Source organism: Barbus barbus (genome assembly GCF_936440315.1).
Source record: "Barbus barbus genome assembly, chromosome: 4".
Taxonomy (NCBI): domain Eukaryota; kingdom Metazoa; phylum Chordata; class Actinopteri; order Cypriniformes; family Cyprinidae; genus Barbus; species Barbus barbus.
The window spans coordinates 20,297,634-20,369,722 of record NC_136732.1 but is presented as its reverse complement, the minus strand read 5'-3'; the positions used below and the strand labels follow the sequence as shown (position 1 = coordinate 20,369,722).

Sequence of the window (72,089 nt, the reverse complement as noted above, 5' to 3'; positions counted from 1 at the left end):
AGTTACCCTATTCAAAATGTAATAAGTAGTGTAACTATTTCAATTTATTTTTTAAAAGTAATGTAATTGATTACATTTCATTACTTTTTGATTAACTTTCTAAATTTCTAACAAATGTTTTCAACTGTTAACCATTTAAAAAAAAAAAATTAAACCAGACTACAGTAGTATAGCTAGGTTACTCGACACAAATTACTGTCAGCCTTTCAAAATCCTTCATCACTTCAATAAAGACTAGGCTATAATAATTTAATTTTAAAGCACAGCCACCACAAAATCAGACTTTAGCACCTCTTTTCACTTTTTCAGATTTTTGATTTTTAAATATAGAACAATGGAATGCATTTTTATCACTTGCCATGGTGGCAACTCTCAGACAGGTTGTAGCCTAAAGCTTTCTGCGTCAGTGTGGGTTGATGTAATTTGCAGATGTGGTGCACTGTAAATTGAAACGAGAACCAATCAAAAGCATCAGAATAGCATGGCTTTACTAAATGGACTTTAAATGACAAGAGGCACCGTGCACATCAAAAACAGGCAAAGCAACAAATATTATTCAACTTACTCTAGCTTTTTGCAGAAAATATTCAGATGTAACCCCCTTATAATTGTTAACTTTTTTTTTATAACTGTAATTAAATTACACTCTGTAGCTGTAATGGATTGCAATTACATTTATTTTGTAATAAATAAAATACATAATGCAGTTTGGCTGCACATTACTTTTATTCATATTTTCATAAGAAATAATGGCAAACTATTTAAGAAGGATCTCAGCAGACCACCCGTATTTCATTCTTTGACAGTAACAGGACAGATACTTAGGATTAATTCAGAAATTGAATACATGTTCATCATATAAGCACTTTAAAAAGTGATAAGTTGACTTAACTTAAAAAAATTGAGGAAACCCTTTGCCTTAAAATGATCAAGTAAATAATAATTTTAAAAAAAATAAGTTAAGTGAATTGTCAGGTTCACTTAACTTATTTTTTTTAAATTATTATTTACTTGATAATTTTAAGGAAAAGGGTTTCCTCAATTTTTTTAAGTGAAGTCAACTTATCACTTTTTACAGTGAGAGAGCCCATGCAGACAGGTCGGCCTAAAAACACTAATGCTGCCATTGTGCTTTATTACGACTGCCTCACTTACAGTGCTTTCTGTTGTTGTTCCAAGAGATGTGCACCATCTCAGAAAGCCGTACTTGTGGATATTGGTACACAAGCCATGAAAAACACACAAACCCTTTGTGTGCAATGTGACAACTGCTGTCACTCCACCTGTCAACCTGTCTATCAAATACAGCCAACTATGGACTAGACCTCCTCGAAACAGAAAGCTCTACTGCAATGCTCTGTGTGTGTGTGTGTGTTTTTTTTTTCCCTCTGATCTCATTTTCCCCACAGTAAATGACCAGAAATATTCAGGTACCCAGTTTCAGATGCACGTTTTCTGCTATTAAGGTAACATCTTAGATTAAGAAGTTGATAACGTTGGTTCTTTGAATCAGTCGAGTTCAAGGAGACACTTCTTTTTATTACCTCCAGAATGATGGAGGAGTGAAGTGATAGAATCCACTCAGACTGCTTATAAACAGCTGCTATTGAAGGTCAGCTCTAGAAGTAATTTGTCATTGATTTCTGGCTTTCCATAAGGTGAAATTGCAGAATTCTTGTGCAAACGCTCCCCGAATATAAAGCTAAATAGGCCTACCAATATTCACATTTCAGTCTTAAAAGTATTTCTCTTTATAAAACAAGAAAGAAATTATGGAGATTGTTGATGGATTCTATGAAAATAGATCTAGTCTTTCATTTGCACACCGTAAATGTCCCATAGCTTATAAAAGAAGACATTTATTCCACAAAAGATTGTAGCTTTAAGACAAACAATGTAAAAGTTAAAGTGAGAAGACCTTGAATACAGAATACCAAATGCAAAGCTGGAAATTACATTTAAGTTGGCTTTGAAACCTTAACCCTTCTGTGCACCAGACATTCATTTTACATGACAAACTTCCATCTTCTCTCTGATCATATAAAATAAAAATCTAATGTTTGTTTGCTGCACATCACTGTAAACTCTGTTATGATGTCATATATGGCTGCTGTCTTCACAAGTGAATAACAGTATACTTATTGCAAGTTCACTGTCAGGTCCAATAGTTCATAGAACAATCATTTTGAATATATGCCACATAAACGTCAGCATTGGGACATTGAGATCTTTCAGAAGGACTGCAAGTATTTTCTGAGCCATTTGTGAAGCTTAGTGAACAGAACGTCTTTTAGGAAGGGGAGGCTTTGATCACTTTATTTTCAAACTATCACTTGATTCTCTGTATATACAGACATAATGTCGGGAGCAGCTTAGGACACTATAGTTTGAAGGCACTTAATAGTTATGGAGGTGTTAACTATTTATTTTAAAAAGAAGATTGTAGGGTATATCGTTATGGTCCTGGCTTTTAGTTGAAAATGAAAGGAGAGTGAGATGAATGGCTTTCAATTAAGGGTTGAATTAAAAGAACATGTTGCACATATCTTTAGCTGCAACAGCTGGCTAGTAGCCTTCAGAATTACTTCTAAACAGCGTCTTGTGGGAGGTAAATGGAAAACCAAATGATTGAATAAGAAGTTGAAGATGTAAGAACAACAAATAACAAATAACAAGCACAGTTTTGATGGGTTTTCAAGGTGTTATAAAAAAAACTGGATTGGTAAAAGTTAAATTTAAAAAAAAGGTTTTGTTGAAAAAAAAAAAAACAGACATTTATTTATAGATTTTTCCAAACATTTTTTTTCTTTTAACCACTTACCACCACCTCCTGCTTTAACTTTTATAAAGGTGCAAGTTTTGAGCGGAGTGATGTGAATACAACAGTTCCACAAAATAACATTTGGGTGACTGATATTTTAAAAAGGCACTTTATGAAGTGTTTTAATCTGTGATATAGTTCTGTTATGATATGTTGAAGAGCTGATGCATTTAAGATGGCAGCTAGAGCACAAATTACATTCCAGTCCTCGAGAATGCAGTAAGAGCTCTCATGAATGGCTCAAGCCTACTCAAATCAAACTCTCACGTCAATGGGCAAAACTGAGTGGAAACCCATGTAATGTGAAGAAACTTTTGCAAGCCTTTAGTGGCGTATTTAATTAAATACTCTAGGTGTTAATCTGTGACACTTTTATTTTTACAGCTAAATCTGCTTTAGCTTCAGCTGTGTGTGAACTAGTGCTTAAAAGAACGATGCGTCACAAAGTGTTCTTTTTTTATTTTTTTTTATTAATATAGCCTAAATATATTCTGGCCTATACACTTGGTCTCATATATTCTGGCCTATACACTTGGTGCCTCATGGTCCAAAATCCACAAAATAATCAGTTTAATTGAAATGCTGCCTCAATCTGACTAAAAAGCCTCCAGGTAAACACCTCATCAATCTGATTGAGCTTGATCCGAATTCATTTTGATTCGATTGATTGAAAGGGGTGGTGTAGATCTTAATCCATTCAACAGGAACAATGTAACCAACTACTCTCTCAGTCGAATTCAAACGGACGCTCTGCACATGCGCAGTGCAGTGGTCAGCATGTGTATGTTGGTTTAGGTATAACAAAATAGTCTGGAGACTGAATTAGCCTATACTGCATATTTGCTAACAATACAGATTTAAAGCTTAATACAGATTTTGTTTTAGACATGTCTTTTCTCTGGTTCTGAACATGGCGACTAGTCTGTGCATGCGCACTTAAATCAAATTCTGATTCAGATTTACATAATTACACACTGGTGACATGAGCAACAGTGACGACTGGCTACAGGATAAGACCTATCCAGTAACTACCTTATAGTAACAAATCTTTTTGCAAACTTTAAGCAAATAAGCGACCTAATGCTGAGGAATGAGGAAGACAGTGCAGCACACGTGGCCCATCTCGCCAAACTAATGGAGTGACAAATTAAATTGATAAGGACTTGCCCAGCAGCTGACAACCTTTAAAGCCAACTGTACATGTTTTTCACTGGTACCTGCCTGAACAACCATTATTCCCATGAACCCCATTCCCTTTGGATCCCCTTTACTTGCAGACTGCAGACTTTCTCTGGTGAGTTCCAGTACTTGTCACTTTGTCAATGTTGATCATCAATTGTTTAAAACAGTCTCTGGTGGGCAATATAGGATGGAAACTGAACACTGTTTATCTGACCCAAGTTTTGTGTAGAGGCTATGTTTACTGCCAATCACATGGAATGTGCGAGAAAATTGGACTTTATGTTATATGTTCAGATATGGCTGGCACTGCAGTTATTAATGATATTTAATACCACCTCTGGCTGTCATCCAGAATTTAGAGAAACATAATTTGCATACTGTGGTAACAATTTAAAAATGTTTTTATTATAGCTATATGGGAATTCATTGCTGCTTTTGTTTTTGGAGGGTTTTGGGGGTGTAAAAAATTGTTGCATAGCTGTTTTACTGGTTGGTTTACAACAATAGGTTTGAAAACTTTGCTTTCTATGGGTTATTATGGACACAGGACAACTGTTTGTAGTTCATTGTGGTTGAGCCTTTTTTTATAGACTAGCATTAATATTGCATATAGTCATTATACACAAAATTATTTTATTAAAGTTTATGGAATTTACAAATACATAACATGCATAATAACATCTTTACAGTGAGAGATTCCACACCCTTATAGTAGCCCCAGATATAGCAATATTTTCATATATTCCCTGTTAATTACAACATCACACCTCTGTACAAAGTGAAGAATTTAGTCTGGAGTTAATAGATTAAATAAAATATTACATTAAAAAGCATGGACACATTCGATTTTTCGACAAATGAGACTGCAAGTGTTTTAACCTAAGTTTCATTACCGGGAAGGGGGAAGAATGTTATATCAGTGGTGCTGCATTATTGGTGTGGGTTATTTATTTAGCAGGTCTCCAATATTCCTAGCAGCTCAGTGTTGTGAGATAATCAATCTTGAGCCCTCAGCATTGAACTGCTCTTTCTGCTTCTGTGTCAGCCTGCATGTGTGTCCCCTTAATTAAACCATCCAAGCTAAAGTACACCATTTATTTTGACTTGCTGTTCCTAAGGTGTTCCTGGAACAAACTGAGTGTGAGAAGTGTGGTCAATTGGCCTTAAATTCAAGAACTACTTTACTTGCAAAGTTGCAATAATTATTATTAGTGTTCTTATTGCAAATTCAAGAAACATGTAAATGTAGAGAAAAACAAGTGTGAGGTAGAAACATACCGCAATGTCTTCATACCTGCGTCTGAATCTGCACAAGTTTATTTTTAAATGGCATTTGCATATAGTCAGATTTATTTAAAATATATCTACAATTTTTAATTGAGGCACAGCACAAACCAATTTGCTTCCATTCAATTGGAGTGTTGTCCATTATTTAAAATGCACAGATATGTCAAGTGGCAGGTTACCAAAGCATGAGCAAAATACAACCTCTATTATTTCCACAGATAATTAGGGATATATATTTCCCACGAGAATCTTCTCTACAATCTTACTGCTTGTCATCTAATCTGTTCAAAGAGAAGCATCTCTGGGAAATAGGCTTTCCTTCACACCTACACAGAAAGGCTGCAAAGATTTCATTGCTTTTCGTAATGAGTATGCAATGCACCTTAGACGTGCTTTTCTCTTTGCATACAGAGCCAACAGTAAATTCTTGATGTCCTTGGAAATTAATCATACAGAGCCTTTTGCTTTGGTGGGGATGGAATGATTCACAACAAACTCTTCATCTAATGTTGCAGGCAGACCTTATGTTAAAATGAGTTGACGTAAACACTGTCTTCTAGGTGTAGCATTAAGGCTTATTTCTTCAAAACAAAGATTTTTTTAATTAATTAATTTTTTAAGTTTTTTAATTTATTTCTGCTGTCTAAAGCATCCTATTTAGGTTGTACTATTTTTCTACATGGATAAATGAATGGTTATACATTACAAACATTATTAATTTTGGTGGAGTTTGCATAGTGTGAAATATTTATGGATAGTCATGCTTTTTCACATACTGTGAAAGTTACAGAGTTTAACAAGTTGATCTGGCAATGACGTGAGTTTGGTTATAGATTTTTACAGACAAGGTTGTCAGATGATTTCACAGCCTCATACTATGGGCACTTGCACACCAGAGAAAGTTCAGATGAAGAGTTTTACAGAAATGGCATATGGTCCATTTTGAAGGTGTTGAAAGAGCAAGGTCAGTTTTAAATCAAGGGGGAATACAGTGAATTGGATTTCTGAGAGCACAGCTGAACCCTCTTATCTGACATTCATAAAGGTAAATGGATACCTACGTCAGAATGTTCTCAGCTTTGACGGACCCATGCTACATTATACAATGCACCATATCTCTTGAAATCATATAATACGCGCGCACGCGCACACACATACACATACACATACATATATATAATACATATACATATATATATATATATATATATACACACATACATTATATACACACACACACACACACACATACATATATATATATATATATATATATATATATATATATATATGTGTGTGTGTGTGTGTGTATATAATGTATGTGTGTGTATATATATATATATATATATATATATACATATACATATACATATACATATACATATACATATATACATATATATATGATTTCCATATATAATATTCATTTTTTATTTTGATTCCAGTGCAGTACTATCTGCCACAGGCGTTGTTGCTAGAGCTTGTGTTGCATAACCTTGAATTAATTTAAATGGTGCTTGGTAATAACTTGCATTCAATATGAAATGATTGCGTAAGTTGAAATAAAAGGAGAAATACTGGGAAAACCCCCCCCCCCCCATGCAAACGAAAAAAACAACAACAACCTTGTTTTGTGCTTTTGCAATTGCTTGCTGTAAGAATATTTGTGGAAGAAAAAAATATTTGTGAAAAAGAAAAAAAAAATGTTACTGAAAGAAATTTTTCAGCTCCTTGTATACCTTTCTGCAGCCTTGATGCAGAGAAAAAAGCACAAGAAATATATAAAAAATATGAAAAAATATAAGTAAATATAAATATTATATTATATAATATATATATTATATAATATTTTATAATATATATTATAAAAAAAATTATAAAAAAATCTGAATCAGAAAGAACAAAAAAGTACTGTTGAATCTGAATCTGTTCTTGAAGTCATGATTACACTTGTTCCCTTTCAGTCTGTCACTCCGAGTCACATCGGGTGACCAACGAATTGGGATCTCGCTTAGAGAGACCAATCCACTTCGAATGTAACTAAACGAGCCAATGCACATTGGCATGCGATTATTGCATCCAGCTGCCGCTGATCACAGGCCTGAGTATAAGTACGCAGCAGGTGCAGTGCATATTCAGCTTTTCGCGTCGGAGCCGAGCGGTCTTATCGTTCTGTTCCTGACCTCTGCTACGAGTGCCTGCGAGTCAACGCTCTCAAGGAAGCTCTTGTGCTGGTGGCTCTCGTGCCCCACCTTTTCTTCCTCGAGGTGCATGATGAGCTCACTGGGTCGTGGACGGCACCTTTCACTGCCCGAAACCATCCCGGTGTCTCCTCCTCCCTCACCACCCTCGACGGTGGGGCAGCGCAGGGGTATACGGAGATCCCGCCAGTGGAGCGGTCAGTTGCGATGCAATTGTGTCCAAATACCGCTGCCACCTGGCGTGGGAATTTGTTGCTCCCCTCCAGGGCCTGTGGGTACTCGTCGGCCCTGACTGGCAGTGCTTATGCGACCTGTGGGGAAGCTGCTTCCACCCTACACGCTATGGCGTTGTTGCAGGTTCATCAGGCCAAGGCACCGAAGGACCTGCACGAGGGTGGGCACAACCCAGAAGTTCTCAAAGAGCTTCGTACCGCTACTGACCTAACGCTACAAGCGACGAAGGTCACTGTGCAGTCTTTGGGCCATGTGATGTCCACTATGGTGGTCCAGGAATACCATCTCTGGCTGTGTCTGGCGGACATGAGGGAGTCTGACAAGATGCGGTTCTTGAATGCCCCTGTGTCCCAGACCGGCCTTTTCGGAGATGCAGTGGAGAACTTCGCCAAGCAGTTCTCCGCTGCACAGAAGCAGACTGAGGCCATCAGGTACATCCTGCCCCGGTCGCCCCCGCTGCCGCGCAGCAAACGCAGCAGCCTCCAGTAAAGCAGCGCCATGGAGCTGGTCGCAGGGAAGCCGCCCCGCCCGTCCAGGCCCCCGCCAAACCTGGTGGCAAGCGGAAGAGCAAGAGGCCCTGAGACGGGCCACCCGGAGATGGAAGAGGATGCTCTTAGGGAGATGGTGAACGCACCACTCCCTCCCACGGGGGAGGGCCTGACAAATAATCTTTTGATTATTTTTTCCCCGCCAAAACCTCGTACCCAAAACCTCGACAAAAGAGCAATTTCCTCTATCTCTGGGTCCCCAGAGGGGACGGGGAGTTGTGGACGAGACAGTCTTGATTCACACTCACCCTCCTCTCTCGCCAGTGAGCAGCTGTGGGAGGTCCGAGAGTGCGATCAATCGTACTACTCACGCACCCTCTGCCAGAACGCAGGTTGGTGTTGCACACATGTTGACCCCGCTTTGGACCAGTGCGGTTTCTGGGAGCCTGGCTAGCGCTTCCCAGTCCGTCTCGTTGGCTCCGTCAGACCATCAGACTCGGCTATGCGATTCAGTTCACCCAGCGTCCTCCCAAGTTCAGGGGCGTCCACTTCATTTCAGTGAAGGCGGCAGATGCTCCTGTCTTGCGTGCAGAGATCACAGTCCTCCTGGCAAAGGATGTGATAGAGCCGGTCCCTCCAGCCGATATGAGGACGGGGTTTTACAGCCCTTACTTCATTGTACCCAAGAAAGGCGGTGGGTTGAGACCAATCCTGAATCTGTGCGTCTTGAACCGGGCCCTTCACAAGCTTCCGTTCAAGATGCTCACGCAGAAACGCATCTTCAGGTGCATCTGTCCCCGAAATTGGTTTGCAGCGATCAACCTGAAGGACACGTACTTCCAAGTGTCGATCCTTCCGTGCCACAGGCCATTCCTGTGGTTGGGCATATCAGTACACGGTCCTGCCCTTCGGGCTGTCCCTGTCGCCCCGTGTGTTCACGAAAGTTGCAGAAGCAGCCCTTGTTCCCCTGAGAGAACAGGGTGTTTGCATTCTCAACTACCTCGACGACTGGCTCATACTGGCTCAGTCTCAGGACCAGATGTGCGAACACAGGGACTTGGTGCTCTCGCTCAGCCAGTTGGGCCTTCGGGTCAACTGGGAAAAGAGCAAACTCTCCCCGATGCAGAGGATGGAGTTGGATTTGGTCGATCAGACAGCACACCTCACACAGGAACGTGCTCAGTCGGTGTTGAACTGCTTGAATACATTCAAGAGTAGGACAGTAGGCTCCGGTTTTGAGTCGGCTTGCTAAAACTGCTCCAGAGAGTCCGTACTGTAGACCCTGTCGAGCTCCTCCATCCTCTCAGCAGCCAGACGTGGCGGAGCATCCGGCGCCAGGCCCTCACTCGATGAATCTGTGAGAACCAGTAGAGACCTAATTGGATTACATATGTGTAAGTCCACGGTATAGCCTCCGAGTCCGTGTTTCCATGGCAGACGTTCTGCCATTATCCAAGCGGCTACAATCACCTCTAATCTTCCATATTCACCTAAGTGGTTGTTCATATGCGTAAGTGCTTCTGAACCTCCATCGGGAAGGTTGGGCTTCCGCCGCCTTCCTGTTCCAAGTGGAACGGGTACGTTTTCCCAGTGCTATCCAATCTTACTGAGTGGGTAGTGCCATAGCACAGTAGCTGGTCTTCTTGTGGTAAGCCCTGACCTGCGCCAAAAAGTAGGGGCACAGGAGGCTTCCACGGGACACTTGAAGGGGCAGTATCCGTGGCCCTTTGGTAGGGATCCCAATTCGTTGGTCACCCGACGTGACCCGGAGTGACCGACTGAAAGGGAATGTCTCGGTTATGTATGTAACCCTCGTTCCCAGAAGGAGGGAACAGAGACGTCACGTCCCGTCGCCACGGTTGCTGTACCACCGCTGAGTGGCTGGGTCACCGGATCGGCTCCGAAGCGAAAACCTGAATATGCGCTGCACCTGCTGCCTACTTGTACTCACGCTGTGATCAGCGGCAGCTGGATGCAATAATTGCATGCCAATGTGCATTGGCTCTTTTAGTTACACTCGAAGTGGATTGGTCTCTCTAAGCGACATCCCAATTCGTCAGCCACCCGACGTTTTTTTATTCCATTTGGTGGTGCAAGTGCTTTAGAAAGTTCACGTTTCACTTTTTGTTCTTGAATACTCACTCTCCCATAAGTGATTGCTCATTAGCAATGCAAAAAGAAGTGGATTTGGATTACATCACAGAACATGTTATTATGGGAATAGCATTGGATAAATGAGTGTACAAGCAACTGAAGAGAGTTAAACCATCTGCTTTCCTCTCTCCTAAGACAAGCACAATTTTGTTCAGGAGGTGGAGAATTATGAAAATTGTTTATTCCATACAAACTATCTTCAGTAAATGTGGTAGATCAGTATGCAGACAAGAAATGGTGGACTGAACTGACTTTTGCTCTCAAAGGGCTTAGGAAAGTGGTACAGAGCAAGATCGCAGCCCTTTGAGAATATTAGGTTCTCAGCTCCATTTGGCTAATTGCTTTTATGCAAGGATGTGGCTTTGATCATGTTGAGCCTGTCTCAAAAGTGGGAACATTACCATGAAAGACATTAAAGACTTGTGTTTGAGGCTTGATGAGAAAAGGCAGTTCTACAGCTTTTTATGACAAAGTCTGTGTTGTAAATTAGATGTGAAAGCCTTAGATGATGCATCTGAATTTTGTCATATTTTGTAAAATGTGTTTTCAGATTGATTAAATTCAGGTATAAACCTGAGGGAGTGAAATCATTATGACGTCTATTTAGTTTCTCGTAGAAGGTTGTTAGACTGCCACTGCTTAGATACAAGATTCTTTTACTTTTACTGCACAGTGTGCTTTTGAAAATGTCTCAGTTTTATTCTCTGTATCATATTAGTAGTCTAATTCATAATGAATGAATCATCTCTTTTTATGATTATTTAATCTGACAAAGTGCTGTGAAAAAGTTGCCCGTCTAAATTTTTTAGCTTGTGCACATTGTTAACTTTGTGATCTAATTTTACTGGGGTTTCAAGGTTTCAGTTATGCAGAATTTATGCAGGTATGAAAAAGCGCCTGTGCCAAAGCCTAGGAATGGTGTTAATGAATTATAGTTAATAGATGATATGTGTTCTGTGTGTGTGTGTTTTTTTTTTAAGCAGCTCTTATTTGGGCTGGTCAGTATAAATCAATCACGCTAATTTCGTTCCGTATTGCAATTACTGTAATTACTAGATGACAACCTGGGATGTTCTGGAGCTGTGCACTTCCTCAAACTCAGAATTATGCATTTCTATGGCAACACTATTAACCAAAATGAATCTTCGTAATTTGAGTAATCAGTAGAAAACGACAATATAACAATCATTGCAGAAATGCCTTATTATAAATTATGGTTTATTTAGTGGGATATTAAAGAGATAGTTCACCTAAAAATGAAAATTCTGTCATCGTCTACTCAGTTTGCTCACCCTCATGCTTTTCCAAACCTGTTTGACATCTACTTCTGTGGAACATAATAGAAGATATTTTGAAGAATGCTGGTAACCAAACAGTTTTGCTTCCTGTTGACTTCCATTGTGTGCTAAAAATATATAATGAAAGTCAATGGGAACCGAAACTATTTGCTTACCAACATTCTTCCAATATTACGCCACAGAAAAAAAGTAATAAATTATAAGGACGAGTAAATGACAGAATTTTCATTTTTGGGTGAACTCGGTGATGTAGCAACAATGAACTGTAGTGTATGCCTTTTCATTGTCTTCAGATTATTCTTGGATTATTAAAATATAAACAGTAGTCAATTATAGTAATTAGTAAATGTAAATATTACAAGATAATGGCTTGACTTCATTTAGAGCTGCTGATATTTTGAGTGATTCCACTTCATGGTGGTACAAGTCTCATCTCTGAGAAAATTCAGAATTTACAAATTGTAATATTGAGTTCTATAAGGGTGTTTTATGATTTTTTTAATATATAACCCAAGTCGTAATCTTGCAATCTCATGCCAATTCTGCATGAATGCACCTTCAGAGTGAACTTAATAGCACTCTGATTGTGCACCATTCCATAAAGAAAGGAAAGTTCTGAAGACCTTCACAAAGTTGATTATGGAAAAGGTTACAAAGCAGTCCAACAAACCACAGAGCCAGATTAGTTTCAATTAATGACCATCCCTACAGTATAAATTCCGGGTATCTCTTGTTCTTTGAAACCACAATAATGGGGAAGACTGCTGACTTGGCAGTGATCCAGAAGACGAACATTGACGCCCTCCACAAAGAGGGTAAGTCACAGAGGGTCATTACTGAAAGGTGTGGCTGTTTACAGAGTGCTGTATCAAAGCATATTAAATGCAAAGTTGACTGGAAGGAAGAATTTGGGTAGGAAAAGGTCAAGCTTGAGAATACTGTCAAGCAAAGCTGATTCAAACACTTGGGAGAGCTTCACAAGGAGTGGATTGAAGCTGGAGTCAGTGCATCAAGAGTCACCACGCTCAGACGTCTTCAGGAAAAGGGCTACTAAGCCACTTCTGAACCAGAGACAACATCAGAAGCGTCTTACCTGGGCTGTGGAGAAAAATAACTGGACTGTTGCTCAGTGGTCCAAAGTCCTCTTTTCAGATGAAAGTAAATTTTACATTTCATTTGGAAATCAAGGTCCCAGAGTCTGGAGGAAGAGTGGAGAGGCACATAATCCATGTTGATTGAAGTCCAGTGTGAAGTTTCCACAGTCAGTGATGATTTGGGCTGCCATGTTATCTGCTGGTGTTGGTCCACTGTGTTTTCTGAAGTCTACAGTCAACGCAGCCATCTACCTGGAAATTCCTTCTGCTGACAAGCTTTATGGAGATGCTGATTTAATTTTCCAGCAGGACTTGGCACCTGCCCACACTGCCAAAGGTACCAAAAGCTGCTTCAATAACCATGGTGTTACTGTGCTTGATTGGCCAGCAAACTCGCCTGACCTGAACCCCATAGAGAATCTATGGCGTATTGTCAAGAGGAAGATGAGAGACACCAGACCCAACAATGCAGATGACCTGAAGGCCGCTATCAAAGCAACCTGGGCTTCCATTACACCTGAGCAGTGCCACAGGCTGATTGCCTCCATGCCACGCCGCACTGATGCAGTAATCCATGCAAAAGAAAACCCAAACAAGTATTGAGTGCATAGAAATAAACATACTTTTCAGAAGCCTGACATTTCTGTTTAAAATATCCTTTTTTTATTGATCTTATGTAATATTCAAATTTTCTGAGACACTGAATTTTGGGTTTTCATTATCTGTAAGCTATAATCATCAAAATTTCAAGAAATAAAGGCTTGAAATATTTCACTCTATGTAATGAATCTATATAATATGTGGGAGGCCAACCAGTTGGAGTGGTAAAAGAAATGACGTCCTGTACAAAACGTTGGTGCAATCATCAAATATTGGTGATTTATTGGAGGTGGAGAGCAAACAAAAATATTTACAGTGCATAAGAAACAAAAAAAAAAAAAAAAACTTTACAAAAAAGAAACAAAACAGCAACAATGTGCTTAATTTGGCTACACCAAAATGGCCCAAGTATGTAACCTTGCTCAGTCCGCAGTCAGAACCTAAGACAAAACGCGAAACAAAAACTCCCTTCCTCTCAGCTAGCAAGCCTATTTATCGGCTAAGGCCCCTCCTACAGGGCATACCAAGTGGGAAGACAACAAACAAAATTGTTTGAAACAAACAAATTAACCAATGTAAACCTCCAGCACAACCAGACTTAACCTTCCAACAAGTAAAACAACAACCATTAACAGAAGAGAGTTTAACAACAAATTAAATGGAAAACTAACTGTTCCTAACTTCTCTCCCCCCCCCCCAGACATCACAACAAAATGGCAGCTTCCACAGGAAGCGATGTGGCGGTTGTTTTAAAAACCTGCTTGACCTAGATAAGGGTTTGATTGTACTGAGTGTGAACCTGGAAATTTAACTGCAACAAGGTTTGTGGAAAATTTATGGAAAAATAAATATAATTATCACATGTATTGTATGTCCTGACCTTTTGTTTTGTTTTTTTAGAAAAATTATGTTCTAGGGAAAACTATAAAAAGTCAAAAGTAGAAAAGAACACAGCAGTAATTTAGACTAAAACAAAAACTCCATAACTCTTTCCTGGTGTGTATACAGATGTTAATTTGCCGGCAATACGCAGTACACGTGAAATGGGTGTGTTTGTAGGTCCAAGTTTATAGAATCAACAGGTTAACCTGTGACATTTCTCCCCCCTTCCATAGACTCCTGGGGTGCCCTAGAGAGGTAATCTGTTGTACAATTTTGTGACCCAGTTTTGTACAGAATTTCAAAGTCAAATGGTTGGATCGCTAAAAACCATCTAGTGATACGGGCATTTGTGTCCCTCATGCGGCCCAACCAGGCCAATGCCACGTTTGACTGTAAATGACGATATCATCCAAGTATGCTGCCGCAAACTCCTCAGTCCCCCGGAGGATTTTGTCCATCATCCTTTGGAATGTAGCTAGAGCTCCATGAAGCCCAAAGGGAAGGACCCGGAACTGAAAATGCCCAAAGGGTGTCTTAAATGCAGTCAGCTCCTTACTCTCTGGAGTTAAAGGGACCTGCCAATATCCTTTGCAGAGGTCAAGTGTGGTGAGATACTTTGCTCTTCCAAGTCTTTCCACTAACTCATCCACCCTTGGCATTGGATATGGGTCAAATTTGCTCACACTATTGAGCTTGCGGAAATCCAAACAGAAGTGAAGACTGCCGTCCTTCTTAGGCACTAGCACAATGGGATTGCTCCATTCACTGGTTGAAGGTTCAATCACCCCATGCACACAACAAACTGCTACTGTATCTTCTTCACTCAATAAGTCCCTAGGTATATATTGGGCCTGTACCAACGTATGGGAACAACCTGTGTCCACCAAAGCTGGAAGGGGTTTGCCATTTAACAGTACAGTGACGACTGGCTCCCGATTGGTCTGTGTTTTTAACTGTTCATGACGGGGTACATAACAAAGACCAGCTGTCTTGGGCTTTTTGAGAGGGCAATTAGGCCTAGTATGACCGGGCTCCCCACAGTTAAAACATAACACTCTCTCCCTTACCTGCTGTCTCGGGCATGGTGTTAAATGTTGGGGGTTTAAGATAACTGGGCATTAGGTTCTTTGCACAACTTTGAGAGTTTGAACTCACCCCCAACCCCTCAGACTTACCCTTCGAAGAGTGCAGGATACCAGCATATCGAGTAGCTCCCGGTCCCTTCCGTGCAGTGATGTAAGCCTCAACCAATGTCGCAGCCTCCGCAGCAGTGGTGGGATCTCTTTCTTTGACCCAAGTCCTCACCTCAGGGTACAACACTCGCAGGTACTGCTCCAGCACAAGTATTTCCATAATGTCCTTTTTGCTTCTTTGTTCATAGTGTACCCATTTGCCAAATAAGTCCTTTAATCGGTTGTACAGTTCTGTAGGGGTCTCCTCTGCAGACGTACTACGGGACCGGAATCTCAGCCGGTATGTCTCTGCACTGATTTCATATTTTTTTTAAATTACGGCTTTTACTTGGTCATAGTCTCTGGTTTGTGAAGGATTCATAGCCACAAAAGCACTTCGAGCCTTGCCAGTTAACAAGGGAATAAGATGAATGGCCCAGTCTTCCCTTGGCCATTGATAAACCTCTGCAAGTCTTTCAAAAGTGGTAAGATAGTGTTCAACATCATCACTGTCTTCCAGCCTTGCTATCCGAGGTTTATGGTCTATCACCTGCAATGCAGTTCTTTCTGAAGCTCCATGTCTTGTCCGCTCCATATCAAACTGCATTTGGGTGACCTGATGGCTGAGAACCTTGTAACCTTGCTCACGTCGTGCAACTTCTTTCTCCTGTCTTTCATCCCGCTCCCTTTGATACTGCAGGAATGACTGGAACATCTGTGCCAGTGCTGTGATGGCAGCATCACCTCCAGCAGCAGGGACCTCTGTAGGCCGCACTTGCTCTTCTGCAGCACCTCCAGCAGCACCTTGGTCCCCATCTGCACCCGTGCCCTCCCCAGGCTGACTCCTTGTTTTGGGTGGCATGTCAGCAGGGCAGTAATTTATACAGGCAAGTCATTCACTGGTGAGAAGATCCCACTTCTGACACCATATGTGGGAGGCCAACCAGTTGGAGTGGTAAAAGAAATGACGTCCTGTACAAAACGTTGGTGCAATCATCAAATATTGGTGATTTATTGGAGGTGGAGAGCAAACAAAAATATTTACAGTGCATAAGAAACAAAAAAAATAAATAAAACTTTACAAAAAAGAAACAAAACAGCAACAATGTGCTTAATTTGGCTACACCAAAATGGCCCAAGTATGTAACCTTGCTCAGTCCGCAGTCAGAACCTAAGACAAAACGCGAAACAAAAACTCCCTTCCTCTCAGCTAGCAAGCCTATTTATAGGTTAAGGCCCCTCCTACAGGGCATACCAAGTGGGAAGACAACAAACAAAATTGTTTGAAACAAACAAATTAACCAATGTAAACCTCCAGCACAACTAGACTTAACCTTCCAACAAGTAAAACAACAACCATTAACAGAAGAGAGTTTAACAACAAATTAAATGGAAAACTAACTGTTCCTAACGCCCCCCCCCAGACATCACAACAAAATGGCAGCTTCCACAGGAAGTGATGTGGCGGTTGTTTTAAAAACCTGCTTGACCTAGATAAGGGTTTGATTGTACTGAGTGTGAACCTGGAAATTTAACTGCAACAAGGTTTGTGGAAAATTTATGGAAAAATAAATATAATTATCACATGTATTGTATGTCCTGACCTTTTGTTTTGTTTTTTTAGAAAAATTATGTTCTAGGGAAAACTATAAAAAGTCAAAAGTAGAAAAGAACACAGCAGTAATTTAGACTAAACAAACAAAAACTCCATAACTCTTTCCTGGTGTGTATACAGATGTTAATTTGCCGGCAATACTCAGTACACGTGAAATGGGTGTGTTTGTAGGTCCAAGTTTATAGAGTCAACAGGTTAACCTGTGACATAATATATGGGTTTCACTTTCTGAAATGAGTGACAAATAATATTGACCTTTTTCATGATATTCAAATTTTTTGAGATGTACCTATATATGATAGGTAAATGACGAGAGGTAAACGCTGGTCTACTCAGAAATGAAACGATAACGATTGCTCCGAAGACAAGACGCTGTGCAGTGCCAAATTGTGGAAAAATTGTCTTTGCATTACTTTTTTTCTGATTAGGATTAACTTTATTTTTAATAAAGTTCCATACCGCATCAGTAAGAACTTGGTCCTTTGTTCACTTCATTTTATCATGGATTCATTTACAAATAAGACACAATTCTACACAGGATTTTCAGAAAGATTGAAATGGAAAGACAATGATGTGTCGACTATATTTTAAAGACAGTAACGCCGCAACACACAGTGTGAGTAACTGTTTTCATTATGTGGTCACTATTGCTTTGTCTGTTATTACAGATCGTTTGATATGTACTGATTGTGTTTTTATCTAAATCACTGCAGAGTCCATGTAGGTTGTCAAACATACGCATGTTAGCCAATCATAGCAGTGGGCATTTACTTCTGATAAGGGGGGTTAAAAACGGGACAGACAATAGCCTAATACTTCTAAATGATAATGTTTTTTGATGTAGAAATCTTGATAACATTATAAGTGGACCTCAGAGAACAGTCCAAAATAATAAAAAGGCAGTTCATAATCATAACCCCTTTAATATATAGTTGCAAATAGTAACAAATACTGACTTCAGTTAAATGTATATAATTGTATTGCCAGCCCTATTAATATTCAGTATACTCCATCAGCAAAATCACATCTTCTGTACAGCTGAACTCAGACAAGACATTACTTAATGTGGGTTGTATTTCAATAGACTCTTTATCACTTATGCACACCCACAGTTCTGAATTGATTGCCTGATTGTTTAGGCACATTCTGGTGCCTTGAAACTGTGACAAAATTATCCCACGGGCTGTGCTTCATTAGAGAGTAGGAATGAGTAGTATAGGCATGCCTGACAACCACTGATAGAGCAACAGATGATGCTGGAAGCTGCGCTATTCTGTCATGGCACACTTTAGCAGACTCTAGTCTGGATCGGGATCAGAAGAACGCGTTCTGGCATTTTGGGGTGCTTTTGATAAGACTTCGACATTTCGCACTGGCATACGATTGATGACATGCGGAGGCTATGAATGGCTCGTGGGACTTTGATTGAAGTTTATTAACAACAAACCATTCATAAACTGTAGATTCACAGGAATCTTCCTCCTTTCTCCAAAAATAAAAACTGATGTATCTATAGCAGAGAACGGATATGGCATACAGCTATGACCTGGTTTCAATAAGAGAAATGCATAAATTGACCCACCAGCATTGAAGCACATGTGATACCATTAGTGCTAGTCAGTTAAATAGTCCGCCATGTTAAATGACCAAACAATAGGGAGAAATGTTGAAACACTTGAATAAAAGCACTGTAGACAAAACCTGTGACCTGTTGTGAACTCACACCATCCTCCAGCTCTCCTTTCAGCTACATTATAATGAACAGAATGAAAGAAAAGAGATGATTTCAGATGCAGTATAGAGCGGGTTTTATTTAATCATGTATCAAGAGATGCAAATTAGAGGAACAATATTAAAATGATTAAATATTGAAAGTGGTATCATTATGGTTGGATTTGTATGATGGAGGATGAAAAATCTGTTCATTTCTGAAGTTTTCTAAATGAGATCCTAGCTCTGTCACTCTGTCCCTACACTCTAAAAAATGCTGGGTTATTTTATCTACCCAACCGCTGGGTTATGAAATGTTTTACCCATTATGGGTTATTTATATGGAAGTTGGGTTATTTTGTGCAACTCATGTGTTGAGTCAAAATCCATCAACCCAACATTATATCGTTTGACCCAGCAAGTGGGTTGTTTGTGCTTCGAACATCATCAGCAGAGTCCACACACCGAGCGCTCGTCACATCAGAGAACCTGACTGGTCATCCAGCGAGGCAAATAAATAAGGTATGTACACTACATTTCTTATTCACATTGTCTGTGTTGCGTTACAGTCAGTTAGTTGCTTAGCTATATTATTTTTAACTGGCTATAAACGAATGTGCTTGTTTTTGCTGAAGCTTTTAGGTGTTTGACTGATTAAAATATGTAAAAACAGTGAGATAATCTGATATGTCTGACTAAATGCATTTATTTTATGTGGTGACCCACAATAGATAAGAACAAATTCTTATTTAAAATGGCAGTCTGGCAAACGACAAGGGCCACTTGAGTGAAGTGACAGGCCAGAGTATATGCACATTTTGTGTAAAGGTGTTAACAGTTATACTTTAAGGGAATATATATATATATATATATATATATATATATATATATATATATATATATATATATATATATATATATATAGGCTATATTCATGTGATTGAGATGTGGGACTTGAAAGTAGACCAGATTAAGAATAGTATGTTGTGGTGAGAAACCGCTTTTATTTTGAAACCTGAAAGAGGACTCTCAATTCACCGGCAGTTGTGAATACTGTACTGTACTGTACTGTACTAAGAGACAATAAAACACGTCATGATGCACTGTAAAAAATATGAGGGAAAAAGGAGGGAAATTATCCAAAATTTGAAAAAGGAAAGAGTACGGGTGGATTTAGTATAAATTCTTAGGAAAAATTCTAAAGATAAATGTTATGTAATTGTTTTTCATTATTTTAGAATAATTAATATGATTGAGAGGATTTAAGATTTTTTTTTTTCGTTTGTAATAAAGAAATAGTCATTCAGTTCCACACTTCATACCAGTTGGTGGCAATGCACCATATCATTGTGTGCCAAGTTACCGCCAAAAAACTCTAAAAGAAGAAGACTCTCAAATTAGGAACGTATATGCACTTGCGCGCCATTACATCTGCTGAGCGTTTGGTGCGACGTGACACGGATATTTCCGCATCAATTTTTCCTGTTATTTTGCAGGTATTATTGTTACAACTTGATAATATGCACACGAGATCTGTAATGCAAATGTATATGTTCATACCGCAGATAATTCGGGTAATGACGTTTGTGAATATGTTGATATGCACATAATGCAGACTGTCCTCCATTTTGTGAACGCTGTAACACGAGGTAATTGTGAAATGCGTTTACGGTAATTCGATTCAAATTGATTCCAGTTAAGGTTATAGTGTTCATTATGAGTTTACTTCAAATTTGTGTTTGGTTTATTAAGTGATCTATTACATATAAATATCGGATGCACTTATTTTGCAGAACTGTCAGTCTTGTCTATTTTGCCTTCTGCGCGGGGCCTGTGACATTAAGAAATATATAATATATTTATGTGCTCTGAAAGCTATGCTGTGAGCAGCCACACATATTATTGTGCAGTAAGAACATAGACAATTTAGAATTTACATGTATACAATTTGTCATATGAATTGTAAAAAGAGAAGGATTTTGTGATGCTAAATAAAATAGGCCTAAATTAGCTGGTAACGTTATTCAAATTGGATTATATTCTGCTGTTATAGTCTGCATTGCTTTTGCATGGTGACATATGAATAGGTAATGCAATAGAAATTGTATTTTTGCTTAATTAAGCTCTTTTTTTGTTTGTTTCAGATCAATGGACACCTTTGTCATAACTGTTCATTATTTGAAATCAAGGCAAAGGTTTGAAATAATGGTGATATCGATTTGAATTCGCATCATCCTTCACTTCATAAAGTAAGAGATCTGCAATGTTGTCTCTTGTGTAAATTTTCTCAGGATGTCCCGCAGATTCTTACAGGCTTACATGATGGCAAGGAAATTGTTGAGAGCCTTGATGAAGATAATGTCATCACAACTAGTCAGAGACGTCTCCTCGTCCGTATCTTGGTGTCGTACCTCATTGAGAAGTTTGGAGAGAAGTAATTTATTTATTTTTTTATATATAGAATAGGGTTCCTGTTAAATACGCCAACATTCCTATTTTGAAATTGAATTAACATGTTTCAACATAAATAACAAGTACAAAGTGTACTTTCATTTTACTTAAATTAAAAAAGCTTTTTCTGTTTTACAGTCCTACATCAGAAACCAAAAAGGCACTGGCATTGGGTTTGGTTCAGTCATTTGCCTGTTTGAAAGACTCATCAAGCAGTGGTAGCGTGAGTGTTTTTTAAAAAATGTCATTGAGATATTTATTTGGGTTGTCATGATCCTCAAACTGATTCAGTTTGATTTTTTTTTTTTTTTTTTAAGTAAGTTTCAATCCATTTAAATTGAACTTAACTTAGTTAAGAGTCAGCCGAGGGCTCTACAACATTCCCCCTTCTGTTTTTGCTAGATCTCCAATTTAGATCTCCTGTTTCTGGCGAATCATCACCAAAGAATAGACACTAGGGTTCGTACATGTGAAAATTATTGTCCCGCAGGTCCTTTGAAAAGTTGTAAATAAATAATTTGGAATTTGAGGCTTTAATTTTGGCTAAATTTGGCTGGAAGTTACAACCTCGACGCACTGTTGTTTTTGGCAACGGAGCGTGGAGAAGCATACATTCAACGTAAAAGCTAAAACAGTCAGTTAACAGACAAAATACAGCTCACTCCTCCTTGAAACATTTCTGTGCTGTTTGATGCCCGCTGTTATGCACTAAGCAGCAGGAACAATAATTGATCTACTTCTCTGGGGACAGACAGACGTACAGACAAACCCTGTTCTAACCGTAGCACATGCTGTCAGTAAAACGTGCCTCTTCTCTATTCATTAAAGATTTCGATTTCTTGGCAGGAAATATGGTACACCCCAGGACGGAGCCACCGGCCAGCCACTGGATTCCTAGAGGAAAGGCTGCGGAACATCAGGAAGCGGCTGAGATCAACCAGCAGGTCGCGGAGCATGGCACAGATGACATCACCACAAACGCCAGATGATGCTGCTCTTGCAAGGCCTCTCATACCAGGTAATTATTAAATAAAAAAAATGATTTGATGAAGCAAAACATCCATATTTCCATATATCCATAGTGACTGACAACTTTGTTGTTCTTTACAGAATGTACTATATCAGACGAACGTGCGTCACAGTTAAAAGAATGGTTGAGAGACAATTCTCAGCCCCTCAGCCAGATAGAGACCTATATGGAAAACACGGCAGTCTACAGGGCAAAGTGGATCAGAGACAACAGTTGGACTATTGATCAAATCTTTGGACAAATTGATCATTGTTTATATCATTTTATTAGTGTGTCACATTGAATTGGAATTTAAAAATGTGTTTTTCATTTTATAGATTGCACAGGACTTTCTTGTCCTACATGGGGATGCTGCATCCAAGCTTTTTGAAACTTGGCTACCCATTTATGCAGAGAAGGTCCTGTACCTGGCAAAACAGGAGGGAAGCTAACATTGCCCCTGCATGGTTTAACACCAGGTAATATATTGTCAGCAGATCTTGTAAATGCAGGGAATGCTATGGAATATGTGGGATATTTATGCGATGAAATTGCGGGTATTGTGAAATCAAAGGTATGCTATTTCACATCGTATTGACACCTATGTCTTCCTACAGATGGCGTTGGGGAACTCGCCCTGAGGCAGCTGCCAGGATTACTCCCCCCTACAACATACAAAGTTGGCCGTGGCCGCGGTGTGAAAGTGGTCACTATACATGGTCGAGTGTTTTGCTCTGGATGTATTCCAACTTGAGTGAACTGCACCAGTTCAAGTATATTGTTAGGAACTGCACTAGTTCCAGTATATTGTCGATTTAGTAATAATAATAATAATAATAAAATGTAATAAAATAATAATAATAATGTAATAAAAAATTTCAAAGATTCCATTGTTTTGTTTTTGTATTGTTTAAGTGTTTATTGCATAATATATGCCTAAATCTCGCATGTATTCTGTTCTAGGTTTGTAGTTTAACAGTTTTAAATGGGTAGTCAATTGCTATTTATTTTCTAAATTGTACTGTAATGTGTTAGACTTAATCTAGCATATGGGTTCATTTTACCCAGCATAATATGTAGTTAAATCAACCCATAATTGTAATTAATTTGACCCAGCATTTGGGTACACTATATAACTAATATGTAGTTAAATCAACCCATAATTGTAATTAGTTTTACCCAGCATTTGGTTAGAATATTTAACTCATCTGTTGGGTTAAATATGACCAACCCATCTTGCTGGGTCAAAATAACTACTGTTGGTCTGGTGCAATATTGATCCAGCGGTTGGGTTATAATTGGGTTATTTCTAACCCAACATTTTTAAGAGTGTAGATACAAATAGTAATCTTCCACAGTAGTTATTATCCATCCATTTCAGGAAATGTTATCAAGCACCTGAAGATGGGCAAAAGAGCCAGATATTCAACTCTTTTCCATGGTAATCTGATCCACAGAAGTGGCCCTAATAGAAACAGTCCCCTAAATCACATCTTTTACTGGGTGTGCCTGGCAACATGTTTATTGCATATGCTATGGTGTGATCAGTGCTTAATTTGTAAATTGCGAGCTGCCGGAACAAAGCTGGGTGACGGATCCGGCATGTGATCAGAGGAGGGTGAGGTAACGGAGCATTCGCGCAATCACATTGGTGGGCCAATGTGAATAACAGCTTGCATCAGTAGCTTTTATGGTGTGCATGCACTCAAAAAAAATAAAAAAATCATGAGTTAACTTATTTCAAACAAGTCTTTTTTTTATCATTATTTTTTTTTTTGTAATGAGCACGGATATTTTGTACCCTCTTCAGGTAAAGAGTAGTTCTCTGTGCCACTGACTTGCATTTCTTTGGTCAAATATTTTATTTAATATATAAAACCGTTTCTTCGCTGTAAATTATTTTATTTTAAGCAAACTACAGGGACGTCTGCAGTGCGATGTCTGTCACCTAAACAAGTTGCATCGGTCTTTTCAAAAAGATTTTAAATTTTAAACTTTTAAATGTTTTTTGTTTGTTTGTTTTTTTGCTTCTAAAATGCTTGTTAAACGAGTTTAAATGTAAGAACTATTGCATACATGTGTAAACGGTCAAATATTTTAAGTACTGCATTTAACAAAAATAAAGGCAATTTGCTGGGTAAGATTAGCCCAGCGCGTGTTCCGTCCAATATATTTGTTTGTTTTTTTGTATTTTTATTTATTTTTTAACCCAGTGGAACAAACGAAAAACACAATAAACCGTGTATTCAACACTGCAATGCCACAGAAATATAACATAATGCCATTCTTACCTTTCGTTTTAGTTGTTTAAAATGGACCATAACACAGGCATCAATTTTCCCTCGGTCGCTCTAGATCGTGCTTTGCTTCTGGGGTCTTTTGCAGTCCTGTGTCCCTTTGAAATCCATGACCTCACGTATGGAATGGGGTTAAACTGAGATAGTGGTGGTCCAACAAGGCAGAGAAATAAAAGCGATGAAATTGTGGAGGTGTGGAGAGATGCTCGGTTTGCACTGCAAATTAAGATCATTTGAGAAAAAACCCTCTCACACTCTGCACTTGAAATTGGGACCGTGGTAACAGCAGTCAAAATGTCTTTTAATCCTGCTGGTCTCGATATTCCCTCAAAGCCCGGACGACAGTTCGAGGGCTGTCAATGCCAAACTGTTGACAAAGAGACTTTATCACCATAAATATCACCAAAGAGACTTTATTTCTTTATCACCATACGTTGCTCCGGCATCCTGACGCCAGTACTCAGGAAAAAGCACTTTTAACTCTTCAATGAATTTGTACCCTGTCCGGTCTCCTTCAGCCCTTCTGTACGATAGCATGCGGTTTTCTAGGCTTCTCGCCAGACTACTAAAAACCCCTTGTGATCCATTTCTTTTTCTTCTCTTTGTCCTGAATGCAGAGGAATGCCTTGGAAGATGCTGTCATTTACAGCATTTTTGACTGATTTGGCTGTGACGTCCAGGTCTCTCAGACATTGCCTCAAACACCCTTGCCTCATGACAAATAGCTCTATGCGCTGCTATAATTGTACAGTCTCACTTTTGGAGTTCCAACAACAGCTCAGACAATTCTTGAAGTGTATCGTACATGAGGCCAAGATTTTGGACGAAACTGTAGGAGGACAAACGCTTAGCTAGGCCACTGTAGCTCGCGCGGGTAACACTGTCATGGGAGGAATCTACTGCTGCCTGACTGAAATGATTGTAGAGGGCAGGATAATTTTTCCATACAGCTTCAACAGATTTAAAACTCGACGCAAACCATCTGTTGTCCAAGACCCGGCCAATTCTGTTCAACTGAATGTTTAATTCGTCAGCACATTTTTTGAGCTCAGTTCTGTTTTTGTTTGATGTGCTGTACAATGTGTAGAGTTTATCCATGAAAATCCTAAAGTGATTTATTTCTTTGGTCTTCAAGTTCAACAAGTTCAACAAAAATATTCTCAGGTGACTCATGTCGGGCAGCTGAAATCTGACGTAAATGATTAAAGCACTCTTTCTGCTTAAACTAGTTGCTTCATCAAGCATCATCAGACCAATTTTAGGAGCGCAAGCAACAATCTTTTCGAATAATTTCTTTTTAATTTCAAGCGAAATATGGCTCTGTATGTTTGCACATGCCACATTAGAGTGCAGAATTCTTCCCATGTCCAGACCCTGACAATCAATTTCACTCTCAAAGCCGTACGCCGGTCTGTGGTGCTTCGCTTCTTTGTACGCTGTACGAAAAATTATTGTAGTAGTTTTCACTTCATCGGACAGGTTATTTATTATTGTCTTTTGTAATGAGTCTTCCTTTGCCTTTTCCAGAATGCTAAGTGCTGCAATGTGCACCTTCGTCTGAGAGTGTTCAAAAACCTTTTTCCTAAATGCCCTCTGTTGTTTTTTAGATCTGTGGCTGACGACGTTACAGTGCATGTCACCCACTCTTTGGCCAGTTTCATCCCCGCCGATTTTTCGGGACCCAGACTTCCAACCTTTTTGCAAACAGTGCAGCCCAGATGCGACCCCTCCATAACAAGCCAAGGATATAATGTATTTTTTTGTTTTAAACTCTGCTTCGGTCCATATTGCCCCCGTTTTTTGGCTTTCTCCATCTTCGGTGCTTGTTTGCTCACCTCCACATGCTGCTTCTTCCCCCGGCCCGCCAGACCTCTCCGCAGTTGTCAACTTTCTCTGTTCATCCCAGATTGTTTCGTCTTCCTCTGTGTTAACATCCATCAGCCGGTGAACTTGAACCCTTGCTATCGGTATCTTTTCGCCATTGTTCCACATTTCCAATTAAGCACTGAAGCCTCCCCTCCCCCTCACACACAGACACACACAAATCAGCATTAACCAATTACAGAAGTAGTTTATTGCCATGGAAATAAAAACCTCCAAAACCTGGCATGGATAACATATCATTTTTTTTTTTAATGTTTATTATCATTTTATATTTTAAAGGGATACCGTTATTGACATTATCGTTATTATATGTGTTTTTTAATTAAATATATACACTCTACACGTCAGCACAAACGTTTTTCGTTGGCTTGTGAGGAGGGGGATCCCCCAAAATGAGGTGCCGGATTGGATTTCAGAGGTGCCGGATCCGGCTTTTTCTGGCACAAATTAAGCCCTGGGTGTGATGGATTATATGGTCTCCAGAAAGACTCAGCTGAGCTGTTGTTATTGATTTCAGAGTGGCAGGAACAGCACAAGATAATTTACTCTCTTGACTTAACACCCACAAGTCCACATCTGCCCACAACCTTGCTATTTATTTTTTGTGTGTGTTGTTTTCTATAAGTAAAAATTTGTGCTACTTCAGCTGCTGTTTATGTCCCTTGTTTATGTCCCCAAATAATTACACTTGAATGAAGAAGCTATCGGCTTGGCTGTCTAATTAAGAATCTCGTCTAAGTGCCCCTTGAGTCAAATATGTAAATGACTTCAGTAGTTTCTTGATCAGGGGATGGTGGAGTTTGACGTCATGTTTAATTTGATTTGAGTGAAAAGGAGGCTGTGAGGGACAGACAGAGCTGCACGATTTAGATTTTTGCTGTACACAACAGTTCAATAAACAAGAATTTGATAGAGGAATTTACACTATAGATGCAATATTGCCAGTTAATTTGTCTGTTTTTTCTGTGGTAATTTAAAGAATTTCAAACAATGTCAAAGTGGAATAAAACCTAAACATCAAACAGTAGCGGTGTTTTGGTCTTAAATGAATCATGAATCTGTGTTTTTAAATGAATTGGTTGAGTGTATGATTCCATGATTGACTGATTTTAGTTCCTAAAAGAATCTTACAAATCATTCAAATGAATGATTCCTTTACTGACTCATAGTTATTTTGTTTCTAAATGAACCTGTTTTTTAAACAAATCTGTTGAGTGAGGGGTTCCATGGCTGATTCATAGTTAATTTGTTTCTGAACGAATCTGTGTTTTTAAATGAATCAGTTGAGTGAATAATTCAATGACGGACTCATAGTTCATTTGTTTCTAAATGAATCTGTGTTTTAAATGAATTGGTTGAGTGAATGATTCCATGACTCCATAGACTTTTTTCCATCTACTGGAATAGCCATGTGTAGAAAGATTCACTGAAAAATCTGATAGTGAAAATTACAAGTATTATATGACTGTATATCAGCACTCTTGACTCTATTCAGCCAATCAATTTCAGGGATCAGAACTAATTGTTTACAAGATATTAACACTGTACAATCAATTGAACAGACCGTCCCTCAGAGCCTTGTTTTCATTCACATCACATTTCATTAAATCTGGCATCTACTCAATCTAAAGTTCATGAGACATCTCAGCTATCCAAGTCCACATCATAATTCCATAATTCACTGATGTACAATACACAAACAAATGTATGAGCTTTTCTTTTTGTAATATAAATTTCCTGCAGTATCTCCTATTCATCTCCTCTTAATAAAGGCCGAAATAAGTGTTATTATGTAGTTTGTGTGTTTATATGCACCCTTGTTTTTTGTGATGTCACTGTTTTGCAAGCCACAGTCAATGTAACTGAAATCTACAGCAGATGTAATTACGAGGAACACTGAAGTGTATTGCTATTTTTTAGACTATTCAGTATCTAGGGAGAAATATTTAAATGGTTACTCAAGGGTAAGTGTTCCTTTCGATACATATTTCAGAAAAATGTCTATTTTTGATATAGACCCAGCACAAATCATGTCACGACATGAAGTTGATATGCTAATATAGTAGAGAGTGTATAATAATTGGTGTTATCTCAGGCAACAGTAGAGTGCTAAGAGGAATTGCTGTAGGTTGCTGTATTGAGCTCCTTGTGAACTCGTAACTGGCAAAAATCAATTTCTGTGTGAAGATGTTAACATATTTTATTTTCTGTGAGATCAAAGACATATGTTTGACATTGACGTTCATATGGTCAGATTATGTCAAGCATTAGGAAACGTTTTCTTAATTCTACAGCTTGACTGAAATGCTAAGTGATCTGTAATGAAACTGAGAGCTCCACAATAAATATCCTGGATGAACTAACAGCTGTAAATATGCAGAAATGGCAGCGGATACTATATTGTGCATGCAAGCTTTTGAATTCACCATCGATGTCTAATATGCAGAACAAGCCAACTGAGGCTTCATTTTCTTAATGCTACATTACCGGTGAGTGCTGCTTGTAATATTGAAGCTTTTAAAATTTTCATGACTGGTTTGTTTCATATTTATGTGCAGTGTTTTGCTGTTATATTTTCGAAAAGCAAAGAGTGTAATACAAATAAATAGCCCATGTCCATGATTAATAAACATAAACAGTGCATCAAGTAGGAATTAGTGGCTGATTTGTAATGTTTACCAAAGTACTTAGCTTCTCCAAGTGATGAAACATTATAATTTATGAAGTTTTGAAAGTCTGCCTTGAATAAAATTGAGGATTATTTTAAAGAAGCCTCTAGAAAACAAAGAAAAAATAAAAATAAACGATTTGTTTTCACCTTGTTGTTGCAATAACTTCAGAAGTGCATCTCGACTTATTATCTTTTATGGTGCATGCGTCAGTGCTTCCCTCACTCCTTCGGCTTCAAGTTTTTTTTTTTTCAAAGGAAGACATTAAACTTTAATTTTCACTTAATGCTGCAGCTCTCTTATTGAGCCTCCAGGGGAAAACACACTTTTGATCTCGTATGAAACATCCCCCAAAGGGGTGGTTCGAGGCTCAGGCTACTGCTAAATGCACTGGGGTCATTTATTGGCATATATTAAAACATTATGTTCGTCCTAGAGGAATATCAATGCACTTTTTATTGAAATTCACTGTCAACATCAAATTCAAAACTTCCAACATAGCACTTGCTGTATAGCTAAAGTACATTATACATAATGAATGAACTGAAGACAGATAAAGAAATATTCAAGCTAAGCTCAATCTGCAGCATTTGTTTTGATTATCAAAAAACAATTTTGTCATATATCTTTCTCTTCTCTGTCTCTCTCTTTAAGAAAAATCAAAAACAAGATTATGACGAGACATTTCCAAACGTCCAAATTGAATGGGGCCAGTTTTTGAGGCTTTAACAGCTAAATTGTTACATTTATAACTTCATGTAAGTGTTACAATTACACATACAATTTTGTTAAAACATCTGTGTTATTTGAACTGTGAAGTTTTTCTCATGAGTTTAACGTTCATTTTTGCTTTCATTTTATGGATGTTTTAGGGTTTTAGATATTGTCATGTTCTGTATAACCCGGTTTTTAGGGCTCTTGCAATATAGTAATTGATATAAAACTCACCAATTAAATAAATTCAAGACTTTCTAAAACAGCAGAGAATATCAGAGCTTAGAAACAGAGGTAAAAGCAAGAACATACAGTACTTAACATAAGCATATTTTTTTAAAGAGCTTGTTAAGCAAAGCTGAGGAGCATAATCAAAGAGTCCCCTTTAAAGCTTCAAGCACAGTAGGAAATCACAGCTTTGCTCACATAAAGACACAGGCTCTGCAGATATTAAAGTGTGTTACGCACAATAATTGGTAACAAATTTTCATAGGCGAATAGTCATCACAGCATTAAATTTAAACATGCTCAGAGGGTAACACATCAACAGAAAACAAACAGACAGTGCTGCTGAGAACAGAAAGAGGAGTTCGTAAATAAGACATAATCTAGCACTGGAACCAAAATAGCTAAGCAGAACACAAAGATGCATTTGTACGAGAACCAAATTGAATGTACGTTTTCAAATTTGCTCAGCGATTTGAATCTTAAATAACTACGGATTCCGCTGTGCTCATTCAGTCAATGCAAAACCATGGTGATGTCGATCAAAGCTACTGAAATCCTCCGGCTTGGTTTGAGTTTTTTAATAAGGCTTCTGTAAGGCATCATTAGCCGTGCACTTTATTTTCATGGCTGATTCTGGAAGGGTAACGTTATTGTCATAGTGGCATCCTGCGGCTCTGCGAGTGGGCGGTTGACCATTTCGTTCTCGTTCTGTCTGGCGTTCTCTTCGTTCATTTGAGACACTTCAGTGGATCCCGCTTCGAAGCCGGGGGCGGTGTTGGCCACATGGACCACGTGCACCTTATTACGTCCCTTTTTGCTGAGGATGCAGCTGAACACCTTCTTGAAGCCCTTGCGAAAGTGTTTGGACACCAGAGCGTAAACGATAGGGTTGAGGCAAGAGTTGGCGTAGGCCATGCAGTGGGACAGCAGCCTGAAGGCATAAGTGGTCTGATTGAAGGGAAAGTCTCCGTAGAGGTAGCACAAAATGACCACATGGTACGGTAGCCAGCAGATGCAAAAGAGCACCGTGACTATGATGATCATCTTGGTGACCTTGCGCTTGGCTCGTTTCGACTCTGACATCCCATCGAGAGGATCCACCGCGGTCCAGAGGTACTTGATGGTGCGTGTGTAGGACAGACTCACGATGAGCACAGGAATAACATAGCCAAAAACAAAGGTGCAGGTGTCCAGAACCTTACGCTTATGCTCCTCCCATCCAGGCACGCACACATTGCTGTTTTCGAAATCAATCAGGTCGTAGTAACTCAAATAAGGCCCGGCGAAAACAAGCGACAGGCCCCAGATGACCACCATCGCGACTATGGCGTTACACGGCGTTCTCAATTCTCTGGAGCGCAGGGGGTAACGGATGGCTAGATACCTGCAAAAGAAGAAACCCACCGTTCAAATGGAGCTGTGAAAAATTGGCTCTGTAGTCATGTATAAAAGAAACACGGGAAATGTTCATTCTGAAATTGAGTTTGCCATGAGACGCCATATGATCAATATAGCCAGAGGTTTCAGTGCACAAGATGAATGCGTCTTGTTGTTTCCTACCTAACGGTGAGGTAATTGCCAATGGGGATTCTCAGCTTCCACTGAGCCCTGGACCATTTTTCACAGAGCAGGAAACCGTCAAATTAACATGCTTTTTTCAAAGGTAAACACTTTGAGGGTGGATGGAGGGCAGTGGGTCTGTTGCTCAGGCTGAGAGTAACATATTACACTGGGGCATATAGGTGGCCTTGTTACATTTATGCCATTATTTCAGCAAAAAGCCTGGCTGGCTCTCCCATTCGGCTGTCTCCGGATCAGCTCACAAGTCCCACTCGTCACTGGTGCTTTACTTTGACCTTAATGTTACATAATTTTAGCTAATATACCTGTAAGTGGATATGGGTGGGTGCTACCGTGCTACTAATGCTTCTTTTTTCACTGTTTCGTTGTGAAGACAGGAATAATGGGCTGCAGGTTTTTGGAGGTGTTTTATTAATGAAGTGGGTCGTTGGCGATAACTCCACTGACATTTATGCAGTTAAACTCCAACCTTTGCTGATGCAATTTGCAAGACTTTCTTGTGTTCAGCCGATCCATTTAATTAAATAGCAAATCTGGCTCTAACCAATTATAATGCTGTTGAGTTCTCCTTTAGGATGTTGTTTTAGACCCCATGGAGCTACAGTGAAAATGCTATGTGAAGGTAAGCCATGATGCTATTAAGCCACTTGACATGATTAATATTATGTATAATCAGTATTCCTTGGTTGTCTTTAAAGGTCAATAACTTTTATGGCCCATGGGTTGACAACTTTTTATTAAAACTAATAGATTTTAATTTACTTCTGATATATGAATTTCATATTGATGCTTTTTTACCATGTCGTCTTCACTTACTTGTGCTACTTTTCATGCCTTTTATATACACATATTAGTGTTTTGCCCTTGTCTGAGATCATGACTTGCAATTTTATACTGTGAAATATCAAAATCACGATATTCTAAACAAATGATAAAGATAAACTTTTTCTATATCTATTGTTTGAAAAAAATTGATTTGCATTTTCATTATTCTTTCCTAGTTGTCGCATCATCTCCACTACACTAAGAACTTTTGCACCTAATAAAGTCCCCCCGCCCAGAAGTTATTGTACTTGTTTAACAAGTCTGAAGACAGTGAAGATGATATATGAGATATGACAAAAAAAAAAACAAAGAAAAATAAATAAAGGGAAATATCACCTGAGAACAATTAGCTTGTAGCTTTTGTAGCTTTGTTAGCTACAAAATTAGCTTTTACAAGACAAAGGAGTTGGCAGTTTTATGTCCAAAAATATTTATAAAAAAGTCATTTCCACCACCATCATTGAAATTAAAAAAATAATGTATTAAAACAATGACTGTTTTTCTGTGACATGCATATATACACTGTGCACTGTACACATGGACATAATATTAGCTAAATGAAATAAACCAATGAGACTGTGAAAAGTGTTTTAAGAGAGTTTATTTTCTAAAAAATAAAAATGATAAAAAATTTAAAAATAAAAAATTATTTATATATAATATAATTTAATTATAACTAAAGAAACCCACCTGTCCACAGACACTGCGGCCAGAGTGAAACTGCTAGCGTACATGGTGAGGTTGATGAAGAAGTGAACCACCTTGCACATGAAGGATCCGAAAACCCAACCCTCCAGAGAGTAGATGGTTGCTTGGAAAGGCACACAGAAGATGATGAAGAAGAAATCGGCTACGCTGAGGTTGAGGATGAACAGATTGGTGGTGTTGTACCCAACCTGCCCACTTCTGAGGAGCACAGCCAGTACCAGACTATTCCCAATGGTCCCCAGGAGAAATATGAGCGAGAAGACCACAGACACGATGACACTGGCTGTGTTGAGCTGGTAGCTCTCAGAGGCATTCCAGTGTCCCATGGCTTTATTCAGGTCCTCGTGATCTGACATTTTAAGATGTGAAGAGCCCTGCAAAAGTCCATAAATTATTAGACACTGGTGCATCACTAGGGACTTTCCTCTCACGAAGAATGTGAGGATTTGACATAAAGTGCATGGTTGCAAATCTCACATATCTTTCCAGAATCTGAATCACAGCATGATGAGATATTAAAGCTCTTCTGAAAAGCCATATAGCTAGACTCGCACTGAGAGCAAATATAAGGAGGATCAGACCTCAAGATGAACATGAAAAAAGTACATTGTGATTACAAAAGATCCTGAAAGCTGGTGCAAGTACAAAGAGGACTGAAGAATGAAATGGAGTCAAGACTAAAATCAATTTCAGAAAGCTATCATAACCTCTCTAAGGGCAATGAACCAGCCTCATCAAGATATGAAGAGCATGCCTCCATCTGGTTGAGAACTAATCAAAATGAAAATGGACAAATTAATTTTGTATTCATTCGAGATCTTAGTGGAGAGTTGTTTGGGGATAAAAATATAGATGAGTCAATATGGCATGATATCATCGAGTTAATAGAATGCAATATATTGGGTTGTGGCAGGATTATTTTAGGCATTTTGTTGTTGGTTTAACCTGGCAAATGAGAAGGAATGCAATTGCTTACCAGTGGTTAATCTCACAGTATGTCCCAATAGGTGTTGCTCAGAAACGGTCAACATCGATTTCTCCTCTTCAATTATTGATCAGGCTGTGGGAAGAAGAAAAAAACACACACACTTTTTATCTTTTACATTAACAAGCACACAGATTTAATGATATAGTTGTCTGGGGAATAGAAACATCTTCCCAGTAAATAATAATTTATAGCACAGTAAATATGTTTTTTTGATTGATTTGATCGATTTAATATTAATGTAGATTATTTATATAGTTCGTTTCTGGTTACATGGATCTACTTGCTGACTCAGATTATACTGCAAAAACAGGATACATTTATTTGAGAAGCAAAGTTATGAGAGATAAGACTTGTTTTCAGAGAATATATGTTGAATTAATTTTATTTACAACATTTTGGTAGATTTAAAACTAGAAACAAATGCCATGTGTTTTGAATAAATTTGGGTGAGGAAAAAACTAATTCAAGATATATTGTCTGAAAAGTCAATTGAATATTCAGTTTTGCTTCATGAGTATGGTTGTTTTTGTTTCAAGGATGTTTAGTTATTCTAGAGAGCACCACTAATATTACAAACCAATAATAGTGATGAAGAAAGATTTATAAATAATGGAAATAAATTATTTATACATGATATTTATTAATAACATATAAAAATGCAATAGGTGTCTTCTAGAAGAACAATACAAACCTGAAATCACAAAAGCTTTTCAAAGAGCATTTGTTAAGTAAGGAAAACCAAAAGCTTTCTGGGAATTGGGCTAGCAAATGTAATGCTGTGCTCCCTAATAGGCTGACAAACCGCATGCTAAAATTATGACACAACCAGCTGACAATAAAAAAAAGAAGCATGCAGAATATAGATGACGAATCCTCTTCATGCAGAAATGTAGACATGTCCTATTAGGCTATAATTGGCTGTCAGAATTCATCATGATATAAACAAAATGCTGATCTTCGGTCCCTCTTCTAAAACGATTACATTTACTGTTTGTTTTGTTTGATGAAACGACATAAACTGGATGATCGGATGATATTGCTGAGATTTTTTTGTTTTTTGTCTAGCAGGAACAGAGAGTGACTCATTATTTAGTAAGACCTTTATAGTGGTAAATGAACAGGAATCAGTTTACTCTGAGAGGTACAGCTCTCCGGGACACTTTCATCACAGTTATTTTCTCGTTTCTGCAACGACTAGATAATTGAGAGTAAAGAGGAAGTCAGAAAGTGATGGAAAGAGAGGAGAGAAAGAGAAAAGTGAAAGAAAATAAGAAAGAAAGGTGAAAAAAGAAAAGAAATAAACATTAAATAAACAGTTTATTCTTTTTTTTTTTTAAATATGTTTTGTTGATGTCTATTAACTAAAGGTGAAGTGTTTCTCAAACAGTAGCTTTAAGAGCCTCTCTTTTTACTCTCTTAACAGAAATGACGCTCTAAAGCAGATCAGCACTGTAGGAATCCCCCATTAGTGAATTATGCTTCAGCCTTAAGAGTACAGACTCTTTTGTAGAAATAATTTCAGAAATTAGGTTATTTATAGATTCATACCACACAAGTAGCCTATGTGTGTTCCAGGTTTAAGAGACAGAGACACCACCTAAGTCGGTACTGGCAGGACAAATGTTTAATATTTTTTTATTTTCTAGCTTTTGGCATTTCTTCTTTGTTTTGCCGTCTTTGTTAGGGAACAATTCCCTTTGTAAACACACCTGACTGTCTTTCATGTGAAGCCAGCTGACTAGCTGTCAGTGAATATAACATGAAGTGTCCTTCAAGAAGCAGGGTTGTTAAACTGATCCCTTTGGTTACAGTCACAGAGTGCATCCGTTTTGTCACTTGACAAATGGCGCTCTGAACCTCCTCACACCGTCTCTCTCTAACCCCCTTTCAAACTCATTTACCATTTAAAATTAATTAAGTCAAACTTTCATGAACTCAAAGCCAAATAAAAGCATCTCACTACATGAACTGCATCCCTCTAGGCTAAGATTTCGAAAGAGACTCATTATAACAAAGACATAAAAATATATTGAAAAATGTTGTAATGAAGCATGCAAAATGCAGCATGTGTAAATATACTAAATTAAACATATTAAATAGAGCACACAGAGACATTAAAGAAAGAAACAACATAAGAGACACATTGCATGGAATAAAATATAAATGCATCTTGCAGTCAAAGGATATATTCAGATAAATAAAGAAAAATCATCAAAGTCATCATAGAATTATGCATACATTAATGATCATTCCTGAGATGTTCTGGAAAATATGTACTAACTGTGAATGCCAGAGAGCCAACATAACATCCTAGAATCTGATGCCGGTGTGAGAATTTCAATCAGTTGTTTTTACTTACCAGCTTATGGGATGAACAATGACTGTATAGCCGCAGTTTAGGTTCATTGTAATACTGAGAAGCTTCTGGTGTCCAGGCAAGCTAGGGGTGCTTGCAGAATGTAACAGTACTTGAACAGCCTTCATCTCATCTCATTCCGCTTCTCTGTTTCTCTATGCGTTCCCTCTCTCACTCCCCCTCACATATGAAGGCTCCTCCTCCACATCGTGGTAAAGGCTCACACTGCAAGAGAGAGAGAAAGTGCAGTGATTCTTTCTCCACGCTCATTCCTACAAAGATCTTTTCATCTGCGTTACCTGAGCGGTTGCATTAATGCGGCTCAGATACACACTTGCGCAAATCTAGAATATAAACCTGGTAAATTATTGGTGCCTTGGTGGTCCGATGGTATTTACTTTTTGCACCATGCTTTGCACATGGGCAGTTTTCCTTTTAGTAGCATAATTTAGAAATGTATCAGAATATATTTCCCAAGGGATGAGAAGTCAACTGCAATCCATTTAAATTGGATACACACTATGACCAAATCAATACACCTTCGAGGCATCATTGCTCATGCTAATATGACAGAAGAATGAAAAATGTCTATGAAACTGTTTCTGTTACTTCCACACAAATTTCACAGTTATTGTTTTTGGAAAGTGTGCTATAGAAGTCTAAAGTACAGACAAACAAACTTCTTGAACAGGACGATCATGGAATATTGTACATATTTTATATCTTCCACAGTTTCTGAAAGGCAAACAAAATAAGAAAAAAATACATGATCATTCTGTTAAAAAGTTTACACCCCCAGGCAATGCATTGCGGTTCATTATTGAGCGTGAATGTATTCACCCTTTGTAATAGTTATGTATGAATCCATCAGTTGTGCTCACAGGAAGGTGAAGACAAAGAAGAATTATATCTGCTGTGGGCTTGCTCTTGGTTTGCAAAGGGGTCTTTCGGGTCATTCAGGTCTTCAGGTCACAAGTGCATTATACAACACAGCACTGCCTTTGAAGTTAATCTATGAATAATCTACAGCTCAGACTACACAACCTGTGCTGCAGCATATATGAGACCATTTACAATATAGTGCACATTGAATGGCTTCTGTTCTCTTGCATGGTATTGCTTCCACCACATTCCCCATTTCTATACCCAAATGAGGATTTTTTTTCCCCACTTGGCGATGAAACCCATTTCAGCAATACTGTAACTGAATCCACACAAACTATAATGACATGCTCTCAGAGCCTGTCACTCTAGGGTTTCCCTGCTCATGTTCAAGCATCTCAAATCAGAAGAAAACATTTAGCCACATCCAAATGTGATGACTCTAGTTCTTCTGTCGTGCACAATCTTTGACCAGATCAGGCCACAGTACAGTGCTTGACAGTGACACAATTCATACATTTTTGTCTAGGTTATGCAGACATATTCACTTAGGGGTATTATAACCATTTTATTCAAAATTGTTGAGCAGCAAATCAGCACATTAGAATCATTTCTGAAGGATGTGACACGTGACACTGATGACTGAAGTATTGAGGCTAAAAAAGAGCTTTGTCATCTTTTTAAAAAAATATATATTCAAATAGAGTTGGCACCGATAGCCGACATTGTGGGCATGCGCCGTTGTAATACGGGCATCCCGAGTTCGAATCCTAACTTGAGGACCTTCGAGGCCATTTCGCTTCCTGTCAGTTCTGGTCTGTCCTATCATAAAGGCAAAATGCCAAAAAAGAAATACTGTATAAACGCCTCAGTTGGCAGCTTGGAGCGCGATCATCCCTTCCTCTTTACTACTAGTTTTATTGCGAAATAAACATGAATGAACATCTCATGCCTCCTGTAATTGCTCAACCAGTGTTTCAACCGTGGAAAGATGTCAATAAAACAGCTTGTAAACAAAGTCACCAAGCATTTCAGTTACATCAGGCAAGTCAGTGTCCGCTGCTCGTTCGTTTGCTAGAGAAATTAAGTCTAGAGAATAACATTTCATGAAATATTAGACTATATACTCATATTTTACTTTACCTGTTAGTGATGTCTTTATTTAATGTACGTTTAAAAATCTGTTATGAAACAAGTTATGACAACAACTGTGTAAATGAATATATTTCAACAACAAATAGAAATTTTAACATTTAGAAGTTAATTTAAAACATTGTGTGCAATTTACATGTTTGCATAATTTTTTTTTTTATAAATAGAAATTAAGTAATTCATAAATTAGTATTAATTAGTATTAGTATATAAAGTATTTAAGTTTGGGCTTGTTAATTGTTACCTTATAGTAGGCTAATGTAAAAGGGCTTCGTATAGTTTTTAGAGCATATAAGCAAAGATTAATATCGGTTTAATAAAAAAGCAATTTTATGTTTCGCTTTTTCCCTCCTGTCACGGGACGCTGCGAGGGTGCCGTGGAAAAGACGAGGTCAGGGTCCAACTGCAGGTAAGGCGCTCTTTAATTCAAAAAAAGCAAAAGCCAACACGGCAAAAAACAAAGCAGAAAAGGACTGGGATACGAGACGGCAACACAGTGCATGTATCCCAGACCAGAGCAAAACACTAGAAACACAACAGCTACAACACATTCCCAAGTGTGTTGGGAGAGGTGGGAGAGTGGAGACTATATAGTCTGTGGCAATGGGGAACAGCTGCGGGTGTAATGCTGAGTGTCAGGTGAATGATGCGGCAGGTGTGTGTGGTTTGTGACAGCTGTGTGTAATGTGACAGGTGTGTGTAGTTTAGAGGAGTGGAGTCCGGGAGGAAGAGAGATGGTGACCTCTGGTGGAGAAGGGAAGAACTGCCGGGCACGGACTCATGACATGACCCCTCCTTTAAGGAACGGCTTCCAGATGTTCCACCAAAAACCCCAAAAGTCCGGAGGGAGGTGGAACGGGGGAGGGATGGCAGGCCAGGCCTGTGTAGCGGAAGAGGGCCTGGAGACAGAGCTAGACACGGGTGCCAGGATGGTGCCGGCAGAGCAGGAGGCCAGGACGGATAAGGTGGATTCATCCAGGGAGGCTCGTGAGCGAACACCGCTGCCTCGGGAGGATCGTGAGCGGGCACCGCTGTCTTGGGAGGATTGTGAGTGGGCATCCCCGTCTCGGGAGCTTTGTGAGCGGATACCGCTGCCTCAGGGGAACTGTGAGCGGACACTGCCGCTTCGGGAGATCTGTGAGCGGGATCCACCGCCTCGGGAGGCTCGTGAGCGGACAGCCCCGTCTCGGGAGCTTTGTGAACGGACACCGCTGCCTCGGGGGAACAGTGAGCGGACTCCGCTGCTTCGGGAAGGCCTGAGGCGATCTCCACGGCCTCAGCGGGAACAACAGCGGACTCCGCCACTTCGGGAAGGCCTGAGGCGAGCTCCGCGGCCTCAGCGGCAACATCAGCGGGCTCCACCGCTTCGGGAAGGCCTGAAGCGAGCTCCGCTGCCTCAGAGGGAATATCAGCGGGCTCCGCCACTTTGAACAGGCCTGAAGTGAGCTCCGCTGCCTCGGAGGAAACATCAGCGGGCACAGCTGCTTCGGGAAGGCCTGAAGTGAGCTCTGCTGCCTCGGAGGGAGTATCAGCGGGCTCTGCCGCTTCGGGAAGGCCTAAAGCAAGCTCCGCTGCCTCGGAGGGAACATCAGCGGGCTCCGCCGCTTCGGGAAGGCCTAAAGCAAGCTCCGCTGCCTCGGCGGGAACATCAGCGGGCTCCGCCGCTTCGGGAAAGCCTGAGGTGAGATCCGCTGCCTCGGGAGCTTTGTGGGCAGACGCCACTGCCATGGGAGGAGCGCGAGCAAACCACGACGCTCACAACGACATCAGCGGGGTTTCCTGCACGCTGCGGAACAGCCCGAGACGCTCCGGAAGCGGGCACGAGGTACTGGGTGCGGCCGACGAGGCTTCTGACGCCTCTTGGATTGCTGCATCGGGAGAACTGTAAATGGGCTCCGCAGCTAACTCCACCCTGAAGGCAGAGCCGCGTCGATGTAATCCTCCAGCGACTCCTCGGGGGCCCAATATGGCATCAGGGATTTGAAGGGCTCGGCCAGGCCTCCATAAAAAAAAAACCATGAGGCAGGTCTTCTCCATAGCAACCCGCCGAGCCACTCCAATGAAGTCCCTGGCATGCTCCTCCATGCTCCGGTCTCCCTGGCGGATGTTGAGCAACCTCCCTGCTGGACCCATGTTCGCTGGTTGCATTCTGTCACGGAACGCTGCGAGGGTGCCGTGGAAAGACGGAGTCTGGGTCCAGATGCAGGTAAGGCGCGCTTTAATTAGAAAAACAAAACAGAAAAGGAATGGGATACGAACGGCAACGCAGTGCATGTATCCCAGACCAGAGCAAAACACTAGAAACACAACAACTACAGCACATTCACAAATAACAATTAATGCAACCAGCCAGAGTGGTGGGAGAGGGCAGACTATATAGTCTGTGGCAATGGGGAACAGCTGCGGGTGTAATGCTGAATATCAGGTGAATGATGTGGCAGGTGTGTGTGGTTTGTGACAGCTGTGTGTAATGTGACAGGTGTGTGTAGTTTAGAGGAGTGGAGTCCGGGAGGAAGAGAGATGGTGACTTCTGGTGGAGAAGGGAAGAACTGCCGGGCCCGGACTCATGACACCTCTGCTGCACCAAAACCATACCTAACCGTGATGTCAAACCGAGGTACGTACCGAACCATCATTTTTGTGTACGTTACACCCCTAATAAATATATACATATATTTATATATATATATGAAGAGTTCAGATGCAGAAGCCTTTAAGTGCCATCTGAAATTCAGGCTCCTATGTTTAGGTTCAGTCATTTTACTTTAATGGCAATGTATAGGTCCTTTTCTATGCAACTGAAGAGAAATAGCTGAACACAAATATATTCTGCGTCTGAACCCTTTTTTTGTTGTTGATTATCTGTTTATTGAATTTTATTCTGGGAATTGTAGTACAAAACAAAAAGCAGCTGTACAAATTTGGAACCCATCCCACCCCATGGTAGACTTAAAAAAAAATGATAATAAACATAAAAAAATAATAATAATATAAAAAAATTGCTAATTAATATTAATAGATAAATAACAATACAATCATTTTTACAAAGATTTTAGAAAAGATGACAACATTAAAAGCTAAATGCCATGAATTTACAGTTTTCACATTAGATCCATGTATACGAGAAGTTGAGAGTTCCATCGAGATAATGTCCAACAAATACACAATCCAGGTTCGTCTGTCCATTGTGTGAGGATGATTCCAATGGTTGACTAGCAATTTTTTTTCTGCTGTGAGAGCAGCTAACAGTAAAGATCTTTGATGGACGGACAAGGTTCCCAAAAGTCATTCATGAAAAAATGGCGCGGAGTCAAACACATCTCAGTACCCAACAAAGGAGTCCAAAAAGGTGAGAGAGAGGGGCACTCCCCAAAAAAAATGCAAAAACATGCCTAAAACTCCTTGAGAATAGATATTACACTTAGGAGAAGTTTTTATTGGAGTCAGGTAAACCCTATGCATAAATTTCCAATGAATCATTTGGTGATTTATTGTTTTTAGAAGACAATTTAAACATACCCCATACCTGATCCGAAAATAAAACATGCACATCCTCATTAAGATCCTTAGCCCAAACAGTAGTAATAGATAAAGGTTTGTATGAATGCTCAAGAAGAAAGAGATAGATGACTGAAGCAGAGGAGAGAGATTCCTCAGAAGGAAGGATTAATTTGTGCAAAGAGTGAACAGGCAGTTGAGAGTTCCAAGGCACCCCGTAGGGCTGATCTAATACGCAAATACATAAAAAAGGAGGTGCCTGACAGATTATATTGAGTTTTAAGATTCTGGAAGGATTTTAAACCAGTATCATCATAGATATCTCCCAGAGTGTTTACTTTACTATGAGTCCATTGCGGACAATGAAATGGAGTACTGCCTGACAAAAGGTTATTATTGTGGAAAATAGGCGAATGCCTATGCCATTTTGTAAACTAGTTGTGAACGTCTTTCAACATCCCTCCATGTGGAGAGGAGGCGGGTTACAATGGGACCAAACCGAGATTTACACTGCCTAAGCAGAACCCCCAATAGATAGACAATAGATTCCTCAATTGCTCTCCAAGACACAGAAGCGTCAGGATCAAACCAAACTGCTAAAGGGTGGAGGGAAAAGGCTTGAGCATACAGTCTAAAATTAGGAAAAGAAAGACCTCCATGTAATCTACATCTTTGTAAGGTAGTCAGTTTAATACGAGGACATTTTCCATCCCATATATACTGTGAAACACATGCATCTAGTTTGTTCCAGTAGCCAACCGGTGGAGCGAGAGGAATCATGGAAGAAAAGAAATTGATACGTGGGAGAACATTCATTTTAATCACCGATATACAGGCCTGAAAAGAAGTAGGAAGACAAGACCAATTTTCCAAATCTGAGGATACTTTGGCTAGAATACCATTATAGTTTTTTGAGATGATTTCCTGCAGGGAAGGAGAAACATCTATCCCCAAGTACTTAAAGTTTTGAGCCAATGGAATAGATATAGAAAGGGACATGGAATCAATTTTAGAATTAAGGGGAAGTAAACATGACTTACTCCAATTCATTTCAAACCCTGAGAGAGATTGCATCTGAACTCTGAACTTATACGTACGTACCTCAGTTGTATGGTATTACTTCTCTGAAATATATACACGCATGTGTGTGTATTTATATATTCATAATAAATATGCGCAGTACACACCCATATATTATGCAAACAAAAACTTTTATTTTGGATGCGATTAATTTCAATTAATCGTTTGACAGCACTAATATATATATATCAGCTCAGCTCAAGTGCTGATAGACTATAGGCAATTAAAGACTCATTATTAGAAATAATATGGTTTATTAATATAAAAATGTGATTTAGTCAAATAATCGCTTAAAATGGACGACTAAAAGTCACCAAAAATTTTTTTAGTCGAGGACAGCTGTAATATATATATATATATATATATATATATATATATATATATGATATATATATATATATATATATATATATATATATATATATATATATATATATATATATATATATATATATATATGAAGAGTTCAAATGCAAAAGCCTCTAAGTGCCGTCTGAAACTTTCATGTAAAATGAGCATTTTTATCAAGCTCCTATGTGTAGGTTCAGTAATTTTACTCTAATGGCAATGTCTAGGTGCCTTTCTATGCATTAAAGTGAAATAACTGAACATAAATATAGGAGCCTGATAAAAAATTTTCATTTTACATGACAATTTCAGACGGCACTTAGAGGCTTTTGCATCTGAACTCTTCATATATATATATATATATATATATATATATAATATATTCGTAACACTTCTGACACCGTAGCTTGGTGTTTGTTTGTTGTTTTGGCCTTTGCTCAACCCTGAAGTTGTACTTTCACTTGTGGTTCTGTAAATAAATGTATAAATAATCTCTGATTGTCGATTTCAGTTTATGTTGCGGCCTTATGCTAGACAGGGTCGTAACTATATATATATATAGTTACAACCCTGTCTATATATATAGTATATATAGTATATATATATAGTATAGCACATGACACATTGATTACATAGGTGTATCACCTATAGTTCTCATTTTCACCTACAGATATTTTTAGAACAAAACAGATTGTGTTTTATACATGTGTCAGTTTGATTCGTGACAGATTTTTACTTCTGCACATCTTCTTCAGCACATTCTGTACATATTAAACATTCACTTAACATCTCAGGGTATATCCTCAAGCAATCTCAATAATGTGTGAAACAGCACATGAGAATTTCTCCTGCAGCTATTGAGCTGTCATGCTTGTTAAAGTGGAACACAACAGGTACAGAGTTCACATTACCAACAGAGAGGCTTAAATAAAATAGTCAATCATCGCTAATAAGAAATTTAGGGTTTGCTGTCAGTGTTTTTATTCATGTATACTGTATTACTTTAGGGTAAAGGCACCATTATTGTTATTTTCAATTCTTCACTTAGGGGTTTTGAATTGATGTGATGAAAAGTCTAGCAACCTGGGCAGAGTTGGTCACTGGGGAACACTGGCACTTTGATGAAGACTATGGGAATGGATCCCTCTAGCGATCTGTAACAGCAGATGGGGCTTGAATACAAAGAGCATCATTACACTTAGGACCTCTGACTGGTTGTGCTGTTGTTGTGCAGTGTAAGATCCAGCAGAATGCCTGATAATTTCATGCCAATTTCATGCCGTCTGTCTTTTTCTTATTTTCTTCATGTTATTGATTTCAAAACGCTTATTCTTGTAGTAAAGGGCAGGATGCATGACAATTTTATGTTGCCTCTCATCTGTGCTCTGTATGTGTATTTGTTATTTATGTGTAATATAAGTTGCCACTGAAATGAAAAGAGGGAGGCTATGTGGTCCATTTGTGGAAATGAACTGAAACATTGAAATCCTCTGTTCTTGTGTGACCAGTGTGTCATAATAGCAAGTTATCATTGCATATGTAATTGTATGGTCCATTTGTGAAGCTAAATTAGGAGCTGCTAAAGATGTCACTTCAGACATTTAGGCTTTTTCATCAGGGTTGGAAATGAACAGGCACTTGTCACCTAAATAAATTTAAGGTAATGGTGTTGTTTTGACAAGTACCAGCCCCTTTGCAAATGTGATATTGATTTTATACAACAGTTCAATAAAAAAAAACAAAAAAAAAACATTTACTCACCCTCAGGCCATCCTAGATGTATGAATGTATTCTTCACGGGAACAGATTGGGAGAAATTTAGCATTGCTTGGTCACCAATCGATCCTCTGAAGTGAATGGTTGCCGTCAGAATGAGAGTCCAAACAGCTGATAAAAAACAACAAAATAATCCACAAGTAATCGACATGACTTCAATCCATCAGTTAACATCTTGTGAAATGAAAAGCTGTAAGAAAAAAAATCCACCATCAAGGCATTTTAACTTTAATCCTTCACTTCTGGCCAAAATATAACTCCATAATCCATAATAACATTTCCTCTAGTGAAAAGGTTAATCTCCTGTTGTCCTCTCACAAAATTCACCAACATATTTGTTAGAACTGTTTTCACCTGTAAACGGTGATTTCTCAACATTTTCTCTAGAGAAAGCAATGTTGCGGATCGAGGACTGGTATTTTAGAACATAAGTTTAATAACGCAAAGTTTGATTTGAGAGATTGCTGCCACCTACAGACAGGTTTAGTTTAATATTTAAAGTATTATTTAATTTTTTTTATAATTTCATATTTCTATATTCAAAGTTTTATATTTAAAACATTAATCTCATAACATTATTTATGCACTCTTAACTGCAGTGTAAATGCATTCATATCTCCTCTGAGCTGCATTAAACAGTCTCTGCATGCATCTAAATGCTACTTCTGTATTGCAAATTGGCTTAAAAAAAATAAAAAATGAAAGTACAGCATTTGAATTAATAACACACGCTACTACTGATATCTGTTGGCCTCAGTATGAATGTCTACCCATCTCCGACTGCAGCCTAAGAGTTTTTAAGCTCTGAGGTATAAGTCAAGCGTAGGTCAACTCTAGTCATATCAGCACAGTTTCTTCAGTTGCTGAAGAGCTGAAAACTATTTGCACGTTTCAGACTTTGTTGTGATCCATACACCTTGTCCTTCCACATTTCCAAATTTAAAATATTTAAACACAACACAATCAAATGAAATTAATAGCACATTCTGAGAATTCTCCCTTGTCGTCATGGCAACACAAGCAGCAAGCAGCAAAAAGTGTAGTTCAGAAATTATCCTAAAATTATCTCAAATGGTTTCAAAAAATCAGTGTCACTGAGTGTGATTGTCACACATTTCTTTATAAGCATGTGCAGTTTCCTCTATATGGTGTAACGCGGCCATCTTCATTTTTGCCGTTTTCTTGATTCTGAGTAATGTCACATTTGTTTAAACTGGTTTGTGAAATACAGATTTTATTTTTCCAAAAGAACATTTGTCATTGCAGCACAGAAGATCAAGACCCTTATTCCTATAGTTCATATTTATGGCTCTTTGCTATTGAATATTGATAATAATGTTTCATATTTTGAATCATCACTTTTTCTTTTTTTTTTTTTGCATTATTCATCCTCTTTATTCTGTCTAAAACCATTACCATAATGACAGCCAGTTATAGCAGAATAAAGGCATTGGTTGGACAAAGAAACCATGCACGCTTCACAGGCACTGAATCAGTTTTAAACTTAAATCAACTTTCAGATCTCATCTGACACTGTGCGACCCTGACAAATCTACTCTCTTAAGGACTGCCTGGATTTCAGCATAGTTTGTTTGCTTAATCATGTAATTTGGTTATTCTTAAAAGGGTGGACAGTGTGGGAGGAGATGTGACAAAACGTCCATCAGCCAGATGGTTGAAATATTCATCACTAAACACTACAAGAGAATATCAAGCATGCAAAAGTCATGTATGAAGAGTGCTATTTCCAATCTGGCTGTCTTGCAGTTACAGTCCAATACAGTTTCTGAAAATACAAAGCTGATTAAAGGTGACCGGAGAATGACAGATAGTAAAAAATAATATAAACTATGCCTGTTCCCTTGACTAGCATGAATCGAAGACACGCCTAATGCATTTGAATTAAGAGGACCAAAAGCTTATGTTTCACCTTGATCCTCACTAGATCCACAGTATTGAACTCAATTTAAGAGTCTGCCTTTATTTTCAACAGAGGACTGAGCTTTAAGGCCATGTTGCACATAGAATAGTTGTGTTAAACTGACTGATAAATGCTTTAAAGAAACCAAACATAAAGCAGCATAGCTGTAAATCACCTGTCTGATATATTAAGTGTTTAGATTTCTGCGGGAGGAAAACGCTTAATGAGAAACTTTGCGCATTGCGTTCATATTCTGCTGTTCTGTAGCCGCAGATTTGCAGGTCTTGTCTTTTTCTCCTACAGATGACTTACAGGACCCTGTTCATTATTGTACTAAATTAGTTTTAATCATTTAAGCACCAGAACAACTTGTCTCCATTGGCAACACACACGATTCGTGTCGAATGCAAGTGACGTTGCAGGTAGTGGTAAGTGCAAACGACTTCGTAATTTAGTTTCTTTTTTCTTGTCTTCACCACCTGGTTACTGTTGTAAAATGTTGAGAGATTCAAACAAAAACATAATCAATAAATAGAACAAAATAAAAAAGACTGCAAGTGACGTCACTTGTGGAAGCGCAAGTACTGAGAGTGCAAGTACTGAGAGTGCAAGTAAGTACTGAGAGTGCAAGTACTGAGAGTGTAAGTACTGAGAGTGCAAGTACTGAGAGTGTAAGTACTGAGAGTGCAAGTACTGAGAGTGCAAGTACTGAGAGTGTAAGTACTGAGAGTGCAAGTAAGTACTGAGAGTGCAAGTACTGAGAGTGCAAGTACTGAGAGTGCAAGTACTGAGAGTGTAAGTACTGAGAGTGCAAGTACTGAGAGTGTAAGTACTGAGAGTGCAAGTAAGTACTGAGAGTGCAAGTACTGAGAGTGCAAGTACTGAGAGTGTAAGTACTGAGAGTGCAAGTACTGAGAGTGCAAGTAAGTACTGAGAGTGCAAGTACTGAGAGTGCAAGTACTGAGAGTGTAAGTACTGAGAGTGCAAGTACTGAGAGTGCAAGTACTGAGAGTGCAAGTACTGAGAGTGTAAGTACTGAGAGTGCAAGTAAGTACTGAGAGTGCAAGTAAGTACTGAGAGTGCAAGTAAGTACTGAGAGTGCAAGTAAGTACTGAGAGTGCAAGTACTGAGAGTGTAAGTACTGAGAGTGCAGGTAAGTACTGAGAGTGCAAGTACTGAGAGTGCAAGTACTGAGAGTGTAAGTACTGAGAGTGCAAGTAAGTACTGAGAGTGCAAGTACTGAGAGTGCAAGTAAGTACTGAGAGTGCAAGTACTGAGAGTGTAAGTACTGAGAGTGCAAGTACTGAGAGTGCAAGTAAGTACTGAGAGTGCAAGTAAGTACTGAGAGTGCAAGTACTGAGAGTGTAAGTACTGAGAGTGCAAGTAAGTACTGAGAGTGCAAGTACTGAGAGTGCAAGTACTGAGAGTGCAAGTACTGAGAGTGTAAGTACTGAGAGTGCAAGTAAGTACTGAGAGTGCAAGTAAGTACTGAGAGTGCAAGTACTGAGAGTGTAAGTACTGAGAGTGCAAGTACTGAGAGTATAAGTACTGAGAGTGCAAGTAAGTACTGAGAGTGCAAGTACTGAGAGTGCAAGTGCTGAGAGTGCAAGTGCTGAGAGTGCAAGTACTGAGAGTGCAAGTAAGTACTGAGAGTGCAAGTACTGAGAGTGTAAGTACTGAGAGTGCAAGTACTGAGAGTGTAAGTACTGAGAGTGCAAGTAAGTACTGAGAGTGCAAGTACTGAGAGTGCAAGTAAGTACTGAGAGTGCAAGTAAGTACTGAGAGTGCAAGTACTGAGAGTGCAAGTAAGTACTGAGAGTGCAAGTACTGAGAGTGTAAGTGTAAGTCTGCAGCCAGACCCTTCTCCCTGTCAGTGTGTAGCAAACACATTGATTGCATAATAACTGTAGAATACGATCATGTCTGTGGCATAATGGCCAACAAGCTTAATCATTCTCACTAAACCATCATTTATATGTCCTGTCCCTTGTTAAATACAATCAATACCATCATTTATGCAATGCAAAAGAGCAAACAGTCATGCCTCATGCACACTAATGATACGCAAGCTCAAATCTAATCTACAATAACACCAAATTATTTGAGTCTACTTCACCTTTTAGGCTTTTAATCATTATTTTTAGTATGTTTGAAATGTTTGCTTTTTCATTTGAATGTCCTTTATCTTTTGTCGTCTTCATCAGTGAGCGACTGAGAGAGATAATCGTGACACAGCTTCATTATAATTCAGTTTTGAGCATTACTGTTGTCACTAGCCTTTATTTTTGTTATTGTAGGATCAATCTGACACATAAACAATAACAATATGTCATTTGATGCTTCAAAATACAAAGAGTGCCTGATAAAAATGTGTGTCAGTGTGCATGGGCTGGGTGAATATGCTCATAGAGCAATGTGATAAGCCTCCGCATAGTGATTGAACTAACATGTCCGTTATTGTGAAAAAAATCACATGGCTCGAGAGAGCTTGGAGCTTGCACAAATACACTAGGCTGTATGTCAGACACACCTAACAGATGTGCCATCAGGTAAGACTGATTTCACAGGATGTTCATTGACTGAAAGTGTGAGATTGAAATTGAAGATTATTTATTTGCTATGTGTGGCTGTGTGTGAATTGGGATGCTCTCATGCTATAAACTTGCTTGACTGCAAAAGACAACAACAACAACAACAGGCTGTTTGTACAAATAGCAGTAAATGTGTGGGGGGGGGAAATGCAGCAAATAATAGCGAGCAGAAAATTACATAAACAAAGCATTGACAGATTGATAATGTGCAAGCTGTGATAGAGGCCAGGCAAAGCCTTCAGGATATCATAATGAAAAATATAACTTGTGTGAATGTGAAAAAATAATCAATGTAAAATAATCATAAGAAAGATGATGGTCAAAGCAGCAGAAGAGTGTGCACCATATGAGCAAAGAATGCATTAATGCATAGAAAAAATCTGTATGTATGAGGTACGGTACTTATTTTCTTTCTGTTTCTAATGCATATTGCCTGGGGGAAGAATTGTTTTGAATCTTGTTTTTAATGCTGTGATTCAGACTCTAGTGTTGTAGCATCTCCTTTCACACCTAATTGAGATCCACAATCGTGATTTAGGTTGTGTGAATAGGTATCAGGTTTATTATTAAGTAATACTGAAGCCAGAAAAATCACTAGTTGAAATTAAATAAACATTAAATTACTGTGTGAGTTAAAATATATTTGTAAAAAAAAAAAAACTTAAACTCATTTCAGCTTAGTTGCCAAGGCAACATTTCTCATTTTTGCTTAGTCTCAGTTAAAATATTAATATTAATAATAATACAAATTTAAATTTCATCAAATCTGTACAGTTATATTTCAAATAAATAGATAAAATGACTAAAACACAACCAAACCAACGAAAAGGAACACAGAAAATATAAAAATAAATTATATTTCTTTATATTAATAAAAACGATATAAATTATACTACAATAATACTGATGTGTATGGAGCACATGGCTTAATGATATTGTGATAGAAGTTCAGTTTTTTTGTTGTTGCTGAAATAATGTTTAATTTAGACCCATAAATTCATAATAATTGGATTCATCAAAATATGAAAAAATATAAAAAAAATATAAAAAAAATAAATAATATGAATAGAAAATTATAAAAAAAAACCTTCAGATTTTTGTATTTCAGTCTGGTTTTTATGTAGCACTGTAAGTTAGCCATACATTGAATATGTATATGCCTTCAGAGACTATGTGTGTATACTGAGAATCCAAAAGCTAATTCTTGTTAAACACGTCACCGAATTACAATCACTGTTTCGTTATGGCTAACAATTAGCAATTAGTCTAATTACTGTTGTGCTTTGTGTGCTGTGTTTAAAAGGTTTTCAACCACAGTAGGAGCGCAAAATAAAGGCACATTATTGCCTGTTCCTTCATATTTTGCACTGTGAGATAGTCTTGCATTTTCAAAACTATATTAACTACAGATAATAGATTAACTTGCAGAAAGAATGATCGTGGTTTGTGCAAATTATAATATGCATATCGTTTTATGGTACTGAATTTCCTTGACCTTCTGCCTTATTTTATTTATTCTCAGGTAAGGTAAAGTAAGTCAAATCTGTCCTATCTCACAAGCATCTGAGTTTTCATACGAGTCTTTTGGTAGGTGCGCTTCTTAGTTATAATTAAATATAGTTTTATTGTCTACAGGTTTAATACTTTACATACAAAATAGTAATATAAAAACAGAAATAAAAACAAAAGCGTATAATTAGCAAGTTCGGTTGTTCAGAGGTATCAATGACAATGCCACCGGCACCAGAGAAGTGGATTGTGAGAACCAGAGTCTTATTTATTCATCACACTTCAGCCCTTTATAGACAGCAGGTGGATGTGAGGTCTGGAAATTCCCTAAGAAGTTTTCTATGTAAAGTCCTCCATTTTCTTATTTTTCTCTTCCGGAACTTTCTTCTTAGATGCCTCCTTCACTGAGTCGTGCAACACAGCACTCAGTGGTAGCAATCCTTTTCTTTAAAATAAATTTCTAATACATGTTTCATCTCTGGCTAAACTTCTCAATAAATGCTTAAAACAAATAGAATAACACATGTGGTGTTTTTCTTAATAAACCACTTTCTTAATAAACAAATGCAATAACGTGCGGTTATATAAAAGTATTACATAAAAGGAAATGGCATACTTGCAAAAGAGTAATTGCACATTTTCCTCAACAATATGTATTGTAATGATTTACAGGCTAAACAAATTGGCACTTCATGTCCAATGCAAAAACCATTTGAGGGAAGAAAGAAAAAAACCCAACTAGGCCTACACTTCATTTAGTGTATCCTTGACATCCCTCAGGACTTCATGACTCACTGAGTATTTTCTCCAGTAGGTTTCACCTCCTTCTGAGAGATCACTTCAAAAAAGAACAGTACTTTCTAGCAGCATCTGCTCTAAAGAGACAGCTGCCTTCCTGTAAGGATTTCATCAAGAACAATAGCATGAAACTGAAAGTGAAACATGAAAGTGTACTCACTTTGCTACACACAATACATACAGTATATTATCACGAATTCATCTCATTTTGTCTCAGATTTCACAACAATTTCCGCTATAGGTTCTGTTGTGAATTCAGACAATGGTAAAATATTAATATCAGTGACATCAAACCTGACAATGCAGGCTGCCCACACAGCGTTGTCTTTTGGAGAGCTATGGGCTCATCACCAGAATAATAATGGAGCAGGAAGGCAGGGTGAAGCTCTGTACACTGGCCCTTGCCCTCCCACTCATTAAGCCAGAGGAAATGGAGGCTCTCTTTAAACTCCACAGCACTCAATGTAAACAGTGACCTGTCTCACTGAGTACTGTAATCAGTGGAGGAAGGCTGAATACAAAGCAACAGTTTCTAGTCTTGTTAGAGAAACTAAAGCATAGTCACTTCTAAAAAATAAAAAAAAAAGATACTTACTGAAAATACCTATTTTTTCCCTACACATATTTTATTCCATATTACTTTTTTGAACTTACAACTTTTGCATTAACAGATAAGCCCATAACTGCTAAGCTGAACACTAAGTGAATAACAATAATTATATTGTTACAGTGGCACCTTTCAAGGGGTGGAATCTATTAGGCAGCAAGCGAACAGTCAGTTTTTGAAACAGGAAAAATGGCAAGCGAAAACATCTGAGTGACTTTGACCAAATTGTGATGGATAGACAACTGGGTCAGAGCATTTCCAAAACGGTGAGTTTTGTTAGGTTTTCTCGGTATGCAGCGGTACCTAGCAAAAGTGGTGCAAAGAAGGATAACCGGTGAACTGGTGTCAGGATTATGGGAGCTTAAGGCTCACTGATGCACTCTGGTCTGATTACATAAAAGAGCTACTGTAGCTCAAACTGCTGAAAAATTGGCAATGATAGAAAAGTGTCAGCACACGGTTTCATAGTTTGCTGTGGTTGTAACCAATGATGACTGCTGTCTACCCCTGAAAGAACCTACAATGGGCATGCGAGCGTCAGAACTGGACCATGGAGCAATGGAAGAAGGTTGCCTGATCTGATGAATCAGGTTTGCTTTTAGATCTGGTGGATGGATGAATGTGCTTTGTTTATTTCAGGGAGAGATGGCAGCAGGATGCATTATGGGAGGAAAGCAGGCCAGTGGAGGAAGTGTTATGTCCTGGGCAATGATCTTTTGGGAAAACATTGGTTCAGGCATTCATGTTACTTTGACATGTACTGCACCACTGACCTTTGTAAAACATATGATTGTTGCAGATGGAAATGGAGTTCAAGCTTAATTCTCCAAATACAGTTTAAAATAACAGTTATAGTTTTCTATTTTGATAAATAAATATATATTTTAAATATTGTAATATGTAATTTATTCCTGTGATGGCAAAACTTCAGTGATAAATGATCTCCACATGATATATACACTATATTGCCAAAAGTATTGGGTCACCCCCTTCTAATGAACAGGTTTGACTACTTTAGTAATTTCCATGAGTACAAATCTTAATGTTTAAGCATATAATGATTTTAATTTTGTGCTTCTAATTTTATAGCAACAGTTTGGACAGAACCCTTTTCTAGTCTAACATGACAGTGCCTCTGTGTATAAGGCAAGGTTAAAAAAAGAGATGATTGATTGAGTCAGTGTGGAAGAACTTGACTGGTCTGCAGAAAGACAAGTCCTGATCCCAGCTGAACACCTCTGGTGTGACTTTAAATGCAGACCTTGAGCCAAAAACTGATCACCAAACACCAATGATTTGTATATGGGTACAGTCATTTTAGACACTTTCAAAACTGTTGCCACAGAGATGGAAATACAGTTTTTAAATACGTGAATTATGCTTCCATCTTTGTTGCCACAGTTTTGGAAGTGCCTTCTTCTGTTCTAAAGAAGGGGGTGTCCCAATACTTTTGGCAATATAGTGTATATATATATATATATATATATATACATACAGTGGGGCAAATAAGTATTAGATACACTGCCGATTTTTCAAGTTTTTCCACTTACAAAGAATGGAGAGATTCATCGTAGGTACACCGTGAGAGACAGAATATATATATATAAAAAAAATAAAAAAAAATCACATTGTATGATTTTTGAATAATTAATTTTCATTTTATTGCATGAAATAAGTATTTGATACAATAGAAAAATAGAGCTTAATATTTGGTACAGAAACCTTTGTTTACAATTACAGAGGTCAGACGTTTCCTGTAGTTCTTGACCAGGTTTGCACACACTGCAGCAGGGATTTTGGCCCACTCCTCCATACAGGTCTTCTCCAGATCTTTCAGGTTTTGGGGCTGTTGCTGGGCAACACGGAGTTTCAGCTCCCTCCATAGAGTTTCTATTGGGTTCAGGTCTGGAGACTGGCTAGGCCACTCCAGGACCTTGAAATGCTTCTTACGGAGACACTCCTTAGTTGCCCTTGCTGTGTGTTTGGGGTCATTGTCATGCTGGAAGACCCAGCTTCAATGCTCTTACTGAGGGAAGGAGGTTGTTGCCCAAAATCTCACGATACATGGCCCCATCCATCCTCCCCTCAATACGGTGCAGTCGTCCTGTCCCCTTTGCAGAAAACCACCCCCAAAGCATGACGTTTCCACACCCATGCTTCACGGTTGGGATGGTGTTCATGGGATTGTGCTCATCCTACTTCCTCCAAACACGGTGAGTTTATACCAAAAAGTTCTATTTTGGTCTCATCTGACCACATGACCTTCTCCCATGCCTCCTCTGGATCATCCAACTGGTCTTTGGCAAACTTTAGACGGGCCTGGACATGTGCTGGCTTGAGCAGGGGGACCTTGTGCGCGCTGCAGGATTTTAATCCATGACGGTGTAGTGTTACTAATGGTAACCGTTGAGACTGTGGTCCCAGCTCTCTTCAGGTCATTGACCAGGTCCTCACGTGTAGTTCTAGGCTGATCCCTCATCTTTCTCAGGATCATTGATACTCCACGAGGCGAGATCTTGCATGGAGCCCCAGTCCGAGGGAGATTGACAGTCATCTTGAATTTCTTCCATTTTCTAATAATTGCACCAACAGTTGTTGCCTTCTCACCAAGCTGTTTGCCTATTGCCCTGTAGCCCATCCCAGCCTTGTGCAGGTCTACAATTTTGTCCCTAGTGTCCTTGGACAGCTCTTTGGTCTTGCTCATAGTGGAGAGGTTGGAGTCTGATTGACTGAGTGTGTGAACAGGTGTCTTTTATACAGGTAACAAGTTCAAACAAGTGCAATTACAGTTTTTCTCGATTGCTAAAACACTATAACCTGGCTTTTGAACTAAAATTTCAAAACCATAATGCCAGTTTTCAAAAAGCACACCCATTTTGCTGAACTATAAGCACTATTCCCTGCTTTAACACATGAGTCAGATTTGGTGAACTGTTACTGCAAAACTCTACACACAAATCCCTACATTTCTCAGTGCTTGCACCATGTGGTCATTTAGAAAGCACTAGCATTCAATATTGTTCACTCAAGTCTGCACAGTTTGAACTCAATTAGCACACAATTACCCAAGTGGAAACACTGGGAGTCAAAATGTATCACACACCAATCAGAACCTTCGATGGAAAGATAAAAGGGCCAAAGTCAGCTTACAGTTTTTCTCAGTGGCTTTGGTGCATTTCTCAGATCAGAAATGAAATTCTCAAAACTACTTGTTCAACCTCTACATCATCTAGTCACTTGTGCACACCATAAAATGTTTCTCATTCTTTTGAACAAGTTGGGATTGCTTTGGTACATTCATGCAACTGATTATGTACATTTCTCTGTGGTTTCCTACCTTATCAGTTGCTACTGTCATGTTGTTCAAGATGTATTATATTGTTCTCTGTGCTATAGTCTTACCTCTTAAGACCTCAAGTCATTAGTTCATCGTATAAGTCATTAAATGCAAAATGGTTGATCGAGTTCTCATAAACTGTCAAACATATTTTCTTCACATTTCTATTAGACTTTTTGTAAATTTGCCATGAATTGTGCAAGTGAATCTTGACTTTCACGAATGAAGAGAATGTAGATCAACCAATTATATTGTAAACCAGTTCTCTGAAATAGCTCAAAGGTGCATCTCATAAATCTGTGTGAGAGAGAGAGAGAGAATTTCTAATAATAAAATAAGTTTTAAACAACAAAAGTAGAGTTTTTTCAATTTCTTTATGAAATGTGAGTAAATCCTGGGGGGGGGGGGGGGTCTTTACAAGAGCTTGATGATGATAATTAATTTATCCCAAGATGAGGTGTATTAAGCAAATTGGAGCATTTAAGAATATATAAACAGACTGAACAGAGTTGTTTTGTGAAATCCCTTGAAGGATAGTTCATTTGAAAGATAAACAGGAACTTTGAACCTCTCATAGTTTGTGAAAAGATGCCTTGCACAAAATGTTGCACAGCGTTATGTTTTCATGTTTTTATGTTAATAAGTTGTGGATGGAGGCCTGTACAATATTATGCCACTGATTTGGGTCCTTCAAATCAGCATATATAATTCTGGATTCCCTGCAGCAACTCTAGTAATTTTTCAGGGAACTAGGGGACAAAAGGCTATTTCTTTGAAAGGCTACTTGTGTAAAATCCCCTTTGGTTCTATTTGTAAGTAAATAAATAGGACAGTCAATAAAGTGAAAAGTGAAGTGACGTGACATGTGGCCAAGTATGATTACCCATACTTGGAATAAAGGAATAAAGGAATGGAATAAATAAAGGAATAAATCTATTAAAATAAAGGAATAAATCTATTCCTTTAAGCAAATAGATTTTTGTTTTAAGATTCTTTAGAGAATCGAATAAAATTAACTTGTTTGTTGTGCACCAAGGTTTGGATGGCAGTGTTCATTCTTATTCAAACAAACCGCACTAACAGAGCATCTGTACCAGAGTTCGTCTTTTAATTGAACCAGACCTGCCAAGTGTAGATGCACTGAAAGGGATAGTTCACCCAAAAATGAAAATTTTGTCATCATTTACTCACCCTTATGTTGTAAGTTTCTTTCTTTTCTAAAAGTTTTTAAAATTTTTTGAAGAACCAAACAAGTGTTGGTCCCCATTGACTTCCTTAGTAGGGAAAGAAAAACTATGGAGTAGGCTTCTGTAAGTCAGTGGGGACGAACTATGTTTGATTACCAGCATTCTTCAAAATATCTTCTATGTTCAACATAAGAAAGAAGGCTTGGAACGACATTAGTAAATGAGGACAAAAAAAATTAATAAATAATTTTTGGGTGAATTATTCTTTTAAATTCTAAAAAACGGATCAGTAGTGAATTATGGTCATTTCCAAAATATGAAATTCTATTAGCGTTCCTCCAGTATTTACAATGCGAGTAGCCTACAGCAGACGAGATAAAACCATATTACAGGGATCTATTCCCTCTATGGGTGAATTGACACGATTTAGTTGGAAAAGCTTGTAAATATTGACAGATGCTTACAGTGTCACACAGCTGCGCTCGACTGCTGACTGTGTCTGGTGCAGTTAGGGTGCAATTGTGTTTCTGCCTCATGGACTCTGTGATGGGAATCTGTTCAGACAGACGGCAAAAGCACCCAGCGTACTTCTGTCACGATGAGGAATGACTGCACACATTTGAACAAGCCTGAATTCATGTTGCGCCCAGGGAAAAACAACACCTTTAACTCAAACCCACCTGCGCCTGTGATCTCATCACCACCGTCATCAATCTGTCTCAACGCAGTCCCAATCTACCTGTTTCACTCCTGCAAACATGTGGCGGCACGTGTGTTTAGCAGAAATATAGAGATGTCTTTAATGATGCTCAAAAATTAAATCACCATAAATTTTTTTTAAAAAGATTGGAATATGAATTAGTGTAGTTATCTGTAATTGTCTCTCTGTGAGGTCTGGTCTAATTTATTAAATGACTCTGAACGAAGAGGCTCTTAGCCAGGGTGCGAACTACGGGGGAGCTAGGCTCCCCTTAATAAGACATGGGCTCCCCTGAAAACGTGATTTGAGAAATTCTGGGGGGGGTCTCAAAAAATATTGACAATGTGTTATTTTGACGTGCAATTTCAGTTTTGTGTAATGTGATCATCGTGGATTATTATGTGTAAAATTGCAAAAATAGCATTCATTCATGCATGATGGCGATTTAAACCTAATTCACTTCAATAAAGATAACTATACATGCTATTCTTGTCATAAGCATCAAGATGTGGGGGCGCTGAGGTATAAATTCATTTCACTCATATTTAGTATGAACCTGTTAACCTTCGCCCCCCCCCCCCCCCCCATTGTGGGCCTCACAGGTGAAAATAACCTACCTAAATTAAAATGGTAACAGTTCCTGACAAAGTGTGCTACATAAACAAATTAGGTATATTTGGAAAGAAGACACTCTAGGCTTTACTATCCATCATCTAGAGTTGATAATGCTCAAAAAGATAAAAAGTTATAGACACTGACGTGCCTTGAAAAATGTTTTTCCACACTGAATGTTTTTTTTATTTCATATACAAATACATGAAGTAAGTCCTGGAGCAATCCAGAAAAGTAATGGATTGAAATCCACATGTCTCATGAGTTCATATTTCAAATTTGAAGATGATACCATGAAAAATTTGATTCCTGCAATATTTTTTCTGAAACTATTTATAGTCCCCCCACCCCGTTTGAGGAAAAATAGCCACCAAATGGATTGCAGAATTATACAAACTATTTTAGTCTTATACATATTCCTGCATAGTTTTTCAACTATAAAATAATAGACAGATTTATTTGAGCACTAAAAAATACAAAAATAATTATTTGAGTAATAAAAAAGGGAAAAAAATGCTTTGTGTATACTGAAGTATTCTGATTGCCAGACATTAAGTGATATTGCCAGACATGGTCATAGAGTCAGTAAACACACGCTGATGTGCTTCCATTCAGATGATAATCATACAGATGGGCCATATAATCAATAATAGCTGATCAATGAATCACAATGATAGCCGTCATAGAGTCGCTAATAAACACGATGATGTGCGTCCATACATATTATAATCATGCAGATACGGCCACATTCCCCACACAATACACACACATATAAAAAATGTAGAAGAAAAAAAAGTTTTTTTATGGATAAAGGAGATCGCTAAATTATGCCCGGCTCAGATGACAGCTGCGTCACAGCGTGCGTCACGCACTGGCAGGAGAGAGCGGCAAATTCAAATAAACTATATTCCGCTTTTCTGAGACTTTTTTTTGTCCGTGGACGGTCTCATTCTGTTTGTAAAACTGTGTGCTACAGCACTGTGTTGTTGTTGGGTTTTTTATACCACCAAGACGCTGTTTTTGAGCGTAATTTATTCCATAACGAACACGAACAATAACTCTCCCGACGAAATGAAACGTAAACAAAGGAATATTCATCCTTATTATAACGTTATTGTTTCGCTGGACTAAAAGTGCTCGCTGGGATGTTGTTCTGTGGACCCTTACCTCTCTAACTAAACTGGGATTTCAGCAGTGGACGCGTTTGTGGCTCGTTATTACAATGAATCTGGTACGTAAATTACTGCTTTTTTATTCAGCGTGTTTGGATGTGTACTGCTTACACAAATGTATCAAATACATTCCTTATAAGCTTTCCATCGAAAAACAGCGATCTGTCGTCGATGCTTGAGGCTTAGACCTTCAGAATGATATATAGTTTGTCAAGATTAACGATATTCTTTCACGTTAAATTCATTCATAAACATTAAACTAGTGGGGGAAAAAACGCGTCAGTGCGCCATCGCTCTGGTAAACGTTAACAGGTTTAACTCAAAGATTCGTAGAAAAAATATAAACGTTGGATTCAACATTGGCCGTAGATCTGCGCGCGCAGTCCTTGAAATCCATTCTGCAATTAGCATCATACAGCCACCATGGCAAAAAGAACACAAGGCACTTTAATGGCACGACCGAATCACCTGCTGCAAGCCCTGTTAGCACACCTCCCTCAGGGATGACAAAGCAAGAAGTCATTGCAAGTCCACGCGCAAGCGCACGAACCCCCAGACCCCCCTCCCCCGGCAAAAGAAAAAAAAGGTGGTCTCCCCCAAAGTCCACGGTATAGTTCGAACACTGCTCTTAGCTTTTCAGTGTTAATGCATCGGTTACATCATTACGTGAACGTTTTGGCTTTATAATGGCTGAGATTACCTAGATTCTAGATTTTAAGAAATAAACTTAGTCTATTATTTTATGTTTAATGTTTGGAGAGCACAATAACAGTGAGGAAAAAGACAGATGTAGTGCTGCCAAGCCAGTATGTAAAAAACAAAAATGTGTATTAATGCCTATTAATCTGTGACTCATCTCACAGCTGTCAGACTGACAGTATCTTTATTGGAAACATTACTCATTTACTAGCTCTGGTTCTACTGACTGACTGATCTGCTGGGTAGATCCTTTCAAAAAATGATTGGTGGTCATTGAGTTTGTTGTAAACCCATACTGTTTTCCAAACAAAACTAAAATGTTATTAATGTAAGAGAGTGAAAAAATATCCCAAACCTTGCCTTTACACTTTTTCACAGTTTATGTATAACAATCACTTCTGAAATTTAATGAATAATGAAGACTAAAGTGTGTGACGTTGAGAGCTCCGGTTAGAAGTGTGATCAATGGAGGGAAATAAACACTTTAAAATAATTTATTTCAAAAGACATCTACATTGATTGACAGCTTAACATGATAGCTATATAAAATATTCACATGAAGCACCACTTGCCAAAACGGCACAATTGCCCGTCTAAGAAGCACACTACAGAGTGACGCAAAAAAGAAAAACAACATAACAGCCATCAGATGTGTTGATTTGGGAAGTAGAAGCTCCGTATGCTGGACTCAGAAATCCACTAGACATGTGCAGCTCACTGGTACATTATTGGTGCTTGTGTGCAGATTGAGGCAGATTACAGTTGGTCAGTGTCACCTCACATTAAGACAGAGAGCAGCTGGACTCTTTGAAAACTCCTCCCTGTGGATTGAGAGGACATTTAGAGATCAAGTATTTAATCATCATTCACAAACATAATGACAAAAACTGATTGATAGTGATACGACCATCATGAAGTCTACGACTAATGTGCTGTCATTTCAGCAACTGCATGAGGGATTGACGTTTGGCTGGTTAGCTCTGGTAATATGGTGAATAATTTAAATGTTTAACTGCAACTCAGTGTTAATTATTAAATAAATATTATTACTGATTTGATTATTAAAGAAACTTTGTTTTTAGCAAAATTAAAACTTAAGTTTCAGTGTTTTGCTTTAAAATTAATCTCGGTACATCACTATTAACAAGATGACAATTGTACAAATATCATGCAAAGTGTTTATTCAAATTCACATTTTAAAGAGAAAATCAGCAAAATAGTAAAAGTACACATGCATGCTTCTGGAATCATCTTTTCTTTCATCTGAAATTATAAGACATGCAAACCCAGGCCAGTTCAATAGCACACCCCCACAAAATTTAAATGTTCTGACAGTCTTAAGTAAAAAGCAGCAAGTAACATGTACCAAAAATAATTATAATTGATAGGCAAACATTTTTCTCTAAGAGTTTCTTGTTTATTCAACAGTCTCTCTGGAAATACTGCAGTGTTATTGCATTTGCAGACGCACACCCAGGAGTCGTTCTGTATTTAGGGGTACATTTCAGGTCAGCCAAGAAGTCAGAAAATGAAACTTTCTTCAACATAAATCCAAAGTATGCTGAAGGCTCAAATGCCTTCTTTGGTGTGTATAAACTGCATAAATTGACCCTGAATTGCCAACAATGTCAACCGTGTTAATCCTTGTCAACTGTGTTACAGCTGATGGGTAACACAGTTGACATTTCGGCCATTTTAGGGCCTTGTGCAAACTGCTGACCTTGGACTAGTTAGTACATGACCTTGATTAACTTATGTTTTTATATTCTCTCTCTACATATTTATAAATATAACATGTGACGCAAGTTCAACAGAACATGTTGATAACACAGTTGACGGTCAATTAATCTACTCTATGTGCAGACAATAATATAGATAAAATATTATAAAAAAGGAGAAGTTATAACTTTCCACACTGTCTTCAAACTTCCCTCCAAAAAAGTCAAATACATCAAGTGATGTTGGACATGTGACTTTGGAACAAACCATTGCTGATTTATAGGGCGTTTTATAATGAGTAACAGTTGACACTGATTTCTCTGACATACACAAAATGGATGATTTAATGTAGATGCATGAGCAAAATATTTTTTAAAACACCTTTCTCATAATTTAATGATTATTTTGCACAAATAATTATAAGAAATATATGCAGAAAAATGTATTTTAGAGCTAATCTGATGAGCAAAACCTCACATTTACCAAATCGGACAGCACAAAAACAGCAACTTCCAGTATAGAATAAGCCATTTTTGCAAGATAAAAGATGGATATTTGTTGGATTTTTGTATTAAATTAATTAGAAATGTCCCCTGATATAAAAGCGATCATTGTTTGAAGTGAAAAGTTCATGAAAAATTAGTAAAATTGATAACAGAGTCCACGCACATGACATGTACCCCTAATTATAGAAGCACTCCCAGATGTTACTGCTCACCCACAATGTGTCAGATGTTGATACTTAATAATATTTACTTTAAAAATAATTAAAAATAAATAAATAATAATACAGACCATTTTATAGTGCCCGGCACCCAAAAAGATTAGACATAAACAGAGATGTCACTAGTGCTATGAACCTAGATAAGGTCCTGTTAGCATAGCATGCAACTGACTGCTAAGGTTTGTTATGCTACCGGTCGTCTCTGCTGCTGTCGCCTGTATTCTTCTTCACTGGCAGCGAGAGCCTGAGCTAAGGCCAGATCCTCCTGCTCCTGAGGGCTGAAATGCACAGTTAGTTAGATTTCAGATTTCAATATTACAGTAAAAAAATCTTTTAAAAAAGTAACTTTTTTTGTTGAACATTTACTGCAAAAATATTCAAAAGGTATTTGCATCTAGCCGCAATCTTTCAGATATTCCAGAACCATTGAAAGAACCACATGTCATGCCTTTTATTTTAGTTTTTTTTTTTTTTTTTTTTTTTTTTTTAAACGGAACACTTTCAATACTAAATGTAAAAATAACTTCAAAATCTGATGGTTTATTATTAGGACAGAAGAGGTCAGAAATACCTTAGGGTAGGCTGGCTTGCCCGAGCAGATTCAGCTAGTGACATTTCTAATGCTCTCTGGAGGGCCTGTTCCTCCGTCTGTGAAATAGAACACAGTTTATGGTTTAAATGTAGTCATTGGAAGATTCAAAATACACTGTCAACCTTTAAACTATCTCAAAATGAACAACGCACCAGCCCAACTTGATATGACGCTGATGGGGGAATTACATTCTGTGCTGTTGGAGACACCATTGGAGAAGTATTTATCCTTTGTGCACTGAGGGGCAAAAGAGAGTAATAAGTACCTGACAAAACACTCAAATATATATAAATATATATATACACATATACACACACACATACACTACAATTCAAAAGTTTGGGATCAGTAAGATTTTTTTAATAAAAAGAAAGTTTTTATTAAGACATGATGTATTAAATTGATCAGAGGTAACAGTAAAGACATTTGCAATGTTACAAAAGACTTCGGTTTAAAATATATGCTTTTTACTTGCACTATCTATTCAAAGAATCATGAAAAAAGTATCATGTTGTATCAGTAGCTGCACAATCTTTCAACATTAACAATAATAAATGTTGGAGCAGCAAATCAGTATATTAGAATGATTTCTGAAGGATCATGTGACGCTGCTGTAGAGCGGAGCAATGATGCTGAAAATTCAGCTTTGCCACCACAGGAATGCATTACATTTTAAAATATAAAAGTTATTTTAAATTGTAATAATATTTCACCATATTACAGTTTTCATTGTACTTTTGATCAAATAAATACATCCTTCGTGAGTATGAGACAATAAAAGATCATACTGACCCCAAACTTCTGTTAGAGTACAATCAAAACACTTCTGAGCACACTGATTTTTCAAAATGTGCTTACCTACTGCTCTGAGGTCTAGTGTTTCCAGTTCCTCCATTAGACACGCTCCTAGAGCTCCCTCTAGTGGATGATGCCGCAGCGTTACTGGAAGAGGAGGCTTGAGCTCTGATTAAAGCAGCATGCCTGCAAAACAAACCCCACCTTTACTAGTGTCCTCCAGAAAACTTAACATAGCAGTATGAAAACTAAACGACCGTACTAACCCTGATTTGGAGACTGGCTTGCCATCAGTCTTACAGTCATGGTCGAGTGGATGTCTATGTTTGAGACAGTAGTTCAAATGGCACTGGTCACAAGTCACACGGATCATTTCCTTCTGCTTACAGCCACCCTTGGAGCATTTATTTGTAAAGATCTGTGGGGTGAGAAACAATTGAGTCATTTTTTTTTACAGTTTTACAGAGACATCATTTTCTCTCTCCTTCCTTTTTGTGGCCGGCCTACCTTTCGTTTCCTCTGAGCAGGGTCAGATTTGCAGTCTCGGTCTATATGTTCCCCAACTTTGATGTCTGGCATTTCCCCTCTTCTAATGGGAATGGGGGTGTTGCACAACGGACATACAGGAACCTGGATATCCTGCACAATGAAAACAAACTTGTCAGCCACAACCTGTGTGTTTGAAGCATTGGTTAAAATATACAACAGGACAAGATTATTATTCATTAGACACAATCCTACCCACCTTCTTATATAATGAAGTGCACTTGTGATTTGCATAAGTTATGTGGTCTTTGCAGAAAATTTCTTCACAGGCGTCACATTTCATTGGAAGGAAATCTGTAGTAAGACAGTGAACAATAAACAAAGTTATTTATCAACTAAATGCTGAATCACTATGAGCACAGCAGCTTTAAAAAAGGTTTTTCAGTGGCTGGTATAAACAATTTATTCACTAAACTTTATACACTAAATTTTGAAATCACACAACATAAATCAGGGTATAATTTTCAGACCATTTTTTAATATTAGACTGAACAAATAGGCCTACTGCAAAATGAAGTGACCTGGACTGCATTTCCCAAAAGCATTGTAAGCTTAAAGGGGTCATCGGATGCCCATTTTACATAAGTTGATATGATTCTTTAGGGTCTTAATGAAAAGTCTAGAACATACTTTGGTTAAAATTTCTCAATGGTAGTGTAAAAAACACCCTTTTTTAGTTTTCAGCAAGCTGTTTTTTTTAGTCCATGTCTTTTTAAATGCTAATGAACTCTGCTGAACCCGCCCCTCTCTTCCGTGGGGTGACAAGCAGACTGTAAACTTCAGCCGCGAAACTGTCTAACTAGCACATATTAGGAAAGGCAATTTGCAAAGATTAATAAAAACTCTTATACTCACTTCTTCTGTACATAAAGCTGGATCACGAATGATTCGCTCGAACATAGATGCATTTAAGTAGATCGGGATCGGCGCATTCACTTAAAAACTAAAGTAACGTTAATCCTCTGTGTCTTCAGTGGCTCAGATGTCAGGAGTAAATGACGACTGCTTTATTCATTATTACATCCAACAACAAGACACCTCAATCGCTTAATCAGAGACATCTTGTCTTCCCCTGCACCGGAGGCAGACAGCTCTCAGCTCACTCAGGGCGGGTCTAAGGTAAGACGGCCTTATCAATCAACTTTCGTGGGAGGGGCCTGTACAGAACTACGTCGTCCTGACAGGGCTCTCAGAACAGCCTGATTTGAGAAAGGGGATTTTAAAATAGGGATTTAAAATTGTTATCATTATAGGATGGATGTGTACATACACTTCCATCACACATTTATGTTCAAACAACTTGTAAAGTGAATTTTACATCCGATGACCCCTTTAAGTACATCGTAGACCCATTGAAACCAATGGAGCTACGATCAATTTAGGCTTACAATGCTTTTGGGAAACACAGCCCTGGCTGACACATTAATCCCATGACTAGTTTGTATGGTTTAAAAAAAAAAAAAAAAGGTCAGAAAACAGGAAATGCCACACCTAATGAGCTTTAATGCATTTGCCATTCACCATGTGATCAGGCGGAGGTAATGTGTATACACAAACATTAATAATTCACAGGCTGTACAGAGGTTAACAACAAGGATGGCTAATGGTGGAAAAAGTGAGAGCGACTTAGGTCATAGGCTTAGAAGTATTATTTTAAACAGGTTGGAAATGACAAATCACTACATTTTTAGCATCATGTCTATTCTAAGTTTTTAATCACATGCTGTCCTTGATTCTGATTGGTTAATCACAGCACCTCTGAAAATGGCAGATGCCCAGAGCTACACTGTGTAACTGACCGCTCATCCATAAAAACGTAATATTAATTCTTATGTAATTATTTATTTGATAAGCAGCTGTGTACGGAGTAGGATAGTGCTGTATTATCAACCAGACTGGTTTATTTTGATAAAAGGACAAGCATGTTCGCCACACATTATGATTATTATCATCTTTATTTTTTTTACATATCTGTCTTGGAGTTACATTATAGCTATAATTTCAACTATTATCGAAAAAGTAAAAGCTAATATATAATTGTTTTTGTAAAATAAGTTCTAGAAAAATAAACATTTTGTCCTGGCATATACAAATGTACACTACATTCAAACTTTTTTAATGTTTTTGAAAGAAAAACATTTTATGTTCACTACGGCTACATTCATTTTATCAAAAAATACAGGAAAAACAGTTGTGTGATTAAGTATTATTAGAATTTATAAATAATTTTGGTAACACTATTTATTATTTGTCCTTCTTACACATTGCACGTACTACGATCATAATAACAATAAATTATGCATAATTACATGCAAGTAACCTGAAGCCAAACCCAGCCCATATAGTATTCATGCAGTTAATAATATTACTCAGTATTTAAATGTATAATTACACTCTAATAAGGACACAGTAAAATAAAGTGTAACCTAACTTTTAAATTTGAATATACTTTCAAATATAATTTATTCCTGCGATGCAAAGCTTTCAGCATCATTACTCAAGTATTCAGAAATCATTCATCACTCAAATCCATCATAATATGCTTCTTTGCTTCATATTTTTGTGGAAACCATGATTACCCTCTTGTAACATTATAATCTCTTGTAACATTATGAATGTCTTTACGTCACTTATGATCAATTTGAATTGTTATGCCTGAATAAAAGTATACATGTCTTTTAAAATACACAAATAACTAAATCAATCTGACCGCAAACGTTTATACAGTACTATATTGTTAAAAAAATCTGTTTAATGACCAGTGGTGCAAGGTAAAAATCTGACCAAGCCAACAGAAAAACAACTTTGCTCTTGAGCACTGCTATATGTGACAGACAGTGTTTAATCAGACATTGCACACTGTACATACCGAGACGTTTGCAGGTCTTCTCTGAGCAGTGCTCCCCGAGATCTGGGAACTCCATGGCACAGTGGTGAAAGAGCTCAGCTGCTGGACTGTCAACACAAATCAGAGCATCACCCCTGAGCGACACAGTGGCCTGTGGTCACGTCACTCAAACATGATGAATCCAGCTAATGAGTAAAACAAGCTTTAAATGCGGAAGGCCTGTCAAGAGTCGAGGTGATCCCGTTTACCATAAGCTGGTGTCATTACATAACTGTTGTGTATCTAGACGTGGCTTCACTACTAATGATGGACCACACAGAAGAATACAGGAACATCTCAATAACACAGCTGTTATAAAGGCTGATATAAGGGAGAGCAAACGATAGGTTGTCATTAAAATGCGATACAATAAACTTGACATTATTTAATAATTTAAGACTCGACCGGGAGAGGCTAAATAACACGCATGTCAATGAATTAAACCCAAATAGAGCGATTTAAAGTAAAACACAAATATTTAGAAAGCAGAAATGACAGGTTCTCGTTTGTTTCGCGTTGAGGGCCAACATTTTAACCGAGGTATTTTAACTTGACAAAACAGTAATTGTGTATCTTACCTGAACTGTGCGCAAATCCTCTTATATCAGTCCGACCTCGGATACTTTCTAACGCTTTTCGCCTCGGACGAGCTCAGCTGCTGTGTTTGGGGTTTTGTAGTCGTCTGCTGTTTTTTGAGATGTCATCGCTGGAGGTGTGAATCTGGCGACAGGAGACTGTTTTCAAAATAAAAGCACTCGAGGTTTATCAATTGTATTCAGCAGTTAATGGGAGGGTGTCCCGCTCCCACAGCAGCAAGCGAGAAACCTTATTATCACGTATGCATTTTATTTCTACTGCACTTTCCCCCAAAAAACGTCGTTACGCAACACATGAAACATTCATAAATTAAGAAAAGTCTCGGTCAGCATGTCATTACAAACAAGTTGACCTTTATTGATGTTGCCATTCGGGGAGAGAGACAGTGTGGATCAGAATTTATAAAAATACTGCAATGCAGTTGTTACATTTCGGCAATGTTAAATGCAATAGGCTATATTCACCACATTCATTAGCGACCCGTGGATTTGTTTCTCTTCAATTCTAAAGGACATAAAATAATCCACAATGATAAATATGGAATATTGTGAATCACGTGCAAATCCTACATTGAGTTGTATAGGGTGTATTCTGAATACAAAGTATGTAGGCTGTGCTAACCTGCCAAACATTTGAAATGTGCCAAATGTCCTTCTGTAAAGAAAAGAAAATAGTATAGAGTTCACTGCAGATGTCCATCATAATAGCTGTTCTGTGTGCATATGATCCCAACCAAAGAAACACAATTATTATCTATATATATATAAGGACGGTTTCATTTTTGGCACAAATAATCAAACGGCGTTATTATACTAAGGGAAAAGTTGAACATTAGCACAGACTGTTTAAGGGACTTGTACAAGTGAAAAGCATCTTTGCAATATTGTGCTTCCTGCTGAGCCTTCCTTGTTGTTTCTGGCTTCAGACAGCCTTTGTCACGCCCTGACTAGTCACACTATTGCCAGAGATTTCCAGAAAATACCACCAGAGGCCGTGATTCATCAGTTGTTGTTGTTGTTTTCAGTTTAAAAACAAATCATCACTACCAAAGAGATCTCAAATATTAGTTCTATTAGTATGATATTGTGCGTTGTAGTTATTTTTTCTTGAGAATGTTTTCTTAAGAATATGATTTTAATATAAAATAGTTGGCCAATAACTAAAAATAAACAGGACTCGATTATATACAAACAATAATTCTTAAATGTAAGTACAATTACAAATATATCATAAATATCAAACTGATCATGTTCCTAGAATTTCATTCAGATATATTTTAATCATAAATGTACTGTTATAACATAAAGATATAACAAAGCATGGATCCAATATATATCCTAATTTGTTCACAAAAATGTTGTGAAGTAAATATAGTAAATTATGAATGATCATTCAGGGGTTTTTCTTGCTAATGTAGATTACTGTCTCCAGTCCCCAGTGCTGGAAAGGTAAATGTCACAATGACAGTGCTGAAAATGACATATGTGTCATCTCATATGAACAATAAGGGCTGTGTTTTCTCTTTTTGACTCTTGCCAGATGCGTATTGTTGTACACCCAAAGCGCTTTACAATCATATAGGGGGTCTCTCCTCAACCACCACCAGTGTGCAGCATCCACTTGGATGATGCGACAGCAGCGACAGTACAACGGCGCCAGTGCGCTCACCACACACCAGCTACAGGTGGAGAGGAGAGAGAGTCATAGAGCCAATCAAGTGAATGGGGATTATTGGGAGGCCATGATAGACAAGGGCCAGTAGAGGGAATTTGGCCAGGACACCGGGGTTACACCCCTACTCTTTACGATGAGTGTCATGGGATTTTTAATGACCACAGAGAGTCTGGACCTCGGTTTAACGTCTCATCTGAACGACGGATGAAACCACAAAGAACCATTCAGTCAAAGGTTCTTTAAACAACCATCTCTTTCTTACCCTTTTATAATCTGAAGAACCTTATTCGCCACAAAGAAACTTTTGTGAAGCAGAAAGGTTCTTCAGATGTTCAACGTTCTTTATGGAACCATTTAGACAAAAATGTTCTTATATGGCATCGTGAAGCACTTTTATTTTTAATAATGTACACTCTTAAAAATAAAGTTCTTTATTGACATGGTTCCACCTTTAACGTTCACAGAACCTTTCCAATGGACAAAAGATTTTTTCTTTTATTAGGGAAAAATGTTCTGTAGATCATTAAAATGTTAACACTAAGAAAAATAAATAAATGTTGGGTAAACACAAATAGTTATTCAATGGCCAAACCAGGGCCCAAAGGCCAAAGCTGGCTCATAATGGCATGCCATATTAATTTGTTTCAACATTTGTTGTATTGATATGAAAAAATAAGTAAATTGGATTAAAAACTCATTTTAAATTTAAAAACAATTTACTTTTATTTACTGTAAACTTTATTTACCTTTACTTTTTTTTACATTTGTGTGATTTTTTTTTTATGTATTATTATTGTTATTTTTACATTTTAATATACAGTAATATAGTTGGATATAATGCAACAATTATTTTTGTCCTATGTTCCTCAATCAAGTTTGAATTTTGGCCCTTCGTATTAAAAAAGTTCGGCCACCTCTGTTCAATAGCATCAGTGAAAAATATCCTCTTTTGGAACATTTATTTCCATAAGTGTTGTCTCATATGGAAGACAGGCAATAGAGGTACACGGTGACACGCCATGTTCTTTTTATCCATGTTCACCCAAATAAATTTATTTCTCTCATCATTTACTCAACATCATGATCCAAACCCATCTGACCTGTATTCTTCTGTTGAGCATGAAAGAGGATAATTTGAAGAATGTCTCACTGTTTTTTTGTTTGTTTTTTCATGTCATTAAAGTCAATGGGGTCCAATATACTTCAAAACATGAGGGTGACTAAATAATAACAGAACTTTAAGGTGAACTATCCCTTTAAAAGCATCTATACATAAAATGAACGTGAATAAGGAATGTAGTCAGGAAGATTAACAGCTAATGTTCAGGCTGTGAAAACACATGGATTCTGAAACCCTCAATAATCTCTAACAGGTTAATTAGTGTATTGATCACTCAAGCAGTGATCCGATTTAAAGATCTGAAATTCCTATATTTGCAGAGTAGGTTTATACAATATACACAAACACCCTCGCACAAACGCATTTAAATAATTCAAAACAAAGACCAACCAGTCGTCGCCTCTTATTATGCAACAGTGCTCAGTCATGCTCCTGGAGGCCCGTGTAAAAGATCACTTTTGAGCTCATCTCAGATTCTTCCCTGGTACAAGAGCACCTGGCTCATAAGCTGCTAATTTTGCTGCCAGATGGCACCTCTCAGAGAACACCTGCTTCATCATTGGGATTCCTTTACGTTGCCGAAACTCTGTCTGCTTGAATAGTAAAATGATTGTAATAATTTCATATCCGCTTATTATCCGTCTTTGCGAGAGCAAACGTTTATGCCTACAAATGTGCGATGGCTCTCTGCCAAAATGTCTCCCTAGGTCACCCTCCGTTTCTCTGCACGGTGACAGTGTCTGTCAAATAGCATCATAAACGCTTTTGTTTAGGGGCTGCTCATCACCATTTCTCACTCACCCTGTCAGTGGCGTCACAAATTTCCCAGGTGTCCAGTACTTGCAAAGCTTTTCATTTTTTTATAGGTGTGTTTGACATACCGTTCTTCATACGCACATTCACACCTTCTAAACTGCAGGGGTTTCCTGCTGAAATGTGACTACACTTTTAACCACTCGGTACTGAAAATCCTCGGGAGATTCAGAGGGACACGATGCAAATATTATATATGAAAATTCTTATAGGTGGTCCTTGTTATCTTGACTGTAAAGTCGTACTGACAGCAAGCGATTGCAAGTTTTTGGTTCTTTACGCCTACATACATTATAATGAATTCA

At 38.2% G+C, this 72,089-nt stretch overlaps 3 protein-coding genes across 5 annotated transcripts; 1 reads left to right on the top strand and 2 right to left on the bottom strand.

The window, feature by feature from the left end:
* Positions 1–20,147: 20,147 nt before the first annotated feature.
* On the top strand, positions 20,148–22,502 carry LOC306868229 (uncharacterized protein; the record flags this gene model as incomplete). The annotated part of the gene is made up of 6 exons (XM_079414314.1): positions 20,148–20,234; positions 20,883–20,933; positions 21,030–21,172; positions 21,328–21,412; positions 22,036–22,207; positions 22,300–22,502. 6 exons carry the CDS (start codon positions 20,148–20,150, stop codon positions 22,500–22,502), a joined length of 741 nt encoding a protein of 246 aa, XP_079270440.1.
* A 6,981-nt stretch (positions 22,503–29,483) lies between these two features.
* On the bottom strand, positions 29,484–36,602 carry galr2b (galanin receptor 2b). Its single transcript, XM_079405716.1, has 4 exons — positions 36,452–36,602; positions 34,081–34,164; positions 33,087–33,478; positions 29,484–31,374 (listed from the first exon to the last, which is right to left on the bottom strand). The coding sequence occupies exons 3-4, from the start codon at positions 33,458–33,460 to the stop codon at positions 30,612–30,614; spliced, it is 1,137 nt and encodes a 378-aa protein (XP_079261842.1). The 5' UTR covers positions 33,461–33,478; positions 34,081–34,164; positions 36,452–36,602; the 3' UTR covers positions 29,484–30,611.
* Positions 36,603–60,797: 24,195 nt separating this feature from the next.
* zfand2a (zinc finger, AN1-type domain 2A) lies at positions 60,798–68,308 on the bottom strand. 3 transcript variants are annotated; one of them, XM_079413616.1, is made up of 10 exons: positions 68,159–68,308; positions 67,563–67,648; positions 64,893–64,987; positions 64,655–64,786; positions 64,414–64,565; positions 64,211–64,333; positions 63,505–63,589; positions 63,332–63,408; positions 62,933–63,038; positions 60,798–61,138 (listed from the first exon to the last, which is right to left on the bottom strand). In XM_079413616.1, exons 2-9 carry the CDS (start codon positions 67,615–67,617, stop codon positions 62,945–62,947), a joined length of 813 nt encoding a protein of 270 aa, XP_079269742.1. In that variant the 5' UTR covers positions 67,618–67,648; positions 68,159–68,308; the 3' UTR covers positions 60,798–61,138; positions 62,933–62,944. The 3 variants fall into 3 exon arrangements, with proteins under 3 accessions (XP_079269742.1, XP_079269741.1, XP_079269743.1); XM_079413615.1 differs by having other exon boundaries at positions 62,954–63,038; positions 68,159–68,295; XM_079413617.1 differs by lacking the exons at positions 67,563–67,648; positions 68,159–68,308 and adding an exon at positions 65,549–65,683 and having other exon boundaries at positions 62,954–63,038.
* Positions 68,309–72,089: the final 3,781 nt, after the last annotated feature.

What these genes read in the sequence shown, in the direction of transcription:
- galr2b (XM_079405716.1), bottom strand. Translation starts at nt 33,460, where the DNA reads ATGTCAGATCACGAGGACCTGAATAAAGCCATGGGACACTGGAATGCC. An exon ending in GCCGCAGTGTCTGTGGACAG is followed by an intron (nt 31,375 to 33,086) that starts GTGGGTTTCTTT and finishes CTTCTTTTGCAG; the next exon opens with GTATCTAGCCATCCGTTACC.
- zfand2a (XM_079413615.1), bottom strand. Translation starts at nt 67,617, where the DNA reads ATGGAGTTCCCAGATCTCGGGGAGCACTGCTCAGAGAAGACCTGCAAA. An exon ending in GCAAGCCAGCCTACCCTAAG is followed by an intron (nt 63,039 to 63,331) that starts GTATTTCTGACC and finishes TGTGCATTTCAG; the next exon opens with CCCTCAGGAGCAGGAGGATC. An exon ending in GACAGCAGCAGAGACGACCG is followed by an intron (nt 61,139 to 62,953) that starts GTAGCATAACAA and finishes CTCAATCCACAG; the next exon opens with GGAGGAGTTTTCAAAGAGTC.